This window comes from Bidens hawaiensis, unplaced genomic scaffold (assembly GCF_021521415.1).
Source record: "Bidens hawaiensis isolate Kalapana, Puna unplaced genomic scaffold, B.hawaiensis_p1.1 tig00012813_1, whole genome shotgun sequence".
Taxonomy (NCBI): domain Eukaryota; kingdom Viridiplantae; phylum Streptophyta; class Magnoliopsida; order Asterales; family Asteraceae; genus Bidens; species Bidens hawaiensis.
Genome location: NW_027492066.1, coordinates 176,951 through 229,503, shown reverse-complemented (window position 1 = coordinate 229,503; position 52,553 = coordinate 176,951). Strand labels below are relative to the sequence as shown.

General features: G+C 33.2%; 3 protein-coding genes across 3 annotated transcripts in view; 1 reads left to right on the top strand and 2 right to left on the bottom strand.

Moving 5' to 3' along the window:
- Positions 1-1,487: 1,487 nt before the first annotated feature.
- Positions 1,488-4,019, bottom strand: LOC143542225 (uncharacterized). The gene is made up of 4 exons (XM_077034861.1): positions 3,182-4,019; positions 2,475-2,629; positions 2,137-2,388; positions 1,488-1,774 (listed from the first exon to the last, which is right to left on the bottom strand). Exons 1-3 carry the CDS (start codon positions 4,017-4,019, stop codon positions 2,185-2,187), a joined length of 1,197 nt encoding a protein of 398 aa, XP_076890976.1. The 3' UTR covers positions 1,488-1,774; positions 2,137-2,184.
- A 19,618-nt stretch (positions 4,020-23,637) lies between these two features.
- Positions 23,638-26,255, bottom strand: LOC143542224 (uncharacterized). Its single transcript, XM_077034860.1, has 2 exons — positions 25,918-26,255; positions 23,638-24,556 (listed from the first exon to the last, which is right to left on the bottom strand). The coding sequence occupies exons 1-2, from the start codon at positions 26,253-26,255 to the stop codon at positions 23,923-23,925; spliced, it is 972 nt and encodes a 323-aa protein (XP_076890975.1). The 3' UTR covers positions 23,638-23,922.
- Positions 26,256-52,411: 26,156 nt separating this feature from the next.
- LOC143542223 (cationic amino acid transporter 6, chloroplastic-like) overlaps positions 52,412-52,553 on the top strand; it is a 3,521-nt gene continuing 3,379 nt past the window's right edge. Inside the window, exon 1 of the mRNA XM_077034859.1 lies at positions 52,412-52,553. This exon is cut by the window's right edge and continues 244 nt beyond it. Coding sequence (XP_076890974.1) covers positions 52,419-52,553 — 135 coding nt within the window. The 5' untranslated portion in view covers positions 52,412-52,418.

Sequence of the window (52,553 nt, the reverse complement as noted above, 5' to 3'; positions counted from 1 at the left end):
ATGTAGTGGCGTTGATAGCCGAAAGACAAGGGTACATGCACCGATCAGCCGGTGTCCCGATGATTGAGTGCTATGTGCCTTATGTCCAAGGCTTGATGCAAAACTACTATCGAGCCGGGGGTCTCACCGGAAGCAGCCTCTCTATCCTTATGGGGTAGAGGTAAGGCTGTCTACATCTTAACCTCCTCAGACCCTACCATAGCTTTGCTATTGGTGGGATATACTGAGTACGATGATGATGATGATGATGAAAAAGTCAAAGACTTAAAATTCGACTTTTATGCTCCAATGATCATATGCAAATGTTCTTGTTTGCAACTCAAATGAAATCTTATAACGTCCTATCTAATTTCATATCCAGATTTAAGATAACCAATTCTAATGATGCAATATTGAATTTTTAAACCCAGTCCTCAAATTCATCATAAAATCAACCTCTTCTATTATCAGAGTCACCAAATCTACATAATACTCTTCATATAAAACATCAAGCAAAATTCAAAACATAATTCAACGATTTCACATAATATTGCTTCAACATGATTATCGATACAACGAAATCATACACAATGACACACCAAAAAGCAACTGCTTACAAGTTTCAAATGCTCATCAATTGAACCGAGTAGGGTATTCAATAGCTTATGGAGGTGAAGTAATCGCTAGGGGTTTAGATTGAAACCGGTTGGGGCATATTCCGGCAGCCTAACTTTATAATGTCTTCAATTGCAATTGAATACAACAAGGTGAAAGACAAAGCATAACTGAACCAAATACATGCGAATGATGAACCGTATGTTTGAATCGGAATGATTGAGATTTGGGGAAACTGGGGACTTGTTAAAAGCTGCTAGTAACAGACTTGTTAATGATTATTAATTGCGGTAACAAATAACGGACGATGCCTTTAATGATGAAAACATTATGCTTGAGTACGCCGGAGATGGCAATAGGCCGGTTACTTGGTAGGGAATAATAAATACACGTCGTCTTATGGAGAGAGAGAAAGTAGGTAGTTGAAAGGCCTCCTATCTGTTTTATAATTTAATATATAGATATTCCGAGTTTTCCAAAAAAACCACACAGTGTTATAATTTATAAAATATTTCTTGTATAACATCCCTTTGGAATATCATGTAAGGCTGCGATTTGATTTGATTTGATTTGTTCCTATTAAGAAGCTCACAAACCGTGTCCTGTGTCCACATTTGAGAATGGCGGTTTGCACAATTGCACCGTGACGAAATTTGCACCCATATAAGTATATAACCCCTGCAACCCGGGAGGAAATCAACAAAAGTGATTCGGCGTTCAAGAAATTCATTACAAGAGCATAGCCTTTGATCGATCAACACAACCCTTCTTGCAAGAACTGTCTTTGTTCGGATCCAGTTTATTGCACTCTCCAACATAATAAATCACAACTACCTGGTTAAAATAGTTTGATGTTACCAACTCTATTTCCTTGATTACCAAATAAAATCCCCACAATATTACAAACAAAAAAAAATCTTGTACAAAAAGATAAAAAAAAAAAAAAGATATTATTTCATCCCCTTTACATCTGGTATGTTAATATGAAATTATGTAACAAAAGCATACATACATACAAACAACATAACCAATTCCACAACCACTGTAACCAAAAGCTGTCAAACCACCCAGACACACAGCCACTTGATCTCATTCTTTTTATAGCAAGAATCCAATTTAGGATTTGGCCTTTAACAACAATCCCATGGTCGGTTTACCGTCTTGCTTTCCATGATATTCACTGAACAAAAGACAAAACCACACATTTACATTTTCCTCATGAGGATATATTATGGGTCCCACTTCTCTAAAGAAATGAAACTATAATTATAAAATAAGACATTTTTCTTACTTGTTTTTGAGTAAACACACCAGTTAAAGGTGTAATTATAGAACCCAAATCAAGTAATTAACACCCACTAGTTAATCAAGTTTTTGTGACATTTAAATACTTGTTTTGGTATGCAAGTGGAGGTGAGGTAACAATATCAATCCAATAACTAGCTTGTTTTGACACGCACTAAAAACAACCCACCTCAAACTGAACCCATTTGACCTATTGCACGACAAATCAACCGATAACATAATGAAAAGTTTACTTACTCGACTAAAAAGCGATAGATGGAACCAGACCGCTCTTTGTCAGTACATCTAGTGATCCAAGTCAAGATAAAGCATGGCTTCATGTGGGAGAAGACCTTCCATGAAAAACTTAAGCAGGTGAGAGTGTGTGCTAGGCATCACATCTAAAGACTGCTCTATCAATCTCTCTTGTTGACCTTGAGTCAACTCTACTGCCTCCATCAATGGCAAAACCTCCCTCTCTTCCTCTTCAAAATGCTGCTTGCACTTCTCCTAAACACACAAATCTCAATTTTATTTATAACACAATTTGGCTTTTTTAGCTCAGATGTTTGATCAATGATGAACTATGAACATACTTGTAGCAATTTAATGCGAGTGGATAAAGTAAAGAGGGCATCTTGTGATGAAGAGCTCCCTGAATCAAGAACTATGATGGTTTTAATATCTTCTTTGATCCCATTCATGAGCGGTAGATCCCTAGCATGTTCCTCATTCACGGATTTCGTTAAACCTTAAAAATAATAAAACTCGTTAGGTATTGTATAGTTGTACAGTAAGGTATTGTATATTATTGATCAACTATTTTAATGAACACATAAGACATAAGGGACGTTATAGTCAAACACCAACCCTGTTTTCTAGATACCAGTCTGTCATGGCTATATGACCCTTATAGGTACTTAGTTGTAAAACCTACTCAATTACCTACACCTATACGAGGCGAGTAGCCCTATATAAGGCGCATAGACACCGATTTCTCGAATAGAGCCTCAAGTCATATAAATGATTCATATGAGTGTCTATGTGACTCGTATAGGCGCATTTTGTATGGGTGCTTATATGACTCATATAGGCCTATCCGAGGTATATTTTACAGGTCAAAATCTCATGCCACACTCTATGGTCTACACAGCCCATATAAGCCTATATAAGTTGTATAGATGCTAGACTGTATCTAGATATAACATGTGTGTCTGAATATTATTGATAAAAATAATAAAACTCGTAAGGTATAGTATATTCATTGATCAATCAATCAATCAGATCTTTAAACGAATGATACCTCGATCTTCTCTTTCCAAAATCGGAAAGACGATTCGCTCCTCCATCTGAGCGTGTTCAAGCATCACCTCCAACAACTGCGAATAACTCTTCCCATACTTCTTAACCTCCATCCTCACACTCCCCATAACCCGATCCCCTTTCGCCCGTCCTCCACGCGCCGCCAGATCCTCAGCCCACCGCACCATCCGCTCCAAATGCCACACCAAACTCTTGTGCTGCAACACCGTCGGCGTCACCACCACCGGCTTCGTCCCGTTGTACGTGTTCCAATTACTCAATAACACCGGCTTCGGAAACTTCGAGTCCAAATATTTATGTATTGTAACAGACGACCCCGAGATGACGTCAGATCCGTACTGAATCACCGGTGTGTCGAATCCGAAATCGGGTTTTTCGGACGGGATGAATAATAACGTTACGGGTTTGTGTATTAGTGCGAAACGAATGTAGCAAGTGGCTGGGCTAGTCGGTGAACCGTATAGCCTAACAACCGGTGCCGGCGCCGGCGCCGGTGCCGGAAACTGGACGGAAGTAGGAGATTGACTTATTTTTGGATACCCTTTATCGAGATTATCTGTTTTCCGGTGAGCTTTGTCGAACTTATTTTCCGGCGCCGGCGGTGTTGCCGGAAATTGGTCGGAGATGGCAGATTGAGCTGTTTTCAGATACCCTTTATCTGGGGTATTTGTTATCCGGTGAAGTTGATCGGACTTATTCTCCGACGCCGGCGATGTTGCCGGAAATTGGTCGGAAGTAACGAAATGACCTGTTTTCCGTTGATCGGAGTGATCTTTATCTGGGTTAATTTTCTTGAGGGTTTTTGAGCAATTACCCATTTGGGGATTGTGATTGGATGTGGAACTAGGGATTTAAGGCTGCTGGAACATGTCGGAGAAATAGCGGAGATAATGTTCGAAACTTAGATCGGAAGACAGGAGTGAGAAGGTGAGAAGATAATGAAGAATGGATGATGGTTTGAGGGCACATGGAAAGAATGGGATTGCGTGAAGGAGAAGATGGAATGAAAGGAAAAAAGTGGTGGGTCTGTCTGACATGTGTGTCAGAGCCTGCACATCTCGAAACACTTACTAGTCTCGATCGAACTAAGGCTGAGGGGTGTGGAGCGCGAGAGGGGGCGCGTGAACCCATCCGCTCGCGCCCACCACACCACCGAGGCGCGAGAGGGGCGCGAGAGGGGCACGAGCACGCAGACCAAGGCAGGCGCAAGAGGGCTAGCGGGTGAAAATGGGCGTAAAGTTGGCCTGGGAATGCGTGAAGAGCCGTTGGGGCTTAGAAATAGAGCCGTTGGCTCTTTATTTTTATTAAAAAAAAAAAAAAATTTCTCTATAAAACCAATATCACATACCACCCAAAACCAATATCACATACCACACCCAAAACCCAAAATCACCCCATCTTCCAAACCTTTTTTTAAAAACATGGCTGGAAATTGGTACCCAAACCCAGATTCAGATTACAGTTACGACGATTTATGGTCGGCACCGGACCAACCGATGTTTTATTCGGGGTCGCAACAATCATCCGGCTTTCAACCATCCAACATACAACCGTCTCCTAACTTTGTTGTTCCGGAGACACAAGAACCAGAAGGTGAAGCTGCGGGACAAAGAAGACGCGTCCACCGGAAAAAACAAGTTGCAACGGACGAGTCGGGTTCGGCTTCGACTGGAAGGACGAAACGGAAAACCACTCCGTGGTCATCGGATGAGAAGGAAGCCCTGTGTCGGGCTTTGATAGTCATTTCTGAGGATCGGCGTTGCGGTAATTGTTTTAACGTTTTTAAAAATGATTTTTAATAAAAAAGTTAAATAAAAAAGTTAAATGACTTACAAATTTATTTATGCATTTTGCAGCGGACTACCAAAAGAGCAAGGTCTTTTGGACAAAGGTTAGGGAGACGTTCTATTCGTTCGTTGGGAGTACAGAGCGGAACGCCGATATGATTTCGGGTCGGTGGACCGAAATCAGAAAATTTGTCGGCTTGTTTACTAATCTGTTCAACAGGAACGCCGGTCGTATGAGACCAAGTGGCAGTGACGATTTGGCGGTTTATAATTTCACTGTCGAAGAGTGGAAGCAGGAGTGCCTGTGGAGGTATGGGACGGTGAAGACGTGGGACGATGTAAAGGTGTGGGAGAGGTTGAGAAGGTGTTCTAAGTGGGTTGAGCTGGTGGCGCCGGACCTTGATGCGGAAGTAGGGCCGAAACGGACTAAAACTAGTTCGTCTGGAACGTATAGCACTTCCGCCGGGTTGGATTCGACCTAAACGTTGCGGGGGAGGAAACGTCTTCACCGCCGAGGAGGCGGCCATTGGGAAGGGACGCCAGGGGGAAAAAACCGACTGAGGGGGAAGCCGTAAACATCGCCGATCTTGTTGAATCCCTCAATAAATTCAACAAAACCATGGAGGTGGTCTCTAATGACAAAAAGGAAAAAAAAAGAATGAGAGATTTGGACTTCCTTACAAGAGACTTCAGTAACCTAAATCCGGTCGACCAAATGCTGATGGAAAAACAAAAGGAACGTATCCGGAAGAGGTTGATCGAAGAAGACCAAGCCGAAGAATAAGAATAATGTTTTTTTTTAGTACTTTAATTTTTTTTTAGATATTAATGTGTTTTTTTAATTAATGTGTGTTTTTTTAAATAATTTATGAGTTTTTTTAATAATACGTTTTTTAATACATTTAATACATGTGTGTCAGAGCCTGCACATCTCGAAACACTTACTTTTTTTGAATGTTTAAGCTTGCCTCCTACTATTTACAATAAACCGCCATTGCCAGGGATCGAACCCTGGACATCTCACCCAAAGGCCTAAGCCTTTACCATCCCACCAAAGTGGAGATGGCTCTCGAAACACTTACTAGTCTCGATCGAACTAATATAATGTCATGGTCATACATTGTTTCATCAGTATATAGTCTGGCTTGTATTGTTTCGTCACTATATGACCTGACTTGTACAATCCTGATCATTTGTACCTTCCAAGTTTCAATGTTGTTTAATTCTAATGACAAAGCATCATTTTGCTAAAAAAAAAAAAAACTCATCAATACGTTTCGCATAGAGTGAGTTTTGGTAAATTATAGGATAATTAAGAGTGGTTGTATGTAGAGAAGAAAAAAAACTGTAATGATAAAAGCATAAAAAAATATTATTTAACTTTTATTTTTTTTAATTGAACAGAAAAAAAAAATATAATGTCTTTTAATATAATTATAGAGAATTATACTAATAGGTTACCATAGAGTGTGATTCAAAACTAATCGTTGGATAAGAATCCAAGATTGTTTTTCAGCCCTTCGATAAGCCTATAATGAAGTTTAAATCTGATCGTCCGATAAGAACCAAGATTGATTCTCAGCCATCGGATAATCCTATAGCTGTTACTCCAAACAGTTGCATCCTTTCCATCACGTTCGCTCAAAGGCAGTTCCATGCGGTTTCAATTATTCTGTTTCCACAATTGCTCAAATCGATAATCAATATATCCTCAATCAATCAGTAATCCTCTCAATCAATAATCCTGACCAATTCGGGAACTCACTCCAGAAACGAAATTGATAGTCAAATCCAACAAGCGACGTTAAACCCCAGGCAACGGTAATTACTCCTTCCGTTCGATTTCCCCTTCAATTGTCTCCCTAACATTCAGACCACGTTTGCAGTGCACTATCTCTACCGCTTCTGGATTTCAAAAAGGTATTGTATGTATTACGTCTGCTGCTTTTTACAGGTATCGTATTACATCTTATATGGATAAATACATGCGGTGTTTTTGATGAATTCATTTCTAATCCTTCACTTGTTCTGGTTGGTAATAGTTTATGTGCATCCCAGGTGCTTGATCAAATGCTTGAATGAAAAACAAAGTTATGTATCACATTTTAGAAGGATATTTGTTGGTATGAGCACTGAGTTCATTTTAAGATTAATGGTTAAAATTGATGATACTAGCATTGCTAAGTTGCACAAAATATTTGTCTTTCTAGGTCGTTTTCAATTAATTTTATGTTTTTTTATTAAACTTATTATTTTTATATGATACTAGCATTGCTAAGTTGTACAAAATATTTATCCTTTTTGCATAGGCCGCTTTTAACAGAAGATTTCAAAAATCAAGTTGATGAGATCAAGATGCTTCATCGGGCACATCCAACAATTGCTAAAGAGTCAATTAAAATTATTGATATACTGTTTATATTGTTAAAGTGGTTTGTTATGCAATTATGTGAGTCCAACACATCGTGCTTGCTAAAGGTGAAGTTTCTTTATTATTATTTTTTTTCGTCACATATATTGTATCGATTATGTTTGCCATTTTATGTTTAAAACTTATGTTCATGGTTATATTGATTACAGGTGCTGGAATTCCTCCCAGAGTTCTTTGATACATTAAGAAATGAGAACTACACTTTGAATGAATCTGAAGCTTCCATCTTTTTTTCCATGTTTGGTGAAGAAGGTTTACTCGACCCTGGACTTTATTGAATATATTTTCTACTATAATACATTTTATAATTAATCATGTCATCTGAAATAGGTACACGCTATACATGGTAGATATTAAAGCCTACTTATTGTTACTTTAGAAATAGCTTTTGCCAGATGGCTTCGAATTGTTCGTTCCAATATGCACTTATCTATACTAATGTATATGGTCAAAGAAGAATGCGCGTCTCCACTTTATCATTGCCATTCACGACTATGCTCAACAATCTTTTTCGATCCGCTGATTTAGACACCCAATTTTCATATTTTCTAAAGCAAGGTATTCATATATTGTTTTCCAACTTATTTGCTGATTATTGTGACTTGAAATCAGTTTTTTATTATTCGATGAATGTTTTTATAGGTAAATACTAATGAATAATTAATCTTCTTTATGTTGCAGCTACAAATGGAATACCTTCTATCCCATTAATGCAAGTGAGGTATTGTGTCATAGATCTTTGCATTAGTATTATTCATTCTTATCGAAAATTTTATGCAATGGTTTATCATCTTGATAGCATATTCTTCCTGAGGCACTTAAGTTACAGCCTTTATACTTCATGCTTTTTTCAATACAGAGCTTTGAATTTACAATTATGCCTCTTCTCATAAGAAAAGACAAAAGAACAAGGGGTAATATGGTGATTTAGAAGCTTTCATACCATCACGTTACCATTTTTAGTAAACGGGTCAGAATGAGCTAACTTAATAAACGGGTCAACTCATCATTTTTAGTAAACGGGTCACACTCATCATTTTTACTAAATGAGTAAAAAATATCATTTTCAGTAAACGGGTCAAAATTAATTTCAGTAAACGGGTCAAATTTGTCGATTTTAGTAAACGTGTCAAAAAATATCATTTTTAGTAAATGGGCCAACATTATAATTTTTGAGTTAATGGGTCCGAATTACCATTTTCGGTGAACGGGCAACATTATCATATTTCGGTTCTTCAAGATTTGTTTTGTATACTTTAGCATTTATTTCTTTTTCAGGGGTTTGAATGATGCTCTTGCAATATTTAAAAGGATTGTAGGTGAGACACGATTTTTAATAAAATTAACATTCTATATCATATAAAAAATGGGTTTTGAAATCTTATGGATCTACATTTAAAACAAAATTTATTTAATAAGTTTTATAGTTTAACTAAATTATACTTGAAACAAAATGAACTTTCACAATGCAAAAAGTTAGACAGTTAGTTGGAGGAAACTGGAACTATATACCATTAGGGATGTTCATTATTTGAATCGGACTTGAATAACCGAAAATCAAATCGAATTCGAGTACTGATTCGAATTTTGGTTTATTCAAATCAGCCCTTATTTGAACCATATTTAGGTATCTCGAACCCAATTCGAATAACCTGAATTCGAATTATATATATTTTTATACAATATATATTTTTTTTATTTATGGAATTGGGCTTTGAAATTAGTTTTTTTTAATCATTCTAAGCTCTTATATAACAACTCTCAAGGTAACAAATCAGGGTTTTAGTACCCTTTATTTTGATATGTTGTTCCTGAATGCTGTAACTGTATTTTTAGTACACTGCACTTTGATTCTTTGAACGTTTTGATTAGTTGGTTTCCTTTAATTATGCTTTGTCCTGTTCTTTGCTCATTTATGCTACATTTTGAGATCTTGCTTTCAAATTTAATTTGGTTTATCACTAGGGATGAAATTAAAAAGGCTTAAAGCAGAAGGACATGCTGCAATCCCAACTGTGGTAGTCAGATGCTTCTATGCTTAATCATATCGACTAAAATGGTAATGCTATGTATTTAAATAATATCACAACTGATTTTGTATTTGCTTTTTTTGGTGTATATATTTCTGAATCGCTGAATTGATGTTTAATCTGTGCAGGTCAGATGAAGGGATGAGATTTTTAAGAACTTCATGTGAGTAGGTTTCCATGATAAGTTAAATTTGCATTTGTGTTAAAATGAATGCTACTAACATTTGCTATTGTTGTCTTAATAGATGGGGGTCATTCTTAAAGGAAGCTACTTACAAGAATTACCACCGAGCCAACCTTTCAGAACAGGTAAATAAAGCCTCTTTTAATACGGAAAGTTTAATGATCAAAAGGTATTTTTATGAAGCTTTTTTAGTAGCAATATCACCAACTTAACTTTAACTGGTTTTAAGATTCATGTGATATAGTGTTATTGTTTTATAATCCTCAAAACCTTTTTTGAGACTAATGGTAATGTCCCAAACACCTGCAGTTGTGAAGTTGTTAAACCATGAATTGCAGCTGCGAACAAGTAAGACCAAATTAATATGAATTTTTAGTGCAAGTGTGTTTATTTTTCTTATACAAGCACCAAATGTTCATTTCATTTTTTTTATATTTATTTGACTAATGACTATATTGTTGTTCAGCAAAGAAACTCGATCTTTGTTTGTGAAGAAGTTGAAAATCATCATTCATCCTGGAGAGGTAATAACAATCCTTTGCAGTTTAGATATTAAGAACAAAAAACGTATATTCATATGCTATTCACTTCTTCTCTAAGTGAAGGTAAATCATATCCACAAGTAGTCTTCTGATGGATAAGGGTTGCATCATCGGATGGACGGGAAGCTCGAGCTGTTCAATCACCGACAACTTATGTTACCAGGTTACCGAAAATGGTGCCTCAAAGTTTGCTATTTGTGTGGGATGATAAAAATGGTTTGGAACGAGCACATGCATATCTTTTTGTATAATAATAGATTACATAATTGATTAATTAATCTTGACGCAAACATGCATATCTTTTTGTATAATAATAGATTACATAATTGATTAATTAATCTTGAATATTCATGCTCATTTTATATTACTGAATGAATGTAATAGTAACATTCCCGTGTTGATGTTCTCGTCTACCGGACAGGTAAAGTACTAGTTACATTAAAAGACACTATATTTCTCTATACTGTTTAATTAAATAATATATTTTTATACATTTATCCTTACAGTTTTCCTCTTTTACTCACAACCAATTTCAACAAATATTAAAAATTAAAAATATGTGTAAACAAAATTTTCCCAAATTTACAAAATCAATAACTTTTCTCTATCCTTCACTCACAATCATTCTTAACCCTATCCTATAATTTACAAAATCCTCTCACATAAATTTAAGGATGGGTTGGGAATACTCTTAGACTAAAGGGTATGGAACACGATTTTCCGCTAGAGGAGTACAGGTGGCAAGCAGTGCCGACGGTGAACACTGCCCCTCCCTTCTTGGTGCCGCCTGCGGTAAAGAAATCGGTGGATTTTCCATGAGTAAAACACCGTCGGGGAACTTTTAAACCTTTTTTTAAATATACTCCAAAGTGCAAAATTGTGGGGTTTTCTTGAGTTGCCAAACCATAGAGATAGATTGAAGAAGTAGAATAAGAGGGGGGTAGGGGCAGGCGGTTTGGAAGAGTTGCAGAGAAATAGGGTTGAGAAGAAGGCTTGTAAACGAACCGGACGTTCAGGGAACTATCGTGAACCGTTCGGCGAGAAGTTCGTTTATTTAATAAACGAACGAACATGAACAAAAAATTTGTGTTCGTTTAATTACACGGACGAACATGAACGCATGTTCCGTTCGTTCATTGATGTTCATGAACGTTCGTTTATGTTTGTTTATGTCTGTTTATTTATGTTCATTTATGTATTAATATTAATAGAAAATAATTAAATATTATCTGGATATGTCATCTGCTTAAAGGTTTTATATTTATTAATTTGTGTTCTTTTAAGTATTTCCATTAAAGTTCGTTTATATTTGTGTTCATTTACGTTTGTTCATACATGTTTCGTTTATCTTTGTTCAGTTATGTTAGTTTAGATTTTAAACAAACAAACACAAATGTCCATTTTTAAATAAATGAACATGAACATAAATATTTGTTCGATTAAGTATCCGTGTTCTTTTAAAGTTAAATGAACAAACACAAACACGCCCTTGTTCGTGTTCATTCGATTCTTTTGCAGACTTTCATTATTCACATTGATGAATACATTGATCTCAATCTCTAGGCTCTCCCAATTTTATTTGTGTTCGTGAACCGTTCGTGAACACATTAATTTCCTTAATGAATGAACACGAACATAAAATCTCGTTCGGTAAGTGTTCGTGAACCCAGAACTAGAAATTACTATTGTGCCAACCCGGAAGTAGAAGTAGTAGGATTCATTTCCATTCACATCATTTGTCTCCCATTCCCGCCAATCCATCCATTTAGAGACCCATTTCATATACTCGGCCGATTCTTATCTATTAACAGAACCCCTGTTAGAATCGCCGTCTATCATACAAACCCTAAATCATCCTTCCCAAATCCATTGTCTCTTCTCTTCAATCCTGCAATTCTTATCATTCATGCCTCGACGATCCGATCACCGTATTCTTCTTATTCGATCGGATCCGACCATCTTATTCTTCTGTTTCGATCAGATCTGCGACCGTTTTCTTCAATTCCGATCAGTATGCAGGTTTGTTATATCTTGCTGTACACAATTCGTTCCTAATTGTTTATTTCTAGGTGTTTTACAAAACTTTATACAAACTAAACATCATTAGGTCAACATAATATGATGTTTCCAGTTGTAACCTGTCATATAACCATGGCAAGCGAAATTGATAAGCTATATAGTTTGGCCCGCTTAATTAAAATGATAAGTTTGACCCGTTTAATTAAAATGATAATTAGTGTGACCCAATTGTTATAGTAGCTCAATTTGACCCGTTCCCAAGAATGATAAGTTTGACAAGTTTACTAAAATATAAAGACGTAATATGCTATATTGAATGATTTAAGCTCAATATAATATGCTAAATTGATTGATTTATAGTCAATCTAACCCGTTAAATTGATTGATTTATGCCAAATATAATTTGTTACCAAAATACCATTAAGACTTACTTGTCACGTGTCCTTCTATCAGCCCCTCTAACTCTCAAAATCCTGCCTAAAACATTTCCCTTTATCCTTCACTTGTGGATCCCTTACACGACCCGGATTTAATGTTATAACCCTAACAAATACACCCGTCATACTCATACTATGATAATCGTTTCCCCAAATCTTTGTTTGCTTACGCAATTTTCCAACCCCTTTCCCTATCATCAATCTTTCTGTTTTGAAAACTCAAAGGATTGATTGATTTGTACAATGTTACTAATGGCGTTCTTCAATTTCTATAATATTAAATCAATTTCCACCCTTTCATAATGTTTCCTCAATAAACTGTTGATCAATCTTTAATCTTTGGAATTGAATCTGAATCATCATGATTTTCTTGCGGGGAAGGTATCTTATATTTTTTGCTTTGTTATCTTTCTGAGTTATTTAATTTAATTTATTTTATAAACCCTAAATGATTATGTAACAACCATTATACCTGATGTATAATTTGTTTCTATCTCATAAATATTATGTCTTTGTTTTCATATGTTTAGCTCCATCTTGCTATAATTGTATGTTATTTAACACAAAATTTTGATGATCATCTTGATTAGTGCCTTCTCATTTTGTTCACAAATATGTATTTATTTATTTTTATTACAACAATATTTTATTACAATAATACTTTGATTACAATGTTATAGTTTATCCTTGTGTTAAGTAATGACTCGTGCTGTTTTTTTTACCGGTGAACATTCAATGCAGCTTTAATTAAACGAGTGTCTTCATGTTGTTATTGGTGACCATGCCATCTATGTATACGATAAACCACATAAGAATTCTAAGAAAGTTATGCCCGTTATAAGTTTGGATTATTACAAACGTACTATTATTGTAATTAGTACTAATTTCTTATAAGGTTCTTATTTCTTTAGCCCTTTTTTCAATGATGATTTATATGCAATTTTTATTATTTGTATATGAGTGCATACAGTATCTTGTGTATGGTGTCGATTGAAGGGCTTCTAATCGACATTGTTGCAGCCAAAGATGAGGTCACTCGGAGCCCAGCAAGAAGCTGCAGCAGTGTAACAAGATTATGTAGCAAAGGTTTGCTCACATTTACTTTTCTGCTGTGTGTTCATTTGGTTTGTTCTTTAGATTACGAGATATATATAGTTTATTATGTACTTGATAACATAAAGTTATTAGTATGAATACCTGAATGTTAATGACCAGCAAATATGTTATTTAAGGCTAGTGGGTTAAGTTATAATGATTGCATGTGAATATGTCCTGTTTCCTTCTTTATGCATTTAGCCAGATTTTTTTTTCCATTCATCCATTTTATTCATATGATTTGTAATATAAATGCATACATCATCATCATCATCGTACTCAGTATATCCCACCAATAGCAATGCTATGGTAGGGTCTGAGGAGGGTAAGATGTAGACAGCCTTACCTCTATCCCATAGGGATAGAGAGGCTGCTTCCGGTGAGACCCCCGGCTCGATAGTAGTTTTGCATCAAGCCTTGGACATAAGGCACATAGCACTCAATCATCGGGACACCGGCTGATTGGTGCATGTGCCCTTGTCTTTCGGCTATCAACGCCACCACATGATGCCTGATTAACCTTCCACCACTTTTAACGTTATTTTCACGAGATTAGTAAAATAACGTCAAAATTAGTGCAATTTTACTTTTGCCCACCCGAGGGTTCACACATATATACATTATATGCGCGCACCGCAAGCAGGGCGTGTAATATAAATGCATACCTTTCATGTTTTTAATTGTCATTGGTGCAGTTGCTATTCAGTCTGTTCAGAATGCATTGTTATTCACAGTTCTAAAGGATCCTCAAATCACCTAATTATGGTACTCACTGATTTAGCAACATTCCATTTCTTTACACATTTCACATTTTTTTTTCTTATGTTGACATTTAAATTCTGAAATTAGTTCCAATGACTTTGTAACATACTGTTTAAGCATTGATTCACCATATGGTTTTCTTTCTCCATTTTGCAGGTGATATAGAAGTGGTTTGTTATCTTTTGTGAGGCTTGGTTTTAGTATATAGTATATATTATGAAAAGTTTCAATAATAATGGCTTTTATTTGCAGATAAGGAGCAACATATTGTCATTAATCTCGCTGTAACAACAGCTCTTTGCGTCAGTGCTGGCCGGTGGACATTGTGTTCCTCATTTGCTTACTCATATGGTTAGTTTAAAGACAATTTGGTAATTAATTGGGCACTAATAATTGTTCTCTCCATTTGATACAGATATGCATCCTACATGTTATCTGTTACTCATTTTTAAATTACGCAATTAGAAGCTTAAAACATGGAGCTAGCTACCATTTGGTGATTGAATCTTAGAAGAAGGAATAGCTAGAAACGAGTCAATTTGGGTGGTTGTGTACAAAGATTTATGTTTTGTTTGTAAGTTTAAGAATGGTAATTGTAAGTTAACTTTGTCTTTGTGTAGTGTAATACACAATCATAATTTATTATTCTTTGATTTATTAAGTTATGATTTACATAACTTGAATGGTTTAACCATACCTAACCTAGTATAATAATAAAGTAAAAGGATCTGATTTTTTTGCGAAAATGAATCCTCGCATCAAAAATAAATGTCCGATGACAAGTTGATCAGTTGCTTCTATAAGAAAGGGAGTTAGCACACGATTTTGTTAGTACCATCTAACCGAATCTAATTTAATTGGGGGTCAAATCCCACTCGAGACAAAAAAATAGGGGGCTCAAGTTGGTTCAGGGGCTTTTTTCATCTATTGGTGTGTTTCCTCCTGAGTATGGAATGAAGATAATCGGGTGAGTCAGTGGCCCGTTAATGATTTAAACTAGCCGTTAAAAAAAGTTGATATTGTAAGAATCGAAACCTTTTGGGGACTCAAAATCATGTTATTAATAACTCAAAGAGAGTCCAACTTAAATTAAAGTTCGTCTAGTAAATATGACTAGAGCAGTGGTAAAGGCGTAAAGCCCGAATTTGTTATACCAAGCTTTGTTTAAGCTCACCAGATTTTATTTATATAAATAAAATGGGCATTTACATATTTGCCCTTTCTAAACTTTGAAATTACATATTTTCTCAAACCATGCTTAAAGAGCATTGTACATTGTGCATTAAAAATTTGTATTTTGGGGAAATATGTAATTTCAAAGGTTTAGAAAGGAGAAATATGTAAAAATCCCTAAATAAAATAGTTACATTTATTATATATATATATATCATCATCATCATCATCATCGTACTCAGTATATCCCACCAATAGCAATGCTATGGTAGGGTCTGAGGAGGGTAAGATGTAGACAGCCTTACCTCTATCCCATAGGGTAAGATATATATATATATATATCTAATTAAATTTTGTAATCATAATATATTATAATAAACTAGGTTATTAACCTGTGTACTACACGGGTGAAAATATAAAAATAGTCAATTAAACATGCATATACATTTATATTTGAATAAATGTAACGGATTATTTTACTTATCTCTGTCGAAATGAAAGAATTGACCATGGATGAGAAGTTATGTCATTAATCGTGCGATGCAGCCTAACCATAAACATGAATAGTTCAAGTGTTCATAAAATCATTAACGTATCAAACATGGAGCATGCTAAACAAAAGTAAACATTGAACCAATGTCTCGATAGAAATTAAAGAACTGATTAGCCATCATTTTTATGTTTTTTTTTTATGTTCAGTCAATAAACTTAAAGAGTAAGAATAAACTAAGCAAACAAACATTCTTTACATATTAAACTTTGCAAAGTAATTATTTAGATTTGGTTACATGTATGATTTACCAAATCGTTACTAAAATTCACCTAAGCATCATATATTAAAATACAATACTAATTAATTAATATCATAATTACATTAATAAGTTACAAAATATAAAAGTCAATATCATTTATTAAAATTTTATTGTGAATATGTGGAAATTAGATTTATGGAAGTTTGATGACATGGAAGTCTATGTGGACAACCTAGGTGAAGGACATGTGGACAAAATTGTGTTGCTTTAATATATTAGTTAGATAAGTATTTTAATTCTAACAACAATTAGAATAATTAATATCATAATTACATTAATAAGTTACAAAAATATAAAAGTCAATATCATTGATTAAAATTTTATTGTGAATGTGTGGAAATTAGATTTATGTAAGGTTGATGACATGGAAGTCTATGTGAACAATTTAGGTGAAGAACATATGGACAAAATTGTGTTGCTTTAATATATAGTTAGATAAGTTGAACTTGAAATGGAAAGATTAAAACTTTATTTCTTTAGTTTATCTATTAAAATAGAATTAAATAATACTGATATAGATCTATGAATATTTGGTTATCTAGTGGACGCCAGATATTTGTGGAAACAATTTGAAATGATTAAACATTATTTTTGTAGCATGCGGTTCTGTATATTTTGTGCACGTAAGATCTGTTCATGATGTGAAGAATGCATTACAAAATCAACTAAATCTAGAACTACTAAACAACTATAAGTTAAAGAATATATAAATTTATAGATTAATCACTTATTTTTGTGAGAAAATTCTCAAAATGGCCATATTTTGAATAGAGTTTTCAATTTTGTTCCACAAACTTAATAATTTCAAAAATGTCCTATTCTGACTTATCTTTGATCATGTGTTGGGAAATATAATACGTCTTTAACAACTTGTTAGTATAACACGTCGTCAAAGACGTGTTAGATTTCCTAACGCATGGTCAAAAATGAGTTAGGCCTCCAAACACATGGTCAACGACGTGTTAGCATCAAACGTATAGTCAAAGACATGTTAGCCTTTTGTTTGTTTGTTTTTTTAGTATTATATTATTATAATTAATTTTACTTATATTTGGTTTGTCTTTTATAACTTCTATTATAAAAAATTTTATATTATTTAGAATACTGACGAGACATGCTTATTTTTATCTACGGATCGACATAAACTTATTCCAACTCGAGCCGTGTCATATCGAAATGTTCAATAAAATTTGACCCCGCACGATTTCAAATAAAATTTTTGTCAACATGTAGATAAAAGTACGCATGTCTTCTCGGTATATTTGAAATAATATAAAAATTTTTATATTATAAGTTATAAAAGAAAAACCAAATATAAGTAAAATTAGTTATAATAATATAATATTAAAAAAAAACAAACAAATAAAAGGCTAACATCTCTTTGACTATACGTTTGATGCTAACACGTCGTTGACCATGTGTTTGGAGGTCTAACTCATCTTTGATCATGCGTCAGAAAATCTAACATGTCTTTAACGATGTGTTACTAACATGTCGTCAAGACGTGCTAGATTTCCTAACGCATGATCAAAAATGAGTTAAAATGGAACATTTTTGGAATTATTAAGTTTTAGGGATAAAATTACAATCTCTTTTTAAAGGAGGGTATATAATTATATTTCGATGTTATCTAGTTGTTATTTGCCAATTAAATACTTCCACTCACAGTAATGACGTTGAAGAATTAATGGTTACTATATATTGAGAAAAGTAAGATCCGCCTAGCTACCAAACGCGGTTGGTACTCTTTTTATAAAAATTAACGTTAAACTTATGTGTTTGATTTTTCTTATAAAAATTATGGGTTCGTTTGCAGTAATTTGTTCCAGGTTAAATCAGGAAGTTTTCCTAGTTATGGATTCCTTCCGAGATGTGTGGCCAGAATCATCACCTTCTATTCTTTGGATGGATCAAAAAATGATTCATTTGTAAGAGTTTTTCTGAGTGTCCTGGCCTTTGAATTAAAAAAATAAATAAAAAATAACCACCTAATTGTTTGTATTTGTGGATTTTATTTATTTATTTATTTATTTTTAACGACTAATTAAGTGAATTTTGTTAAAAGCATAACAAGCAAATATTAACAAGTGGCTAGTCCAGCTAGACATACAACTAATACAAAAATATCATCACCCACTTTTAACTCTTACAAAAAATTATATATGTTGCTTTTACTTTTATAAAAAATCGGTTATTTACTAGTGCGTGTATTTTCAGTAACATCTTACTAACATTATTCACAAGTGTTTGTTGCTATCATTACAAAAATTATTTTAAAAATAATAACTTTAAATATTTACTATTTGCACCTATGAAATACTTTAGTATTAATACTATAACATAATGTTTTGTAGATAAACATGTTAACGTTGTGTTTGGGTATAATGTATTTAACGATTAAATTTTAACCTTTTGATGCATATCCGTTATATACATAGTTAAAGTTTATGTTAGAATTTCACTTTTTAAGATAACAAATAAATATAAGTAACATTTTTTTCTCTCTACCTCACTTATCTTAATAAAGTAAGTGTAGAACTTGTCATTTTGTTTCTTTTATATAAATTCAACTATGTGGAACAATGGTATTGACTAACTAAATCAGTTAAATAGATTTCGTTTTAGTTGCCACGATCTAAATTCACTTTCATATGTTCTTTTTATATTATTGAATATTTAATAAAATAGTAACTCGTTGCCTTCATTTAATTAAATATAAAAGTGTCAAATAAATAAATAAATATACATGAAATGTTTAAATAAGAACCAAGAGATATACTGAGAACCATAAAAATCACATAATTCATTATACATTTTGCTTTAACTATTAGGCTTGTGTTGTGGTTGAAGCCACCGTCAAAATTCATAAAACCATATTGAACCACATGACGCTGACTGGATGATGATTGAACACTGTATAAAGCCTTGCTGAATCACTTGACCTTGTTGTGATGGGTGAGCCAATAGCACTAGCCAAAGCATTTACTCCATTCCCACAATTGTCCATTAGCACACGTGAACCAGCTGAAGCCTCATCGATAGCCCCCCAACCCTCCGTGCTAGCTTAAACCTGTTGTGGTGTGCGTGAATGACGCGCCAATGAGCATGGGGCTGCCGCCCCCAACAACCTACCACAACACATAATCTTATGTTTTAGATGGTTATATAATCACCCAGTACCCTCACCCTCATTAAAACATTAATACACAACATATAAGTGTTATATGCGATTTTCGTAAATCTCAGCATAAAACTGGATTTGAAAGACGATTCCATATATATATATTATACGTGTGTTTGAAAATACATTTTACTCTGTTAATAAATTTATTGTTTGAAATGCATATTAAATACATTTAATATGAAGAATAATCTTGAATTATTAATAAAGTTGAGGGTTTGTTTTGTAAGTTTATTTTAATATGGATTATTCTAGAATAAGTTTGTCTTGTTTCCCAAGTTAGGTTTGGCTTGAAAATCAAGTTTAGTAATCTACAAATAGAGTCTAGATTATTAGTTTGATTATAAATAGAGTCTTCTCCTTGTATGTTCAGTTAAGTTCGTTTGATAATTTCGTTTGATTATATGAAAACAGTCGAGGATTGTCATCCCAATATCCCGTGTTCGCTTATTTGTTTGTTCGTTTGATCTGATGGTTTGATCCGTCTGGGCCATCACAACATAGCTCAATATTAAAAATAACACCTCTTCAAACATACAATCAAACTTCTTCAAACCCATTCCAAACATGCTCTCGTTTATGTACCTCTAAAGAACCCATCAAGCTATCCTAACTAGCAAACTTAAATGACACTATCAATTCAAGCTAGGCCATGTAATAACGAATATACTTATCGTCCACATTTCTGCAATCAATTTCTGTTTTAGTTTGACATATATCTGCAAATTTCAATTGCTTTTTGGTTGAAACCCGATTCCCAATTTTGGGAATTCTTTTTGCACTGGCGATTGATTTGAATTAACTTCCTAAAACTATTAAAACCTTTACTCATAATAAGCAAACATTTTAAAGAGGTGTTTTGACAAATGATTTAACTAAAATAATATCGACATATGTTATGTTTATGACCATTAATTTATGCAAATTACTCATTTTTACCCGCAATATAAGTTATGTATATTGATTTAACGTCTTTAAAAGTTGGTTGGTACACCTTCTTAAAAGGCAACCCACTCTTTGCACCAATATCCTACCTTTTCTTTCTTTCTTTCTTTTTTTTTTCTAAAATACGAAGCAAACCAACATTAGCTATGAGTCGCAACTGACAACTGCGTGTTTATTATGACGGGCATTGGAACTTTGAATACCGGATTAAGGATAATGACGGATGAAAGCAAAAGTGATACTATGACAATCTTGGAGTGCACCTATATATATACAACTAAGGATCTCAACTGAATAACCAAAGGAAATGGTTATGTGGATTAAGTGAGGGCTACTGAATTAAATTAGGCTACAAGTCTGATGTGGAATCATATATTTCATAGCCTCTATTGGGTGGTGGATTACTATCTATGGTTGTATTATTATATTTGGTACGCTAAATGGCACTCATAATACCGTGTGTAGTGGATAGAGCCCCTATAGTGACGTTTTGCGTCATGTGGTTGATCATATCAGCATTGGGGTTTCTTGTCGAAAATGAGTTGGAGGAGGGGGAGGGGGGGGGGGCGCTTTGGGGTTTTTTCACTCTCTCAAAGCGCCCACCACACATGGTCTAATTGAATGGACTTTTCCCAGTCGCCTCCCTTCACCATCTTCTGTGTTGTATGTTCAGCCCATGACCGAGTTTGTAAAAACTAGTTTTGTTCTATGAAAGTTTGTTTTGCTGGTAAATAAATAAATAAAAGAATTGTGTGTTTATTAACAAAGTCATAGGTTACGATCCAATTGTTATGCAACACATCTTTCTCCTTAATGACTTGTTATGCAGTAAATTGGAGTTTACTTTATTCTAAATCGTAACAGTAAGGCTACTTGTTGTGGAAGCATAATGCCCGACGTTATCATGATTATACACCCTTAACAACTAATCATTATTTATTTATTTATTTTTGTTTTAGTTTCTTTATTTCCTCCACCATCATAACTATCTAGTTAACCTATAACTCTTAGCTAATGGGCGAACTATTAACAACCCACTACATATGTGACAACGACATGACCCACTACATATGTGACAACGACATGACGCTTTAACGTTATAACTAGCCATTGCTACTTAAACATAATCACATATCATAATCAATTTGTTACATTCAAATTGTTAATTCTAAAACACCCCCATAATCGATTTTAAATGCCCCCATACCTAATCCTATTTACAAGAATGCCATCATGGGGCATTTCTGTTGACCCGGTGATTCTCTCTTTAGTAACCCTAACTTCTTCTCAATATTCATCACAACACAAACACACTCATAATATCCTCTCATCACCTTTGATCTCAAAAGCTCAAACAGATCCACAAAATTCAATATTACCAATGGCGACACCATCCATAATGATCATCCGATCGCATCCTCTCCTTCATTTCACGCGCTCACGATTAACCCTTCGTTGTTTCAGCGAAGGCCGTGTGCTCGATGATGAAGAACGTGCCCGTGAGAATATCTACATCAAGGTATTAATTGTGGATGTGTATTTTTATCAATTTATGATTGTTCATGGCTTATCAATTGTTTTTTTTTTTTTTTTTAATTTTAGAAAATGGAGAAAGAGAATATAGAGAAACAGAAACAGAAGCTGGAATCGAAAGAGAAGACCGATAAAGATATTAAATCCGATGAAAAGGTAATCTATATTTATAATCGATCGATTTCAGTTTTATTGTTCAGTCGTTGGTGATAGATATTGGACGTTTTTCTGCATGCATGTTAATGCTGATTAATTGAGTATTTTGTGAGTGACGGACCTAGAAAATTTTTTTATCGGAGTGACAAGGGGGCATAACACTAATTTTAAATAAGGAAATCAGGAGTTTCACATACGAATAACACTAAAAAAATATTATTAAGATGGGCACCTGGGCGGCTACTTTATTCGTTGTTTCAGTATTATTGATCTTAATTGTTCATGTGCAGCTTGTTTTATCAGAAACCGTAAGGACGAAAGGATCGAGGACATGTAAGCGGGTCAAGATCACGGTGGATCCACCGTTATCAATTTCTGAAGCCTCTTGATAGAATGAATAAATTTCAGTTGAGCCTACAACACAACTCGTGCTAATGGCGTAATCTGTGGTTTTTTATATTCTTACACAACGTTTTATTGCTACTTCATGTTGTTGCTTGTTTTCGGTTTTGATTAATACAATTATTGTTTGTCACTTGAGATTTTTATGTCGTGTGTATTACCCGTCAACTATTCCCTCAATTCACCCTTCAAAAATGGACGACTCATTCTAATCACATATGTAATCAAACATTTATAAATAGGGAAAATCTGTAAAATGTACAATTTTTTGTCCATTACATTTTTAAATGTGTCTTAAAAAATTAAAGATTCCATAAATGTACATTCAAAACCGGGCAGTGTCACAGTTTTGTTTAAATCCTGTTGGACCTCATTATTTATTTATCTTTTTCACAAACTCGCCAGAAAATGAAGGGTCCCACCGGAAAATCATGCATAGCCATAGCATAGGGTCTCAGAATGCTTAAATGTGTGAATTTGTTTTTAATAAAGTGGAGATGGGTAGTACAGTAAAAATTGTTGGTTTAGGGTTCACCAAGTGAGTTGTTGGTTTGAGAGCTTAAAAGGGAAATACTTTTTGAGTGAGCATGGAGAGATCTTGAAGATGGATTTTAATTATAGCCATTTTTGTCTCATCAAGAGGCGACATTTGTTCAATGGAAAAAGAAATAACTAACGGCAAGTTTTGATTTTATCAAACTGTGTCTGGGCGTAATTATTATAAAAAAGGACGGGTGATAAGTGGCTTGATTTTATTGGTTGGTAACTCACTGACTCAAGCTGTTAGGATTTGTAAAACGGACAGATAGTTTTCTAGTGGACATTTCGGGGATTTTTTTAATTCTTTGGCCATACTTAGAAAGAGTTGGGTCAAAATGAATATTTTGTGGATGGTCTCTTATAAATATTACTTCAATCGTGACATAATATAGTTAATTAGTTATCTATCCCATTGCATTTGTAATTAAATTTTGGAAATTTATAATTTAAGGTGACAGAAAACAATCAACTTTTAAAACTTGTATATGGAGAGACATGCTAAACATAAAGGCAGAAAATCATGCAATAATGGTTCTTCAAAAGAGTAAACAAAAACCAAAATAAACCAATTCGAATCCAAATCCAGAAACTATTTAAAATCGCTACTTGAGCTAATAATGGTACTTCATATTGTTACTTATAGATAATTAAGCTAGTGTTGATGGCTTAATTGGAGGTTACGTATTTCATATTCAAAAATTATTCTCACCAGGGTAGCCATTATAAAAACTAAGCTCATACTCTGGTTGTGCTCCTCCTTGGCCGTCATAATAACTAGAGAATGGCTGTGGTGCTTCTCCGCCTTGGCCGCCACAGATACTATAAGATGGCAGTGTAATTAGTGGTGGCAGTGCTCCTATTCCTTGGCCACCATAATATTGCCCGCCATTGAAATAATGGGATGAGGATGTTGTTGCTTGTACCCCTTTACCTTTGCTATCATAAAAACTAGTTGCTGCTAGTGTTGATGACATAGGCTGTGCGGTAGCCTTTTGAATGCTCGGCGATAATGCTACTGATGATTGCGCAACCCTTTCTTGGCTACCATTGGACTGCTCGCCACTTAAATCAGAGGGTGATGATGTTGTTGACGAGGGTTGTGCGTGGACCACCACTGCATCATCCGTTGTGGTTATGTCATGAATGCTGTATCTCTTTTTCTTCCTTTTCTTGTTATTATTATTTCCTTCCTTTGGTAGAGTCTGCCGAAGGAAAAACTTCTGAGCATGGCTGGCCACCTGTGTCGCTGTCCTTGTAATCACCGCCATTCTTGAAATGCTTCTCCAGTCACCTTTTCCATATTTCTTTAGCCCGTCCAAGAACCTCCTGTAAACATGAACCAAATTAATCAAGAATTCTAGATACTATATAAAAGAAACATAGGGTGCGGTTTTGGGCTAAAACCGAACCCAAAACAATTTTTCGTTTTCTTTTTAAATTTTGCAGAACCATCATTTTAAGGTTTTCAGGTTCGATTTGATTTGCTAATCGGGTCAAAAAAGTTGACACGAGATATTGAAATTGGGCCTAATAATGTTCTTAGGAAAAAAAATTAATAATAACGATGAATGTTGAACATATGGATACTTACATTATAAATTAGTATATTTAAGAATTTTGGTGTCATAATATAGAGCTGATATGCTTTAGTATATTTGGTAATAGTCTTATTTACAAAAATAATGCATTTGGTTGGATGGCTGTGGTATATACTTTTGAAGATATGGGCCGTTTGTTACCCTGGTCCGAGGATCTGCTGCTGATATAGATGTTCTTTTTTTAATTTTTAGTAGTATATGTGTTGTTACTTGTCTTTCAACATTAGATAGTGGTTGATGATGAAGCTTTGATCACTAACTTTGCGATGAATTCATGGTTATGGTGTACTCATCACTGAAGCCACACAAAGGAATAAGCCAAAAAGAAAGTTTTCAATGGTCATGAATTGGGTTAGAAGACTTGGGTCGAAGACATTTATGGTTATCAATGCGAAAACAGATCAAAAGCCATTTTTTATTGTTTTAGTTTCGGTAGCGTAGCCAACGTGACGGAAACCAACTAAATTTGCGTAGGCTAACCACCTAAACGCCCGGGATCGACAACGATTAGGTTTTACCAACGCTCTAGTTTTACCGATCAACGCCATCCCATTGGCCCGTCTCGATTTTTATAACTTTTTTGTTTTATTTTTGGTTTTATTTCCTATTCAATAATGCACGTAACTGAAACCGACCGAATTCGCATCGGCTTAGCGACTCAACACTTGGGTTTTACCACTGCGCAAGTTTTACCGATGTGACCCGGCGCATCGCGCCGGGAAAAACACTAGTTCAAAATAAAAGATAAAAACTTGTAACATAACATCAATCAATAGCTTCAATTTTTATAGTTTTTTTTTTTTAGTAATTTCGGTTCGGTTATATTAATTGTTAACAAAACACAAAACCAAACCAAACCAAAACCAATATTTCTGTTCTTACTAAAGTTGAAAATCGAACTACTGGTTTCTAATTTGGTTTGTTTCTTTTCCGGTTTTTTCAATGTCGGTTCGTTTTTTGGGGTTTCGCACACGCCCCTCTTGGACTATGCAAAGTGATATCATTCATGCATGGTGCAAAATCATTATATACTTCAAGAAGACGAAACAAAAATTACAAGCAGCACGATAAAAAGAAGAATTAACGTACTTGTGTTCTTCCACAGTCCACGGATTCGCCTTTTTCCTCTCCTTTTCTCGAGGTTTAGACCCCGAATCCTCATTCACAACCGCTTCGGCTTTCTTTGCCTTACTCGGGTAACTATCACCATCGGGATAATCAGGTAACTCAACTCGACCCGCCTCAATTTCAAGCAACTCGCCCGCCACCGCCTCGTAGTACGCTTTCACCTCGTCCGGTTTCTGACCTGGAATCATGCCAGCAATCTCCTCCAACCCATTCGATCCATTCGCCACCACATTTACAAACATAGAGTGCTCATCTCTCGTCCACTGGACGATCATATTGCTCTCCTGGTCGCTGTGCATGTTGAATTGAATTAATACCTTTTTTTATATATAATATATATATGCAAGGCTACAAGATCTTCTACGAGATCTTCTCCCTTTGTATAGTTGTTTTGTTTTCATTATGGATATTTCATACGAAAAAATAGTTAAAAGTGTCTGGGTTATTATCCAATACAAATGGTAAATAATTCCGTGAAATTCTCAATTTTAATTTTCAAATGATATAATTTTGTAAAGAGTATTTTAGCATTTGGTTGATTTGGTATGTTGTTCATAAATATTAAATACTTGTATTGTTTTATTGGGGAATATAATATCAATGGCGTATCCATATGTGTGAAATATTAGAGAAATTTTCTCTTAGAATATTCCTATGAAACAAAATTCGACAAATGATCCCAACTTATACTTCTGTTATTCAATGTCATATTATAGTTTACAAACATCTTTTATAATTATTGCTATATATAATATCAATGGCATATCCAGATTTGAGAAATATTAGAGAAATTTTCTCTTAGAATATTCCTATGGAACAAAATTCGACAAACGATCCCAACTTATACTTCTGTTATTCAGGGTCATATTATAGTTTCCAAACATCTTTATAATTTTTGGTATCTTTTCTAACTTTAAATTTTATCTTTCAAAATAATGTTGCGTTACCATAAGCTGGTTGCGGGTTATTTAAGATTGAATTGTTATAAACTCAAAGCAAGTAAGCTTGAACAAGTTGAAGCCTAAACTAATTTGTCACACGTGTCATTTTTTTTCCTACCTAGATTTGTGTTTACTCGCCTAATTTAATAATCTGGTTACCCCTCAAATCTGTCAATTTTATTTGTCTTATATTGTTTTCTTTTCACTCGCTTTAAATGGCTATAGTAATTGATAACTGAAATTTAGAGTAGTAATTAAGGGTGATTTTAGAAGATTTGTATTTTATTAACACACATAATCTTAAATATTAGAGAAATTTTCTCTTAGAATATTCCTATATAACAAAATTTAATTACTCCATTTATTAACACAATCTTAAAGAAATATTAGAGAAATTTGCATTGATAAACGAAATATTTCTCCTTCATTTTTTATCAGCGATAAACAAACAAGCTGAAATCATTAACTATGATTTCGGATCCATATCAATGGAAACATATTTCTTTTTCTTTTATTAACACAATCTTAAAGTAATAGTGATCGATTACTCCAACTATAGTGTTGGCAGTTTTGAGGTCAACTTCAATTGAATATTTGTGAATTATAGTTGTAATTTATCATTTTCATTATTAAAAATAATTTAATATGTAATTCTAGTAATAAAAAAATAAGTGAATTATCAATTGTATTATCTTAATGATTCAGCACCTATAACACACCAGTTTCTAACATAGTTTAAATAGTGAACTCAAATTCATGATACTAAAAAGTCTAAAATCTCGACTAAACAAATATGTTATTTATATAACAATTATAAATGTTATTAAATAGAATAAACATATAAGACACAGCACATTATATATACTTTCATTCTTATCTATCAAGATAATGTACACAATGACATTGCAACAAGAAGTGAAGATACGAAAAATATTAATGGGCATCGTCAAATTAATTTGGGTTAAGACTTAAGAGCCTAGCAAGTTTGGGCTGTAAAGTATATACCAAACAAAATTTACACTAAGCCCAGTTCTATGGGTCGTGCACTAGTGCAAGATTCAAAAACAATGATGTTTGAAACCAAGCCCCATCGTTCCCATGGTATGTCCGATTGGGAATTTAATGTGGTAATTTTCAGCACGAAAATAATTAAATTGTTATTTGAACATGTTTGGTATGGATTAGGGGTGTGTTTTTTAACCGTCCCAAATAACGAACCCGACCCAAAGCGACCTGAAACCCAAATAACCCGACCCGAATTCACCCGAACCGATTAAACTCCTAACCCGAGATAAAATATTCTGGTCGTTATTTGGGTTGGAATACCCAAATTCGGGTTGACCCGAATAATCCAAAGTATAATTCATCGATGCATGTATCCTCAATTTTTATAGGGTAGCTTAGCGGTGAAGTAACACGGTGACCTTATGTATTCTTGTTCGGTTGTTCTCAAGACTCTAATTAATATTGAATCTATCACATCCCAATGTATTAATTACCATAAAGCATGTTGAGAATGTATCTTCAATTCAAAAACTTAAATAGTATCGTATTTAAACCAATATGTATTTAGCATGTTGCTTCAATCTGCACAAGTAATTGATCCACAGGCTACAACACTCCTTCATCCTGTCTAGTACATGTTTGTATGATAAATTTCATGTTTTGTTAAAACATATATGTTATTGTTGAATATAGCTGTATATTATGGTTTTATAATGACTTGGAATATAGTTTTAATTTATGATATTGTTAAAGGTGGATAATTTTTTTTAATCTGTTAAACCCGAAACCCGACTCGAATTTACCCGAACCGTTCAACCCGAAACCCGAACAAACTGAACTTATGTGGGTCGGTTCTTGGGTCAATTTGTTTTGATCTCAAGCCCGAACAACCCGAAACCCGAATAAATAACTCGAAGAACACCCCTAGTATGGATCATGTATGAATTGACTTATTATATTAAATGTGTCGTGTTCTGGTTGTCCTTTTTAACCCGTTCTTTTACAATTCACCAGCCCGATTAACACGCTTACAACTTAATTAATACCCGTCAACCCGTTTGATACATTTAGATACATTGGTTAAACAGATTATATCTATGCGGTTAAGGTTGATCTTTTAACACAAATAAAAATATAGGCCCTATTTGGGTTGAATAGTTCAACCAACTAACCCAAAATACGTCAATTTAACATGATTAACACTCCCAAGTATACAAGGCATCCTTAGTCCTTAGATTAGATACCTAAAATGATTAATTTCTATGAGTTATGTACAAAAATAAATGTTTTCCCAACCCTACCCTGCCCATTAAACCAACTCACCAAAAGGAGAAGAAAAACCACAAAGAAAAGAAAAAAGTAGTCCTTGGCACCCATGAGAAATGTAAAGGATTATGATTACCTAATAATTACATACCCCTATGAAATAAAAGTATTATGATATTCATGTTAATTTAAAATACATAAACAAATATAGGTTGATTTAAAAATTGCTAAATTAAATTCTAAAATTATAAATATCAAGAAGATAAATACAACAATTGGTTGGAAAACAATTATTTAACTGTAAGTAGGCATATCTATTAAAAAGACCAACCATTCCAAAAATGGGTCTTACTTTTAGAAAGTAATTTAAAGCAACCAAAAATAAGTCAACAAGAAAATGTGTCATCATATCTTCTTGTACATCATATCACACCAACAATGAAGAATCTTTCCCACAAGATTTTATTAAGTTTTAAATTGTATTTCCACTTAAGCATATAAGACACATATTTTTTTTCTTACTCAAATATATATAAAACTATAAAAGTAGTATAATTAGTTTAGTAAAACGTAGTTATTTACTGGTGTGTGCGATATAAGTTCACACGCCTTGATATTTCTCAATACAGTAGGTGATTAAGAGCAATAAGCATTTTAAGTTTTGTGAAACTTAACATAAAATGTGCAAAAGTTAAGCTGAAGGGATAACCCTCCATTGGCGTTTAGTATAAATAAAGTTTTTTTTGTTACTTCTTGTGAATATATATCAAACATGTATTTCATAAATAGAAAATAGATGAAGACTTGAGTATATGAAATAAATATACATAAACTACACTTTTCTTAGGGTTCCTTCCACACAAATATGTTTTATATGCACGCTTTTAACGTAGATTAAAATTAAATTTGCATTTTAAGATAACATACTCATTGTTATTAGACTAGGCGGGTGTCCGCGCGATGCAGCGGGAAACACATACCTTGGTAATCATGTAACAAGTTTATGGGTGTTCGTTGTTTGATTTAAAACCGTAAAATCGTTCAAGCTGGTCAATGGCTTGATTTCACGGTTAATTTTTTCCATTAACTTTTGGCCGGTCGTTTTTGGTTTTCGACAACCCGTTGCTAACAGTTATGCCCACGGTTTAAGTTTGGCCTTCATACTTTTTGTGAAGCTGTTACAAATTCGTACAACATTAATTTGAGTTGATTTTATTGCTTTGTTTTTGTAATGTGAGTTATATAAATGGAGGATTAAATTTATAATTTCAAAATTTATAAACTAAAACATAACATGAGTTATACTTTAATGCATATTTATGTGTTTAAATATTTTATTGATTTATAGTTACATATCTGAATTGACCAATAATGCTTTAGTGACTTGTACAGTATAAACCGTACCTCATTATAGAATAAATTTTATATGAAAATGTCGACAAAAATAAGTACCATGCATCGGTAAGCTCTGTTTTTTCCTTAAACGTAATATATTTAGAGATATAGAAGAAAAATAAGAAAATATATAAGCCTGTCAAATACATGAGTAAAGATGAGGGGTAAAAGTTGTAACAATTTCTTAAATTTACAAAAGGTTAGTAAAGTTTAAGGGCCAAATTTGTAACTATTTTCTAACAAATTGAATTTACGTAAAACATATTTTGTAGTGGACAACTTTGCCCCTATGCTACATGCTTTATAGGGTGTACATAAAGCTTTGAATATTGTAAATTACTTAAAACCTAGTGTCTTAATTTGCCCATGAGTGCTACATTATATATAGTATAGACGGATGGTCGTGCGATGCGCGGGGAACGAAAATTCTAGTAATCAAGTAAAAATTACGGATGTTCAAGGTTCGTTTGAAACCTTAAAAACGTTTAAACCGATCATCACTTTTGGTTAGCTGGTTTCAGAATGTTCAAACCATAGCAAACGGTTTGGTTTATGTTTTATACTGAAAATTGGCCATATAAAACCGGGTCGGTCGGTAAACTTATTTTTGAAGCTCAATGTGTGAAACCAAACCATTAGTAACGATTTAGTTTGAATTTTCAACGATTCAGTTTCGGTTTTCAATGAAAAAATATGAACCGACGGTTTGACTTATTGCTTAACTTAGAAGCTGTTAAAACTAAATTGTGAACACCCATACGTAACATCCTAATTTTAATTGGAATAAACTATAGCAATACCATACCCAAATTAAAGACAATAAAATGCTCATTTTTATGGTGTAATTTTCTTAAAAGAATATTAACATATGAAAAAGTTACGGCCGCTGGAAAATTGTTGGTCGGAAGTTGGTTAACAATTAAATTTAAAAGAAATACATTGGTAAAGATGAAAGTCCAAAGTTGTAACTAATTCTTAAATTTACAAAAGCTGAGTAAAGTTGAGGGGGTAATATTGTAACTATTTATATACATTTTTTAATAAACAAGTTTGTTCTTATCTTACATGACTCTTAATTTACCCATAACTTATGTATTATAAAGTAATCTATAATTTCTTTCTAATCGAAGTTTCATATTATCTGAAATTTAACAATAATGTAATATAACTTAACTTTTATTTTATTATAAAATTATTCTTAAATTATTGCTTAAATGAAGTTTTATAATCCATATGGAAAACAATCAAACATAATTAAACATCTCTATCTTCTACTCACATAAAAAAAAAAAAAAAAAAACCCATATTGTCTTGCTCTCTTCTCGCGAAAGTTAAGCCTCCTCTACTTTCTTATCTTGTGATAGTGGCGGACCTACTTCATAACTAGGGGTAGCATCCGCTACCTCTCAACTTTTCGTCGGCAGTGTAAATTCATTTTTTTTTTGGCCGGTTTTCGTATTTCGTTACACCTGAAAAAAAATATTACGTTACCCCTGTTTGTTTAAAGGCCAACCAATTTAAAAGTTCAAATTAAATAAAGCCCAAACAAATTTATAGTCCAAAGCAAATAAAAACAACTAATTTTTTTTCTTTTGTTTGAACGAGAAACATTAAGCAGAAACAGACTCAACAGAATCGTCATTTTTTAAAAGTTCAAATCTAATAAAGCCAAAAAAAGTTTATACTCAAAGCAAATAGAAACCATTAGGCTTTTTTCTTTTTTTTGAACAAGAAACTTCAAACAGAAACCGGCTCAACATAATCATCATTTTTAGGTTGACATTTTTAATAAGGTTTTGGATATACAAATTCAATAACTTGGAAGTAGACTTAGTACGGCCTTAACTAGTTTGCTAGAAAATATGCCTGGTTTAAATCTTGAGATTCGTTTTCCAAGTTTGACATATCTAAGATAGTGGCATTTTCTAAAATGTATCCGAATGATTTTAGTAATAAAGAAAGATGGTGTATTTCAGGTGATCGTACGATATTTTATCACACTTTAAAGGAAAATAAATTTTCGAAATTGGGTGAATGTATGACCTTGCTCGTGTAATTGTGGAAACCGGAAAGCACATCACCTTTTCTTTTATTTATCAAATATTGAAGCTAGCGCTGATTTTACTGATTGCAACCACAACCGTTGAAATATGTTTTTCTAAAATGAATTTTATCGATACAAGTTTGCGTAAGCGAATTGTTGATGAGTATTTGAACAATGCTTTTATACAATCGAAAGAGAAACGTTCGATAAAATAAAAGAACATGGTGTAATGGCTCGATTTCAAGCTTTCAAAAACCGAATAAGAGAAATTTGTACCTTATGTATCATGTTTCTATTTTTGTTTCGTTTACATTGTAAAAATACGGTTTCAAGCTTTCATAAACAAAATGCGGCAAAAAATTTGTTTTTTAACGTAACCCTTGAAATTTTTTTGTAGATCCGCGACTGTTGTGAGACTTTCTGAGCTTTCTTCTTTCTCAAAGGGATTTATAGTAGACCTTGCGCTTGTGATGTTTCCTTAGACGAAAACAGATTCATTTCAAGTGACAAAGCGAAATGGCATGTGTAGCAAAGCAGAAGGGTGGTAGAAATTGGTTAATGTTAAAACAGAGACTCATTTACTATTTTTAGTAAATTATTATTGCTCAACTATTCTAATTTGTAATATTTTAAGAAGGTTATTGTTTTCGTACACTGCTTGAGCATCCACACCCATAAACCAATTCAAACCTCCACCTCATCGTCACATCATACTTTAACCATTTCTTTAAAAAACCTACTTTTTACTTCACCCATAAACCAATAAAAACCTTCACCTCATCTCCCACATCATATATATATATATATATATATATATATATATATATGTATATATATGTGTGTGATTTGTGTGTAGTGGTTGTGGTGGGGCCACTACAAACCCAACTTTCAAACGTTTGAGAATACAAACAAAAACATCCACAAACGTTTGTCTTCACCCGTAAACTTTGTTTGCACCATTCCATGTCAACAAAAACCTCCAAAAACACACCGGTGGAGATGCTCTTAGTAGTTGATCATCCAATACATATATGAGTTTAATATGCCCAATACACACTGTAGGGGTATGGTACTAAAACCCGGTTCTACGACCCTAAATCTATTATGTTTGGCTTATTTTATTACATGGACTAATACAATGTTATTGGGCTGAGGGGGTTTTGTGGAGGTAACCCTAATTGGGCTAGGCCCATTAGGGTACCATGATGGTGGCCATGAGACTCTCTATATAAGGAGGCCTCCACCTCCTTATTAGGGGGGATGCTCAATAAGAGCCACCACCACTTTTTTGTGTCTGTAAACAAGAGATCTTAGGATTTCTTAGCAGTCACCTCCACACCCCCAAAAACCATTGCAGGTCTCAAGCAGCTGAGGAAGAAGATCAAGACGTGGTTCGTTCATCTCGAAAATCCGTGGAAACATCGTCATGGATCAGGTCAGATTCATTTCGAACCCGGTTCTACGACCCTAAATCTATTATGTTTGGCTTATTTTATTACATGGACTAATACAATGTTATTGGGCTGAGGGGGTTTTGTGGAGGTAACCCTAATTGGGCTAGGCCCATTAGGGTACCATGATGGTGGCCATGAGACTCTCTATATAAGGAGGCCTCCACCTCCTTATTAGGGGGGATGCTCAATAAGAGCCACCACCACTTTTTTGTGTCTGTAAACAAGAGATCTTAGGATTTCTTAGCAGTCACCTCCACACCCCCAAAAACCATTGCAGGTCTCAAGCAGCTGAAGAAGAAGATCAAGACGTGGTTCGTTCATCTCGAAAATCCGTGGAAACATCGTCATGGATCAGGTCAGATTCATTTCGAACCCGGTTCTACGACCCTAAATCTATTATGTTTGGCTTATTTTATTACATGGACTAATACAATGTTATTGGGCTGAGGGGGTTTTGTGGAGGTAACCCTAATTGGGCTAGGCCCATTAGGGTACCATGATGGTGGCCATGAGACTCTCTATATAAGGAGGCATCCACCTCCTTATTAGGGGGGATGCTCAATAAGAGCCACCAGCACTTTTTTGTGTCTGTAAACAAGAGATCTTAGGATTTCTTAGCAGTCACCTCCACACCCCCAAAAACCATTGCAGGTCTCAAGCAGCTGAAGAAGAAGATCAAGACGTGGTTCGTTCATCTCGAAAATCCGTGGAAACATCGTCATGGATCAGGTCAGATTCATTTCGTGCTTCGACACACACAAATGCATGTTGCTTATGTAGAATTAATACATTTTCTTTTTTACAATTTGTGATTGTGACATGTTATGCATACATTTAGACTTAAATAAATGATGAACGTTTGAAGTTAAATAGTTCATTTGTGTGATCTTCTTATCACTTCTTACAAAATCCTAGCTTCCATTTTTTACTTTAGGCTCTTAATTTTGATCTATCAACAATTGGCCCGGCCTTTGATCTTATCCAATGTTTTCTTATTTAAACTCAACCAACTTTTATAAATGAAACCTAATTAATATCTTTGACCCTCTTATAACACTACCCCATTTTTTATTTCCTTTAAATAAATGGCCACTCAGTTTCATGTCTCTTTGTTTTAACTTGTTATCTCAAATCAATTATTATCTACCACTTGTTAGATAGACACCAAATTACCATCATCCTCACTAAGCAATGACGTGCTTTTGTTTTTCATTTTCTTTTTTTTATTTTAACATTAACTTTCATTACAACAGCAACTAACAAAAAAAACAACATAACAAGAACAAAATTAGAAAAAGAAATTCTACCATTCGTTCCATTTTAACTCCAAAGACGAAGACCTATTTTTATCCATAAGAAAGCGATTTAATACCTTCCACCATCTTTGTAACCGAGGCCTCCTTATTTTCAAATATAACTTCATTTTTTTTTGTCTTCCAGATACACCAACAAGTCATCATGAAAAAACGTAAATTTACGAATTTTTCGTTTTCTAAATTCAATATAAATTTGAATTCAACTTAGTTAAGTGAACAGGAAAAGAAAGTGCTTAGCACATGCATGCCTCTCTGAGTCTGGGGTTGTCGGAAAAGTAAATCGTGTGGTTATTCTAAGTCACAAATCAAAGGTTCTTTTGCAAGGAAATAAGGCTTGGTTTTAATATGTGACTTAGATAATTTCACAAAATTTCTGAAAACTTGAAACTGAAACCACAATGTAACTTTAAATATTGAGGTTTGTGTAAATATCTCAATTTTAATTTAGTATATTATCAATTTTGTTTAAAATTGTTCTAGTTTGCTTTTAGTTTTTTAGTTTATTTATGGTCTACATTTTACTATTTAAAACAACCTTAAGTGTAATAGGTTACTGACTACACAAATTAAACATAAAATGATTTTGTAAAATTCCGAAGTATAGTCGGAAATAGAAAAGGAAAATTGTTGCCGAGATTAGGATGGAAGTGCTGATAATCAATATTTAAAATAAAACCTAAATCTTAACAAATTAAAGGGTTTTTTTTTTTTTCAATTCATAGATGACAACTGGGTCGGTTAGCAATATGTTCATGAATTCATAATTCATACTATGAACTTATTGTTAATCGACGCTAACCGTCCAAGTTGTCGTAATATCTATTAATTGAACAAAAAAGTAATAAATATACAAAGTTACCAATACACACATAACTAATATGCTAGCAATCAATATAACAAGAAAATCAAAACACATGCATGATAAACCAGAAGTAAATATAATAAAGTTTTAAAAATACTTAAATCACGTGTCTAATAACAATCGAATTATACAATGATGTTTTAAAGATGCTTATTATAGCAAGCTATATTAAAAAAAAATAGAAAAAATATTCGAACCCTGTTATCCTAGACATCAAGTGTATGGTTTACATTTGAGAATCTTGTCACCATTTTTCTCCAAGAGACTTGAATGGATATGTCTGCCATTGTCAAATATGGTTATCATATCCATGGAGACCAATATATCGCCTATGGTACACATAATTGTAACTAAATCCATATTTAAATTGATTATAATTTTCATTTAGATATAAAACTTAATTATTATATGTATTTTTTTTACCAAAACTTTGAACTTCATCATTTATACTTGTTAGAGCATATATATAAATGGACAAATGGTCAACACTTAGTTATGCTATATGTGGTACTATTAATAGGAGCTATCTTGTAGCTCCCATTCATCATTATCCTAGTTTGAATTCACCTTGTAATGGTATTGCTCATATCTTGAAGTATGTACATAAACCGGGATTCAAACCCGCAATCCTCGTTAAAAAACCTTAAAACCTCTTGACCACCCCCACCAAAGTGGCGAGGGCGGCTCCTATTCATCTATATATAAAGAAAACGTATTTTGTATTCATTTTCAACCATACCAAGTCCAACCCTACCTTTTCTTAAAAGGCGATAAGTATCCAAAATGTTTTACTTAGGCAAAATCATTGGATGCCATTCAGCTGATGTCGTACCAGTGTACCACTAGGTCATTTGTACATGACGGTTACCGACGCTAGCTAAGTAGCTAGCTAGTCCCATGCATGGTTGACTACAGCTGACCTATACATACGAAAAGAGGGTATCTATCTATAATTCTATATTTTAAGTGTATATGGAATGATTAATCCATGACCAACCAAAGTGTAGTGCAGCCAATGAGGGTTAGGATTTGGTCTTCCTTTAATGGTGGGGCATGCAGTGGTTCGTATCTTTGTAAGCATGTGCACCCCACAAAATCGACGACGATGGTTCTTTTACGTACGCTCCCTTTCCTTTTTTAATCCAAATTAATTCGAGTATATATTTTACATTTTCAGAAAATAGTCTCAAAAAATTCGATTCATACGCATTTCACAACATCATGATGATCACCACAATCATGCAGCTGGCGAAGATGGCGCTTGGATCAATCGGTCGTTAAACTGCATCACTTTCTTCGTATTTTTATTTAACTTGATTCCAATTCCATCAAATTGTTAGGAGTTTTGTGGAGGCAATGAATGTAAAATGATAATATATAACATGTTTGGAGTCCCGTATTCCCGTAGAATTCCCCAGAGATGCGGTGGGAAGTCAATGTATACGCAAAACATAAAATATTGTTTATAATTAACGTATCAGACATTATAAATATAACAAAAAGTTGTATGTTAAAAATTTATGTTGCGGTATTGTTAGTGAAAAATACCGAAACCAACTTGCATGGTAGTCAGAAAACAAATAGTGGTGCCGATGGTATTTTAATGTGTATTCAATTAAAAAAATCTATTGGCAATGATTCTTGTCAATAAAACTCACATAAAGCTAGGCATTAAGCTTTTATAAACGATGAACTACATTATCGTTTAGCAACCCGCACATAAAACTCCTCCAACATGCTAACAAAATCCCCTTTCAATGATTATCAAAAGTTGTGTTATAAGTAAAGTTGTGATGTGCTAAAAAGGATATCGGCACGTATTTTACATCGATTGAAATCATAAAAATGAATACAGTGTATCGATGTTGTTCCATCGTTGTGAAGGCCAGTACTTAGTTTCGATACTAAAAAAATGCATTATTTTAAATAAAATATACACCAGAATGTGAGGAAAAAATAAACAAAATTGCCCATATAGTTTTCTTTTTTAGTTTTCAAACAGGAGGATTTTTTTTTTCACTGTCGGAAAACTTGAAGTGGTGTTCCTACTAATACCAATGATCCCAATGATAAAATTACACAAATTGTATTTTTATCTTTCACCCAAATTTCACTCGTGATCCCTTATCTTTAAAATTGATCTTTTTTGTCCTTTACGTTTAAAAATCCAACAGCGTTTGTCCTTTTTGCCTAACCCAGTTAATTTTTCTCGTTAAGTCAGGTCATGTGCCTTGCACATGAGGACAAATTGGTCATTTTACCTATTAAATTAAAATAATATTTTAATAAATAAACAAAAACAGTAAAAAACATAATATATAATTATACTCTCTCTTCTCCCTAGGGGTGGCAAATGTGTTGGGTTAGGTCGAAACGGGTCATGGGTCAGAACGGGTTAGGGTCGAAACGGGTTAGGGTCGGAATTGTTCAACTAAAAAAAGGGTTGTTTTGGTTCGGGTCGGAACGGGTTAGGGTCAAAAGGTTTGGGTCATAACGGGTCCGGGTCGGAATGAGTCAAGGTTGGAACGGGTCAGATCGGGTTTTTTTTTTTAAGAACGAGAGTAAAGGCGCAAATGTTTTAGTTTTTTTACATTTTTCATTTCTGATTTCTATTTTGAGTTATGATTTTTTTATTAATTTTTTTGAATCCCAAAAAAATTAATAAAAAAATCATAACTCAAAATATAAATCAAAAACGAAAAATGTAAAAAAAAACTAAAATTTTTGCGCGTTGTCCTCGTTCTAAAAAAAAAAAAAAACCCAAGAAATGAACTGAAACTTAAAGCCGACGGAAACGAAACATAAACCAAAAACGAACCGAATTAATCAAAACCGAAAAAATCAACCTAAACGAAACTGAAACAGAACATAAATGAAACTGAAAAAACAGACAACAATGAAACAAAAAGCCGAAGACGAATCCGAAACCGACAAAAAACAAACAAAAGAAACCGGAACCAAACCCGTTCAGTGCTCCGAAACCGACCAAAAAGAAACAAAGGATACCGAAATCCAACCCGTCCAGTGCGAAAGCTCATGTCGGCTCGAAACCTAAACCGAACTCGTTCCAATCCAAAACCTGTTTCAACCCGAGCTTGCCTCATTTCCTTAAAACACTACCCCAAATGGACCCATTTATTTAAATTTGTCGACCTATTTTGACCCGAAAATAAGAAGGTGGAATTTTAAGTGACCCATTTTGATCCATCTTATTAAAATCTATGACCCAAACCAATCCATATGATTTTTAAAACAACCCAAATTGACCCATTTGAAATGGTGTGGGTCAAGATTGCCATCCCACTTCTCCCCATCTTCTTCCTCCATAGCCAAGCTTTCCGGCCACCACCAAGCTCTCCGGCAGCCGCCGCCGCCGTCTTCTCCGACAAAACTGCTTCATCACCTTTCCGTCACCATCATCGTGTCTCCCGCCGGCCACCATCAGTTCGTTATCATCGCGAATCACCACCATTCCCGTCATCCCGCCGGCCACAATCAGCCACTCACACGGAGTGTATCACCGTGATTTTGATGTCATAAATAAATGGTAATAAAATGATTGAAGAAAGTTGATTGGGCTATCAAACTCTTGTTCATACAATACAAAGTCAGTCCTAAAAATCACTGAGTCGATCCAGTGACTCTGCGTAACAGCAACTCGTTCTCCGAGTTTTCAGTTACCGAAGATGCTGATGCTGACGGTGACGGTGACGGTTCGGTTACAGTTTCTGGTGAAAGCAGTAGAGTGATTTCTAGCTACAGATCTATGAGCAGTATTCTTCCGATCCAGAGCACAAGGAGGAAGAGGAGACCATCGCCGCCGAAGAGGAAGACACCGGAGCACAGAATGCCCCAATCATCAAGCTTGAAGAAGTTGCTGTTAGACCGGAGAAGAAGTGAAGATGCCATACTTGATCTGTAAGATTATAATAATATTATTCTGTTCTAGATCTGGGTTTATTTACTGTTTTAGTTTAATGTTATGGGTTTTGATTTGAAGTTACTGTTTTTGCTAGTTTAAGGTTTTGGGGTTTAATTTAAGGTTATCGTTTTTGTTATTATATGGTTGTGGGTTTGATTTAAGGTTTTGGGTTTTGATTTAAGGTTGGAAGGTTGGGTTACGTCGGAGAAAACGGCGGTTATCTTTGTCGGAGAAGACGGTGGTGTGGTCGCTTCTGGAGATTGGCAGTGGAGGAGGAGGAGGAGGAGGAGGAAGAATAATGAGAGAGAAAGAATTAAATATATTTTTTTATTTTTTTATTGTTTTTTTTATTTATTAAAACACTAGTTTTAGAGCCCGTGTCACACAAGGGATAATTCAAATTATAAAATTATAAATAAAAAAATAATTACATAGCGTATATAAAAAAAATGTATTACATCTATGTTTATATCTATACAATGTGTACATAAATTGATTTTATTTATATCACAAAATAATTTTTTTAATTAAAAAAAAATGCACGTACAAAAACGTACCCGAGAATGCTTCTTTTTATTGAAAAATTCATTCTCGGTGCCATATATGTATAATTGAAAGACTTTTGGTTATTAACCAATTTCGGAAATAAAACTTCTCATACGATAGTAGTTCTAACCACTCAGCCTAAATACAAAAGAAGCGTTACCTTTATCAATTTACCACCCATCAAAGGAAAGTATAACATTAAATTGTAACAATGGATGCTCTTCAAAAGCTATGTTTTTCTAAGCTACACCATGAAAAAGATTTTGATAGGTTTCAGAATGCTTATCGACTTTGTCATAATGACAACATAAAAAATAACATGTAAACCCATTCAATTTTGTGAATATTCATTTGAGTATAGTTTTGCATGACATGATTCCCATACAACGTTCTGATCACCATTGAAGGAAAAATTAATGTTGACATATATATTTCAATTTGATAAAAGTTAGAATCATTGATAGGTATGGGAGTGGCACGTCGAAAGTGTTCGCAATCTTTTCTTATATTTTAATAGTTGAGGGAAAAATAGTCAGTTTGCCAAATCCCGAACCTTTTGATTATTTCAAAAAATACTCTTAAAAATAAATTTGAAACCCGAATCATGTTTAAACTTCTAACTTTCATACTTTTGACATTTTAAAGTCAACACTTTGAACCCATAACAAATTTGACGATAAATCTATTTTGCATTCTTAAACTTTTAAAAATACTCAAAATTTTCATATTTTACCCGCTACAAATTTCAACCTAAATGCAGTTAACTTGTACCAAACAATCTATTTACCGTCTTTTGACCATAAAATCAAATTTAAGTTTCACAAAAACCCGAAACAATTTTCATTTGAGAAACATGATTTGTTATAGATTTTTGAAATTTACCAAGTATTTTGAAATATATAGTAAAATAATATGTTAATATTTATATTATAAAAATATATAGATATTATATAAATATAGTGTAAAAGGAAAGTGAATCATTATTGATTTATTACATATATTAGAGTATATTAGTTTTGGAGGGAAAAAAATTATGAGAATTAATCAAAACATGACAAGTGTCCATATTAATTTTACTTCATTAGAATAGGTAGATTTTTTTAATTTAACTGGTAAAATGATCAATTTGCTCTCATGTGCAAGGCACATGACCTGACTTAACGAGAAAAATTAACTGAGTTAGGCGAAAAGGACAAACGCTATTGGATTTTGAAACATAAAGGACAAAAAAGATCAATTTTGAAGATAAAGGACCACGTGTGAAATTTGAGTGAAAGATAAAGGACAATTTCTGTAATTCTGTCTATCCCAATATTTCTTCTGAACCACTTCGGCAGCATTTAGGTGAAGCCGTAAAGGGGCCCCTTCACTCTATGTACGTGTTCTTTTCATGTACTTTTTTAATTCTCTCTCTCTCTCTCTCTCTCTCTCACACACACACACACACACACACATATATATATATATATATATGATGAGGCCTAAAATATACATAAAATTATATAAATATTTCTTACATGTTGAATGGTTTTTGGGTTAATAATTACTTTTAGTGAATTCATATTTGAAATTTAAAAAGCTTATTGGTAAATAAGGTAAAATATGAATTTTCTCATATCAGAATAAATAATTTGAATAGTAATTAATCAAGTTATAATTTTGGTAAAGATCTTATGAGTTTTCAAATAAAATTAATTAAATAAGGAAATAAATAATATTGTAGTATTTCTAATTGTTTCATATAGTGATTTAATCATAAAATCAATGAAGATATATTACTTATTTTATTTATGTCTATATAATCAGACATAGTTAAGAATGAAATATCATATGGGCTGATATTATTTACATGGCGATGGGCTTCACTTCCAGAATCTTCCATGATTTTTAGGGTTTGGGCTTGATATTTTCCTATTTAAAGACCCATAAACTCAACCTTTAACATATACTGAAAGCCACATTCGATTTTGGGGAGTTCCAAGGCCTAGGAGTGCGTCTTTTGGCGACTTCGGAGTGGAATAATCATCCAGTGGTGCGCGTATTAGTTGAAGACGAAGAACATGGGTTTTATCTTTTGTTTCTTTTGTTTTCATTTATTTACCGCCATGAATTCTTTTTTGTTTGTTTTGTTTAAACTTGAGATATTAGGTTAAATTGCATGAACTACTTAGGCTTATGATAAACCTACTTTGATGTTTTGATTTGACTTGGGATTATTTATCGTTAGGGTTTTTATGGTTTAGTATATTTAATTGATGCGTATGAATGCTTAGGATTGTTTGATGAGTTTTATTCCATAGTTTCCTTGATTATTGTTTGTCATATGATAGGTTGCTATTAGGTCAATTACTTTGTGTTCTTTATTATTTTATGATTGATTTCATGATAAGATCATAGGAATAATATTGTCAAATAAACTTAAGTGTACTGCTAATATAAAATCTGTAAAGTGCTAGGTTATTGATAGATCTTTATTATTTAATCTTGCTAGATTTAGTTTTTCATAAGGAGCCCGTTTAGGGTTGATTGTTTATTGTTGTCTATTGAATCAATTAAATATTTTGAAGTGCCTTTGATTTCCACGTTGTAAGGTAGGATTTCGTATAAAGGAACTAAATCATAATTAATTAGGTGAGCGTAAGGGAACTTGATTTTTAATACTTGTGTGCATTAAAACTTGTTAGAAATCCATAGGTGTCTCTTGAGAAGGGTCAGGGGTCCTGTTCGGGTTTTCTTTTAAGTGTCGATTTTACGATCCCAGTCTATAACTAAATATTTTCTCGGGTTAATTCATTATTGAAATTTAGGGGATTCTAACCTAGGTAGGTTTCTTATCATCATCTTATTTTAAATAACAAACTTGTGCTTTCGTTAAATTTACTTGTTTTATTAATTAGTTTTTAATATTAATCTTAAATTAGTATTTTATTTAAAAAACCCCCTAAACAAATATAATTTAATAAGTTGTGTATGTAGTCGAGTTTAATTAGCTAATAAACGTAATTTAAAGAGTCTCGTGGGTTCGATATCCGGGCTTACTTATCTTTACTAGAGTTGATCGGTTCACTTTCTGGTTAGTAGTTTAGTCAAGTTTTAGAGAGTCTAGATATTACTTAGTGTTTATTTTTAGTTAATTTAATTAATAATTATTAAACTAATTCAAGCATATCAATATAGAACCACTTTAAGTTTTAAAAACTCGAAAAAACTCAATGTAACAATTTTTTTTTTGAATTTTTTTACACATGCGCCATATATATAGGTTAAATATACGTAAAAAAATCACAGAATTTTTTACGCATCGAGTTGACTTTTTACATATGTGTAGCGGGCGTAAAAATTAGTGTAATCACTTACATCTTTATTCTCTCTCTTACTTTAATTTTTTAATTCGATTTAATCTCAATCACATATTCTAATCTGTTTAATTAAATGTGTGGCATAGAATGAAGTTTTTAAGTTCTTAAAACCCAACATGGTTTTCAAAAGATTCCTCTCCTACATATACATATACATATATATATACATATACATATATATATATATATATATATATATATTATAATAAAGTAAAATAAACGTGGACATGTGTCAGTTTGTGGTTAAATCTTATAATTTTTTTCTTCCAAACTAATAACTATGTCATAAATCAATAATTATTCGCTTTCCCTTTACACTCTATTTATATTATATTTAGGAAAATTGGAAATAAATAATCCCACATTTAAAAATCACTAGCAATGGTCCCACCTTTTAACTATTTTTGTCTCACTGGTCATCTGTTAAAAAATACTTAACGTCGTTATGCTTTTTCCCTAGTTTCAAACCGATGTTTTAGGGCTTTTGATCGGAAGAACGATACGAGTCGACCGATGTAAAACTTATCTCGAAATGGTGATTCAAACGACGAAACAATGTTTTAAATCGGGTGCTTGAATTTCCAATTAACAAAAATCAAGCCATTTGAATCACCGTTTCGAAATAAATTTTGCATCAGTCGACTCATATCGTTCTTCCTATCAAAAGCCCTAAAACTTCGGTTTGAAACTAGGGAAAAAACATAACGACGTTAAGTATTTTTTTAACGGAGGACCAGTGAGACAAAAATAGTTAAATGGTGGGACTATTGCTAGTGATTTTTAAATGTGGGATTATTTATTTCCAATTTTCCTTAAATTTATAACATGATTAAATTATTTACTTTCCTTTAAACTCTATTTTATTATATATACTATAAATTTTTATAAAAATAAATATTCTTATAAATTATAAATAAATGCTTTAAATCTGTCAATTTGTTTTTTCAGTTAATTTACTAAACTATATATATATATATTAAAATGTAATAATATATACCATTCAATTTCATATATAATAAAGTTTATCATAGTCAATTTCTCGGTTTTTTTTATCAATGATTGTTTTAGGTTTTTTGTGAGACTTAAATTTGATTGTTACGGGTCAAAAGTTGGTAAATAGATTGCGTGGTACAAGTTAAACTGCATTTGGGTCAAAATTTGTTACGGGTCAAAAATGAGTAATATGAGTATTTTTAAAAGTTTGAGAATGCAAGTAGATTTATCATCAAATTTGTTACGGGTTCAAAGTTTTGACTTGAAAATGTCAAAAAAATAAAAGTTAGAATTTTAAACGTGATTTAGGTTTCGAATTTATTTTCAATGACATTTATGGAAATAATGAAAAGATTCGGGATTTGGCTAATTGACTATTTTTCCCACAATTATTAAAATTTAAGAAAAGACGGTGAACACTTTCGACATGCTACATTCAAGCCTATCAATACTTCTAACTTTTATCAAATTTGAAACATTTGTTTCAGCATTGACTTTTCCTTTAATGGCGGTTAAAATGTAGTATGTGAAACATGTCATACAAAATTATGCTCAAGTGAAGCAACACATTCACAAAATTGAACATGTTAACGTGTTATTTTTATGTGTTGTCATTATAGCAAAGTCAAGAAGCCCCCTCAAAATTATAAAAATCATTTTCATTGTGTAACTCAGAATATTATTGTATGAAAAGTCTTTTTTTAAAATTGGTTCATAACCAAAAATCTTTCAATTATATATATATACATGATACCGATAATCAAATTTCCAATAAACGGACTCTCAGGTATGTTTTTGCGCTTGCATTATTATTATTATTAAGTTCATTTTTTTTGAAAAAAAATCATTTTCTGATATAAATAAATCAATTTATGTACACATAGTATAAATATAAGAATAGATGTAATGCACTTATTTGCTTTATTTATAACTTTATTATTTGGATCATCTCGTGTGTTACACGGGCTCTAAAGCTAGTATATATATATATGTGTGTGTGTGTGTGCGTGCGCGCGCACGCGTGTATATATATACGTTTGCTTATTGTCTCTGACTTATTGATCGAGTCAAAAACTGGTTCTAGCTTAAAACTTAAAAGCTTCATGACCCCTTCTAATTGGTTACGTTCGTTTTGTAGTTCCATCCTGAGGTTGAGTAATAAGTAATAAACGTTAACCATATAATATGATTGATTTAATAAAATAATTATTGGTAGCTATAATAATATTGTGGTGGTTTATTAAACTCAACAAGAGAGCATAATAGTATTTTGTCAGTAGCTTTACAAAACTTACAATAATAAACAAATAAACAAAGAAAGATAAAATAAAAAGTAGCATTAAACACTTAATACTTTCTTATAAATTCATAGCCCATTATTTAATTTTAGATAGGGTTGTTAATGAGCTAAGCTAGGACAAGCTCGAAGTCGGTTTGGTTTTAAAACCCAGCTGAAAATTTAAGCTCGGGCTTGATTCAGTTTATTGAGAAAATTTGTTGAACATTTTAAAACAAATTAGAACTGGAAATACAAGTATTCGAACGTACACTCAATTTGTAACCTCAAATTGCAATACATTGATGGAATCAGCAAAAGTTAAATGTTTTTGAATTAACAAAATATTTAAAGTGCTTGTTTATATGTGTGTATAATACAATAAAGGTAAAATAGTTCGAGCCAAACTAAGCCAAGCTAAACCTTTGCTCAGCTCAGCTTCGTTTCAAGTAGAGCCAATTCAATCACATATTTTTCGAGTAACCTTCGAACGAGCTTCAAATCACGAGTTTTTTTAACAACCATAATTTCAAATATCTAAAATTAATAAAATAAATAAAGGGGGTTTAAACAAAACCTTCCCGAATTTAAAGTAAGAATCCAAAGCTATCAATTTTAATATTAGTTGTCGCCTTTAATTTTCAGTATGATATTTAAGTTTCACTGTTACCCTCGGCTTTAAAAACTAATGTCAGAATATGATATTCAAAACGAGACAACTATTAATTTGTCATTTTCCTCTTACAATGAGACAATTTCAAGTTGCCAAAATTTTCATTTTGTCTTCCACTATTTTGTGCTTTGGAAGGTAACAAAAGTTTTTCTCTCTAATTATCATGCTTAACACTTTTTATAACAATTTTTTTATTATAAATTTCCACTAAAGCAATTCCATTTCTTGTAAGTACTTTTCGAGCTTCATAAAAGCACAAGCAACAAGTCTTTTTCTTGCATTGTGTTTTTAAATTCTAAAATAGTACTTTCGGTAATATTTGGACTCTCGTATTAAAGCTTATATTGTTTGCTTACTCACATGGAGCTCTTGAATTCGATTTTGATTGCGCTGGTGGAAACTTCACATGGCATCATCCATTTGTAGATTACTCTCGTTTGGATATACTTAACTGTAAATTTTTTTTTCTTTTTCACAAAGAAAAATTACAAATTTTGTCCTTTTAAATTAGCTAAATTATGGAATGGGTTCTTTTTGAAAATGAGTTTCGTTTTTTATCCTTTATTTGCATGTTTGGCTCAGTTTTAGTCATTTATACTAACGGATGTTAAGTTTTTCAGTTAAATAACCCCATGTGCACTACACATGAGTGTATTTTTGTCATTTACCCTTTAAGGATTATTTTTGTAATTAAGCTAAAATTGTAATTAAAATAAATAAATATTAAATATTCTATATCTCTATCCATTCTATCTTCTCTCTGCATCCACACTCTCTCTAGGCACCGATCTAACACTTTCATCACCACCGGCGTCCAATACATCTTCTTCTTCTTCTTCTTCTTCTTCTTCTTCTTCTTCTTCCACTTCCCACACCAAACCACATTCATCGTTCGAGTCCAACACGACGCCAAGCCCTCAGTCTTCCCAACTCACACCCACTGGTACGACTCCACCCTCACCTCCATTTCCGATACCCACACCCTCTCCTCCCTCACGCATTATCCACACCTACCACACCGTCTTCCACGGCTTCTCCTCTAAGCTCTCCGCCCTCGAAGCTTCCAAGCTCGAATTGGCTCCCGCTGTACTCTCTGTCATCCCAGAACAAGTCCGTCACCTCTACACCACCCGTTCGGCTGAGTTCCTCGGCCTCAAGACCTCAGCCAACGCCAGCTTATTAAAAGAATCAGATTTCGGGTCGGATCTCGTTATCGGAGTTTTGGACACTGGAATCTGACCCGAGAGGGAGAGTTTTAACGATAGAGGCTTAGGTCACGTGCCGCTTAAATGGAAGGGCACGTGCGTTGGCGTTGCCTTCCCGTGTAACCACAAGCTAACCGCTTCTCCGCCTGATACGAAGCCACCAACGGCAAGATCAAACTCAGATCTAGCTTCACTTTGATTTAGGGATTTCGATTGGAATGAATTCGCTCTCCATGAATCAAAACCCTAGTCGGAGACAGAACTCTACTCCAGTGAGTCGAAATGCTGAGACATAGAGAAGATTGTGTTGACTCCAACGTAGTGGAGTATAACAAGTATTTGGGTAGATAAGAGTGTTTTTGTTTAGATCGGCGGTGGCAATGGAGTCTGTATAAGTCGGCGGCAGCGACATCCGTCTGAGATGGTGTGGCGGTGGCAGCTTTGTCGGATATGGCTGTGGCATCCTTTTGTTTATTCATAGCCGGTTTTGATACGTGGAGGATGATAATTGATGTGCGGTGGTCGTAGGCAGTGACCACAATCAGTAGAGGTGGTAGTCGGACGTTCTTGGTGGCCACCGGAATTTTCAATGGTGGTGGTGTAGCTGTGGAAAACTAGTGAGTGGAAGAAAGTGTGAAGGATAACTGAAAAGGTTGATTAGAATTTTAATTTAGTTACAAAAATAGTCCTTAAAGGGTAAATGACAAAAATTCCCTCATGTGCAGTGCACATGGGATTAGTTAACTGAAAAACTTAACATTCATTAGTGTAAAAGACTAAAACCGAGCCAAACATGCAAATAAAGGATAAAAAGTGACCCATTCCATAATTTAGCTAAATCAAAAGGACAAAAATTGTAATTTTTTCTTTCACAAACTTTACCCTAAAAAAATATAGATGATGTTTGAAACGAAACATTTTCTTACTGTCCAGTATCTTTTCTTTAGTGAAAGCAAAACATGATAATTTGAGATTTGCCAAAAGTGTTGTAGCTATACCTTGCGTTTCTATTGTTTTAGATCACGTAGTTTATGGCTTTCTGCCTCATGTTTATTGTCGTGATCATGTTTATGCTGTGATGCCTAACATGAGTAAATCATGTTAATTTCCTTTTATTATACGTCACATGTAATCTATGTTATAGTTAATAACATGTGACGTAGAATATATTAAATGCGTATTAACAAACAAACAAATAAATTTGTTTGTCTTGAATTTTAATGACAAAACCATCTTAAATAATATGTATTAAATATATTTTGGTTTAAGTTACCGGTGTAATGAAAATAACTTTTCTATATAAGATCTCATAAAACATGGAACAATAAAAGCTTTAAATATAACAAGTTAAAAGATATATTTTAATATGTTGAGGCAGCTGAGCATAATTGTCACTAAAATTCAAGTTCTATTTGAAACATGCACCCATAAATACAAATATACAATGAAATCTTATACTAAAAACACATCTAAACACATCAAAATCTTTTTCAAAAACCACCTTTCATTAGTTTAGTTGGATGAACTAAAATCCTATATTCGGCAAACACATAGAAAACGAATCAAATATATGCATCAAAACAGTGCGTAAATATACACGCGATACAAACTTAAAGGTTAAATCTAATGCACGTTTACATTTTAGCATAGAAGAGAAAATAACATTGAGGAAAACGTAGATTTGTCTAGCTTAGTAATATATGAAAAGGTATTTGATTAATATAAAAGGTTTAAAAAGCTTTAACATTTACCGCATTATGGACACACTATAAATTCAATTAATCGGTTATAAGTGAGAGGTAGGGGGGTTCAAACCTTCTTATCACCAATTTATATGGGAGATATGAGGGATGACCCTGGCTTGCCAGGGTTCGAGTCCTGATCTCACCCGGTTTTACTGGCTCCTCGTTGTCGTGCCGTTTGGCGGGTGTGGGGGTCGGTTTTTATCTGAGGAATCCCTCAATAGGTGGACCGCTAGGGGCTCCGTCTGTCCGGACTCGTGGCCGGCTCAGGCTACCTTTAGCCAATGGGGGCCACGTACGGAGTACCCGGCGTTACTTAGTTGGTCGTTCCAAAAAAAATAAAATATACATTTTCTTGCACAGTCTCATGAATCTAAAGCTATACTTTTAAAATATCAATATCAAACTAAAACTCCCTTTATGTAAAGTCAGTTTATTTTAACAGAAAATGTTTAACTATGTGCTTATCTTAATTAATACCTTAAAAAACATACCAGACAGAGAGAGATTCTGTATCTTCGAAAAGATCATCCACACCGAACTTTTTTTAATTATAAGCTAACTAGCTTTTATCCTCCGTATATTAGGTTGGTCAACATTATTCCGTTTATAATATTTATATATTTTTTTAGATTTTAATTATTTATTGTAAGGAGTTAATAATATATATATATTTATGGTCTGATAATTAAAGAGTTTCATAAATAAATAAGATGCTATAACCCGGTTTGAAAACTATATTGGTTTGGTGAACCCAAGACCCACTTATTTTTTTTACTGTAAAGTTGTTTCTTAATTATAAATAATATTTTTTAAAAAAATCGGATATAAATTTTTAGTATATCCATATTTTATAGAATTTTTATATCAAATATTTGGTGAGATTAATATTTAATTTAATGAGATGAAAAGGGCTATCTGGGTTTGATGAGACTCATACCCGTGAATTCGGATCAAACGCATGAGAAACCTTCATTTACAATAAAACAATCTGGTGGTTTGAAAAAAAAATATTAAGAGCAACTATAGAGCTTTTAAAAGTTTCGTTTTTATATATATTTAAGATAATAAATAGAATTAATATCAGCTATTACTTTATAGTTTACCTTTAAGTTATATAATATACTTATTATCATTTAATATATTCAATTATTTTTGTAACAAGTAAAAGGTGCTTTTAAGTGCTTGTTTATTTTTGTAATTATGTAATGTGTTTTTGTTGTATTTTCTTTAATTATCACAATATAAGCGTTCCAAATAAAAAAGATTTTTTTACTCTAGGGTGTTAAAAATACTGATTTTATACAAACATGTTTCCAAATTACCTTGTTTTTTTTTGCATAAATTCGAGGTTAAAACATTTAAATGTGTTACACATCCAAAATGCTAAAAGCTCTTCGGTCCAACGAAATTGATGAATGTTAAGGTTCAAATCCTATTGCTAATAAATTTGTGTCCGTTCTTAAAGTAAAATACTCAAAATAATTTTTAAGTTTTGACTTGAAACGAGAAGGCAAACAAGTACGAGGGGCATCATATTTATAACACAACGGAACACTCACTTTACCCCTTATTCTTTGAAATTATTACAAGTTACAACACTTTCAATAATAAATAAATAAAATCCTTATCTGCTCTATTTAGTGATAGTCAGAAGTAATTTAGGTTTATCCCATTGAGTTTTATAATTGTTTGTTATGGGTTGTAGTGTTGTTCTAATCTTTTATTATAATAAATTCACTCAATTGTATAACAATAGTAATATAATAATAAATAAATAAAGATTATAGTATATGCTTGTAAAATAATATAAAGTAATTTGTCTGGTTCAGAATCTTAAACTTCTATCAATTGTTTCTGATCGAACACATAAACGACTTAAGTAATATAACTTATATGCCTCATTACTATAACTCGTATTTATTAGTTCTTTTCCTTTTATAAGGTAACCTTATTAAAAACACTAAAAGAATTATACTAAATATTATTCCATTAACCAGACAAAAAAGACATATTCATAACACATCAATAATCTAATTTTGGTTGATGTAATCATTTAATTTGATACTAACACAACAATACATAACTATATTGATGTTATATCCACATCTTTACAAATGACATTTGAGAAGTCACTTGTGGCCGGTGTAATCATTTACTAGTTGAAGACAAATGTAATTAGTGGTGGATTATCATTATCATTATCATTATCATTATCAACTTAAAAAAGCAACTTAAAATGCTAAAAATAACTAAATAGGTAGATTAACAATTTAACATACATAAAGGATCCAATAGTAAATAATCCATTTTATAGGGACTACTTTTAGCACTTCCGCCCAACGTTTTATTTACCGTCCACAAGGTCACTTTGTAGCTTTCTTTATATAAATGATAACATTTCGTTCTCTTCTAAGTTATATTATAACTTTATAAGTTATAAGTTAACTTATAGTGAAAGAAATGAGCCATAGCTCTTCTTTCTCAAGCTTGAAATCCTACCTCAATGCACTCCGTGACACTCCGAACCGGCTCGTCCGTCGAGCCGGCTCAGCGGCCACAACTTTCGACGAAACTAGCCGCGTTCGCTTCCGTTAC

Coding starts and splice junctions, on each gene's coding strand:
- LOC143542224 (XM_077034860.1), bottom strand. CDS start 26,255: ATGCACAGCGACCAGGAGAGCAATATGATCGTCCAGTGGACGAGAGAT. Junction 24,557..25,917: donor TGGACTGTGGAAGAACACAA/GTACGTTAATTC, acceptor TCATGTTTACAG/GAGGTTCTTGGACGGGCTAA.
- LOC143542225 (XM_077034861.1), bottom strand. CDS start 4,019: ATGGGTAATTGCTCAAAAACCCTCAAGAAAATTAACCCAGATAAAGAT. Junction 2,630..3,181: donor TTTGGAAAGAGAAGATCGAG/GTATCATTCGTT, acceptor ATTATTTTTAAG/GTTTAACGAAATCCGTGAAT. Junction 2,389..2,474: donor CTCGCATTAAATTGCTACAA/GTATGTTCATAG, acceptor TTGTGTGTTTAG/GAGAAGTGCAAGCAGCATTT.